This window comes from Anolis carolinensis, chromosome 1, assembly GCF_035594765.1.
Source record: "Anolis carolinensis isolate JA03-04 chromosome 1, rAnoCar3.1.pri, whole genome shotgun sequence".
Lineage (NCBI taxonomy): Eukaryota > Metazoa > Chordata > Lepidosauria > Squamata > Dactyloidae > Anolis > Anolis carolinensis.
In genome coordinates, this window is record NC_085841.1 from 253,607,954 (window position 1) to 253,680,042 (window position 72,089).

Consider the following 72,089-nt stretch of genomic DNA (forward strand, 5'->3'; position numbering starts at 1 on the left):
TTTGATGTGCAAGCAAATTGCACAATGCAACTGCTGAGTGTAACTTGTAGGGTTTGCAGTCCTGCTTATCTAGAAAAGTGTCAAGTTGGGAAATGCTGGAATGACTCTAAGTTTTTATTCATGTTGCCAAGTCAGGCCTATCTACAATGCCATAAAATCTATTATATGTCTACACTGCCATATAATATAGTTCAATGCAGTCAAACTGCATTATGAAACAGAATTATATGGCAGTGTAGATGGGCTCTTAGTTTTAAGGCATTCTAAATCACAACTGGCCTTTCTTCAAAGTGACTCAAGAAATGATATGTTCAGCATTTTAAAAAGAGAAATAAAAAATTCCAGTATTATTCCCCACTGCCACCATGAAAAGAGGTTAGTGCTATAAATCATCTGAATCCTCACATCCTGACCAAGGCGTTTTCAGTGGTCCCCTTATTTACTCAAAATAACTTCATAGGATCAGTGCAGGAAAAACAGGCTTTGTTGTTTTCATTATGCTAGCTTGTTGCTTCCCCCAGATATTTCTATCCACATTTTATGTAAAATCTCTCATCTGCACAATAGTTCTCCAGTTACACATGAGAAGGAGTGCAGAGATATTGCAGCTCAAGTGCTTTGCCTACGGCTACATCACCCCAAACTGTGAGCTTGTCAACATTAAGTTAAAATGGGTGGCTGTGGGGATCCACAGAAAATAATACTGGGGCTATAATCTAATTAGGAAGGAAATGACACTATTGTACTCCACACTTCTGTCAAGAATAAATCTCTATCAAATGTTTAGGAAAGTCAGCATTGATGACTCTTGCAGTCTTGTTGCAATATAATGGTCAAACATATGTGACTGTTGCATGACTACTTATTTCTACATGCCCTACCATTGACCCAAGAGGTTCAAAGTGGTATACATAGTTTTCTTCCCTGTTTTATTCTGACAGAAATCCACAAGCACTTTAGATTAGGAGATGATGAAAGGGTAAAGGTCAAATATTGACTTCCATTATTGAGTAGGGATTTCAATGTCATTTTCTTCAGTTTCAGTGTAATACACAGTAGTATTAAAGTATATGCTTGTCCTCCTTCAGTTGAACAGTTAAAATAAGTAAATAATACCAGAGTGTTGAACAAAAAAAAAAGAATTAAATGTAAACAAAGTCAGTAAAATAAGTACAGCAAAGTATTTTTAAAAATCAGAATAGTCACGACAGCAGATAATAGTAAATGCTCATGGGATTAAAGTGTTTCAGATGGCATGTTGAAAGATATTATCCTGGTGAAGACTATGTGAAGAAAATGTTGCAGGGGGATCTTTACCAAGTATCATGAAAGCATCAAACGTGGCACCAGATCCCCATAATTGCAAATGTTCTTTCTCCCATCACTACTCACTTCAGTTCAGGGAAGAGAGATCTCAAGGAAGGCCTCCAGAATTCATAGAACAGCAATAGTACATGAGCAATATCCGGTCAAGAAATCCTACTTTTGGATCTGGGGGCCCATTACCACACAATACCTTTATTCCAGGAGTTGCCAGTTCAAAACGTCGGGTGGCCAAATAACGTCTCCTGAAAACATGGGAGGAATTGCTACAAAGCACTAAAAACACAAGATTTTCCATTGTGGGAATGTCCTAGTTCTGACCGGAAAATGAGGATATTTGAATCTCTTTATGTCCATACACTCTGAAAATATGGAGATTTTTTTATTTTGGTTTGTTCCAGGTTATACATGTCAGTTCATAATTAGTTGTATCCTAAAACATGGCAACAGTTTTGAAACAGGGCAAAACTTTATCCTGGTAAGAGAAACTTCATCTTCCACATGTTTAATGTAGTTTCTGACATACAAAGGTTTTGCAATGTAATCAACTTTCCCTATGCTTTTATGATAAAAGCAATGAGGATCAGACATGTATAACCCAGAAACATCACCTGGTTATTCCTAGGCACAAGTACATGACCAAACCTTTCTCGACAGATGGCCATGCAGCCTCTGAATGATAAAAAAATATTGAAGTTTTGTTCCTGGATTGAAAGTGTCAGTTCCTGTTTAACAATGTACTCCTCACTTTGAAAGCAGTGGTCCTATTCCACAAACTTTGTGTGTCACAAACTTCATTAAATGGAGAAACAAAGTTTCTCTTGCAATGACAAAGTTTTTGCCCTCTAGTTAACTTTCACCATCTTTTCAGGATAAAAACAATGAGGAACAGATATGTATGACCCAGGAACAAAACTCATACAAATAATGTGCATTTGTGCATTTATTTATTTTTTAAAAACGCTGAAATTTCTGGTGGACGTCCCGTGGTGGTCATCTTGCAGGCTTCAAAATCTTGTAACGAAGCAGCAAGCCTGGATGTCGCAGGCAACAGGTCTGTGTATGGACCTGCTCTCAGGTCCCCCCCCCCCCTTTTTTTTTTTGCCCCTTATGGAAAACCCGCAATTTAGTACTGTCTGGAAGTCCCCTGGTATTGCAGTTACAGATTTGTAACCTGGAGTTTTAGATTCATAACTTCTCTCTATGCAGTAAAACTATGTAGTGTTGTTACCTAAATGCTACTGCAGTCTACATCAAGAGCAGGAAACCTGACTGGGCAAAGGAGGTCCATTCAACTTCCAGTCAGGGTGAAGGGAAGAGGATATTTCTCCATGCAACAACAAGTGGGGCAATGATAATCAGAAGCAAAAACTCTATTGCATATTCACTCACTGGCAAGAGGGAGATAGAAACATTATTCTCCTTGTCTCATCATTAAATCCAGCTGTTAAAGTTGTTAAGGTGGACAAGGGGGAGGGTTGGGCTAGGATACATGTTTTAGTTATACAAACATAAGTAAGTAGCTAATGCAGAATATTGTGGAAAATGTTTGCAAAAAATCCAGAAGTAACTTTCCCAAGCTCTGGCCATAGGGTGTAGTTGTTGGTAAGTCCTCATTTCAAATATTGAAGTTTGTTTTTGCAAATCTACAGAGTTGACAATTTGTAGTTCTGTAAATCTCTTCTGTAAAGGTTCTGCCATCACTCCCGATATCTCTTCTTGGTGATGCTGGTTAGCCTCCATAAGGCTCATCACTAATAGAAATAAATTATCTGTTAGTATAAAGGAAGACGATTACTTATAAAACCAGTGTTGTACTTTCACAACTCAAATAGGCTTAAACTCTTATCCCATCAATCATGGGCTGAAAGCTTAAACCGCTGAATATGTATCACTGAGCACTGCAGGACTTACTTCTGAGAAAGTATGCATGCCAGTGTGTTCTGTGTGTTTGAATGCTAAGCCATTGAAGAACATGGAAGAATTACAGTACAGAGTGCTTCCCAAGTATTTCTTGAGAAATTGGATATTCTCTAAGTACAATGGAGCAGATAGTGTTGCACAAAACAGACAACCTCGATCTCAAAGGAACTTATTTTTCTGTTTCTGACATTGAAATTGTCATTTTCATTGAATTTTGTTATTTACTGTCCTTTTTCCTTGCCCTTGCGTGGCCAAGAAGGAGAGTGGCTTCTGCCTGTATCGAGATTCTATGGCCTATCATAAATGACAATACAAGTAACATCAAATACAGAATGTAGTGCCTGTGGCTTTAACTTAATCATTTCTCACCTTCCTATGCTTTTAACATCTTTGCCTAGGAAAAAAAGCTAGGGAAGCTTTGAAAGCTTGCATCATGTATTTTTTGCATTGAGGTTGGTCAATGAAAGTATGCTGTTTTGTGGATTTTGTCATATGTGGAAGAATGGGTAGGTCTTGGTTAAGTTGGCATAAACCATGAAGGCTATGGGAGCAGTCATATAATTTCTCTTGGCAAACCAGTTCCAATTTTTTTTAAATATTCAGTAAAAGGACAGCTTCTGAGAATGTTAGTTCTTAGGCTCTGATCATTTCATATCAAACCTCTTTTGGTTCAGTTTCTGTGAATTTCAAAGGGAAGAAGTCAGTGGGCGCAGGTGACATTCACAATGATTTTTAAAAAGAAAAATGAAACAATATAAAAGAATCCTCCTCTGTACTATGATGAAAAATATAACCATTGCAGTGTTGTTTCAAAAGGAGATTTAGAACAGAGATATATCACTCTAACCATGCTCTTGGGAAATTATAGAAGTCATTAATAGAAATGAGAGAAGCATCAAAAAATGTTCATGTACCATCCTATCTCCAAGAGGTTTCAGATGGAATATCCTCTGTCAGTACATCCCTCTGAATTATATTCCAATGGGAGACAAACTGATCAATCCAAAATCACCCAGTGAACTAAAAGGCCAAGCAAGGATTGCAATACAATGTTCAATCAAAGTCCAAGATGATATCTGCTACAGGGTATGCTCTTTAGAAAAACAAGTGTTGCCTGGGAAGAACATAAAAAGAATATGTAGCATGGACATTTTATTTCTTAATATGCAAATAAATAGCCTCTCAGGGTGCATCAACACTGTAAAATTAATGCCGCGTGGCACCACTTTAATTGGTATCGCTCAGTGTTATGGCATCATGGAAGCTTCAGTTTTACATGGTCTTTAGCCATCTCTGCCAAATAGTGCTAGCACCTCAACAAACTACAACTCCTGTGATAATATCATTATCAGTTTTCCTGGGATGGTCTGCCCTCTCCTATAATCTAAGGCAGGAGTTCTTAAACTTTTCCACTCATGACCCCTTTCTGCCCAAGAAATGTTTACATGACCCCCAGGTGGCATATAAAATAGGTATGAAAATCAAATTTTTACTGCTAATAAATCAGCATTTGCAAGGCTTGCTAAACAAGTTGATTTTCCTTTTGTGATGTACAGCAGAAACATCTTCAAGAGTCCACTGTAAACATGGTATGGTGTTGCCAACATTTCATGTAAATGGATGGCATTAAGAAACTCTTAACTGTTGGCCTAATTTTTCATGACCCCCAACACTGAGCTAAGGGGACCCCATTTGGGGTTGGCGCTCACAGTTTAAGAAGCTGTTATATGTAAAATGCAGGGCAGTGCTGCAAAATGTGCTTGCAAGGTGGAAAATGAATGCAAGTGGGGGTGGTTCCACACAAGGCTTTAACCCAAGCGCAATTGGGTTTCTTAAACCTGATTGCACCTGGGTTGAAGTCCACACACCTCCCGCCAATATAGTTTTTTTTAAAAAAAGAGTATAATCACTCTACAAATGTCATAACCTGTCTGAATGCTAACTGCTCAATAAAAGTTTTTCCGGTCTTTCCGGCTGTCATTTTACTTTGACACAAAGCAGGGTTTTCCTGCTTTTTCCTGAAGGAATTCGTTTTTACCTGAGGCATCATTTGGATGCCTCAGGGAAACACCTGGGAGGGCACGCATTTTGGGTGCTGTCTGGATGCGCCCTGGGACATCTGTTGACCAAAAATGGAGAAATTGCAAAGAGCTTGGTTGGATCTGCAGAGCTGAAGGGAAATACTAAGGATAACCTAACTACCTCCATGCACCAGAGGACTCAAGGTTACAAGGCTGTGGGTTTGGGATTTCTGTATGTAAGGACATGAAATCATAGTATATTCTATTGTAAGCCACCCTAAAAATCATTTGGATGAAATATAGGATATAAATCTTTCACATAACATAGGCCTCATCTACACACCATTTACTGCACTTAATACTGGTACTGAAGAAAGTGGTTTCACTGTGCAGATGATTACATAGGAAATCCTAGAACCAGTTTGAGGCCTGGATGATGATTCCACAAACACAGACCACTGATGTGCATTAAGGGCTTTCTTTCATACAATTTTATAATTATTGGTTGTCTAGCTGCTGCTGTTTGAAGTTAGCTTCGAATTATGTTAAATGGTTAGTGTAGAAGGGGCCTTAGTAAGAAATAGCAATATCCAAACAAAAAAAATGAAGAACTCTTTCCTCAACCATTGATTGTGGTACAGAAGAAACATCCAGAGGAATGGCTAGCATATGAGTGGATGTGGAGGAAAAAAGGGAATAAAGGGAGATAAGGTTGAAGTGGTGAAGGAAGCCTTGTGTTCAAGGAATTTAAACTGCTTGTTGTTCTGGAAGGAAACCCCACAGAGTTCAATTGTGCTTCCCTAAGCTTTCATGAAGAGGGTTAAAACCAATCTGTTGGTTTTTCTCTGCGGGTGAATAATGGAGCTGCAAGGCTTTTGAGTAGTTTTCTTCCAGCATTTAAATATCCCAAAGTGCTGTGGAGAAGTAATTGTGTGAAGACAAACATGTGAATTTTTTGTACAAACAGGCATAAATGTTTTCTATGTAGAAAAGTATGTATTTTGTGCAACACCCCTCCATGTCTACACAATAAATCCTTTGCAACATTTGGGATATTCAAATATTAAGATACTACTGTATAGAAATATTCATTTCACTGAGAACTAATTTACAATAATGATTAATCCTTCTATTCCAGGACACCACAGGCAAGGATTCACACATAATTGGGATTTTATTTTATTTCCCAGGGCCCCTGACTGTATAGAAAGCTGCCATGTTTAGCAGATACTCTCTTCTTCAAGTTGTTGCTTTGTCTGTAAGGACAGAGATGGTGGAGCAGGAATGTCTAGCGTGCCTCCTTTCTCACGTGTTGACTTCAGCCTTGGGTACACCTGAATAGGGCTTCTGTGACTGAATGATTCCATAATTGTATTTTCTTCCTAACCTACATGTAAAATCTCCAGTCTGCACACTAATATACATTGCATTGCATTGCCTGTCTGTAAAGCACAGTGCTCGTTTTATTCAGTGTTATCCAGGATATTTACAAGTATTTAATGACAGATATTTAAATCTTAATTCATATTTTCAGTCTCTTTAAACAGTGTCATAAAAAAATCCCTTGGCCGTGTACATCTTATAAAAGATGTTTTATATTCAAGAATGCAGGCGCCTTTTTAGTTTTTTTTTTAAAAAAAGAGTATAATCACTCTACAAATGTCATAACCTGTCTGAATGCTAACTGCTCAATAAAAGTTTTGTCCTTAAAAAATAGATGCTAATTAATGTCGAATAATCACTGTTCTGCTGAAGAAGGATGTTGTTAATTTTTTTTAAAAATGTATTCAGTGTGTCTCATTTAATTCCATTGTTTTCTTTCCCATCTGTATGATAGTGCTGTCTCTCATATATGTTTAGAAATATCTTGATGCTTAGTTGAGAAAGAATAAGTTTCAACACAGTAGGGCTAATAAGTAGGGTAACTACTCATTGCCAATGAAGAAGAAGGGCATTACTCCCCTCCCCAAAAGGACAGAAAATTGCACACATCTGCCTAAAACTGCATATAGTAATTTATATGTGTAGGCAGATCATACCTACATTAGCTGCTACACTATGCTGGAGAATTTGGTGTGAAAACTGACTATGTATGTTGCATGCCCATCAGCCAGTTATTTAAGTACCCCTCTATTCTGCCTTGGTCAGACGACAGCCGGAATACTGTGTCCAGTTCTGGGCACTGAAATTGAAGGGAAATGTTGACAAGCTGGAATGTGTCCAGAGGAGGGCGACTGAAATGATCAAGGGTCTGGAGAACAAACCCTATGAGGAGTGGCTTAACGAGCTGGGCATGTTTAACCTGCAGAAGAGAAGGTCGAGAAGACACATAATAGTCATGTATAAATATGTGAGGGGAAGTCGTAGGGAGGAGGGAGCAAGCTTGTTTTCTGCAGCCCTGGAAACTAGGATGCTTTAAACTACAGGAAAGGAGATTCCGCCTGAATATTAGGAAGAACTTCCTAACTGTGAGAGCTGTTCAGCAGTGAAACTCTCTGCCCCGGAGTGTGGTGGAAGTTCCTTCTTTGGAGGCTTTTAAACAGAGGCTGGATGGCCATGTGTCAGGGGTACTTTGAATGCAATTTTCCTGTTTCTTAAGAGGAGGTTGGACTGGATGGCCCATGAGGTCTCTTCCAACTCTTTTTTTTTTTTTTAAATAATTTTTTATTGAGGTTTTACAATGAGTTGTGGGGGGGGGTGAGGGAGGAGGGGATGTGATTCTTGTATGTGAGGGGAAGCATAGGAAAAGGTAAGGATGGGAATATTGGGGAATAGGTGGTTGGGAAGGGGAAGGGCAATAGGTAGATAGGGGGGGGGGAGAACCCTATCCTAGGGGGGTAGGATAGGGGGGAGGGGTACATGACTTCCAGTCAGCCAGCTTCCATCTTCAAACATGTAGTTTCTTCCTTTCATCATCATTGAAGATATTCTTCCAGGGGTGACCAATTTGTTTCTCTCATAGGTCTTCCTGTAGTTTTTTTGATCAGGAATGTTAGTCTGTCCATGTTTTTAATATCCATTAGCTTCTCCAACCACAGTTCTTTTGAGAGTTTTTTTCCGTCCTTCCAGTTTCTTGCAACCACAAGCCTGGCGGCCGTTACCATGTATGTAAATAGTCTCTCCTTATTATTCTTCTCTTGCTCTAAAGTTGTTATCTCCCCTTCTTTAAAGTTATATAAACCTAGTAAATAGTATTCCGGTTTGCACTCGAATTCCAATTTTAATATCTTTTTACATTCTGTGTGAATTGTTTTCCAATACTTTTTTATTATCTTACAATTCCACCACATGTGGAAGTATGATCCTACTCGTTCCCTACAATGCCAACATCTATTATCTCTATTTTTGTACATGAATCCTAATTTTTTGGGTGTTAAATACCATCTGTGTATTGTTTTCAGCCAATTTTCCTTTAAATCAGTAGAGTAGCATAATTTGATCTTTTTATTCCATATAGTGTGCCATTCGTCTATAGTTATAGATCTTCCCAGGTTCCTGGACCATTTTATCATTGATTCTTTGACTATTTCGGATTCCGTATTCCATTCAAGCAGTTTTTTATAAAGGATTGTTATAACTTTTTTCTCCCTTTTCAACAAATTGTCCCAGAAATTTGAAATGGTACTGAAACCTAATTTTTTATCTTTTTTATAACTTTCTTTTAATTGATGGTATTGTAGCCATGTGACATTTTTATATTCTTTTTTAATATCCTCCCATTCTTTCATCGGGGGTATAGCTATCCCCGCCTCTGCTTTCTTAATTATTTCCGAATACGTCGGCCATTTTTGCCAGCCGAGCAACCTACGTTGCGTTGCCTCTAGCGGAGACAACCAAAGTGGAGTTTTTTCGTAAAAAAATCTCTTATATTTTTGCCAGATTGCCAATAATGCTGCTCTAACAAAGTGGTTACCAAATTGTTTGTCTATTTTCGCTTTGTCTTGCCATAAATAGCCATGCCATCCCCATCTCAAATCGCTTCCTTCTAATGACAGTATTTTAATTTTTTCCAGTCTTACCCAATCTCTTATCCAATCTAGCGCGCATGCTTCATGGTATAAATTTAAATTTGGAATGTCAAATCCCCCTCTTTCTTTTGGGGTAGTCATCGTGGAAAATTTAATTCTAGGTTTTTTATTTTTCCAGATAAATTTGTTTAGTTCGCGATTCCAATCGTTGAATAGTTTTTTACCTCTAATGATGGGGATGTTACGGAAAAGGTATAGTAATTTGGGCAATACATTCATTTTGATTATTGCTATTCTACCCAGTAATGATATATTTAGGTTTTTCCAATTTTCTAAGTCCCTTTTAATCTCGTTCCATTTCGTTCCATAATTAAGTTCCAATAATTGATTATTTCTATTTCCTATCCAGATTCCTAAATATTTAAATTTCTTGACAATTTTTAATCCCGAAATATCTTTAAGTTCCCCCTGACTTTTGTTTGACATATTCTTTGTTAAGATCGTTGTTTTTTCCTTATTAATTTTAAAGCCTGCCAGGGTCCCATACTCCTCTATTTTCTCCAACCAATCTTTTATTCTTTCTTTTGGGTTTTCTAATATACAAATCACATCATCGGCGAAGGCTCGTACCTTTAGTTCTTGTTTCTCTATTCTTATACCCTTTAAATTTTCCTCTTTTCTTATTGATCTCAATAAAATTTCTAAAGTAAATATAAAGATTAATGGGGACAGTGGGCAGCCCTGTCTTGTTCCTTTTTGGATTTCGAATTCTTCCGTCAGCCTGCCATTTATTTTTATTTTTGCGTATTGTTTTTCATAAATTGCATTGATCCCGTTTAGAAAATGATTTCCCATGTCCAATTCTCTAAATAATATTTTGAAAAAATCCCAATTAACATTGTCGAATGCCTTCTCCGCATCTAATGCTAAGAGGCCGACTTCCTTTTGGTGGTTTTGTTCAAGATATTCAATAGTGTCAATGACAATTCGGATATTATCTTTTGTGCTCCTGTTGGGCAGGAAGCCTGTCTGATCTTCCGCAATCCATTCATTTAAGAATTTTGTGAATCTTTCCGCCAATATCTTGGTATAAATTTTATAATCATTGTTCAGTAACGATATGGGACGATAATTCTTTACGTTACTTGGGTCTGTTCCCTCTTTATATAACAAAACAATCTCGGCTTTTTTCCACGAATCTGGTATTTTGCCTTCGCTTAAAGCTATGTTCATTATTTTTTTTAGGTATCTCAATATTATTTCCTCATCAATTTTGTAAAAGCCGGCGGTGAATCCATCCGGACCTGGGGCTTTATCTGAATTTAGTTTTGCTATAGCTTTTTTGATTTCTTCTACTGTAATTTCTCTATTTAAGTTAAATCTATCCTCTTCCGATATCTTTGGTAGCTTTTGTTTACAAATATATTTTGTTATAGCTTCTAAATTAATTTCATCTTTTTTATACAATTTTTTGTAGAATTTCTCGAATGCAATTATTATTTCATCATCTGTACACATAGTTTTTCCATTTGTTTTAATATTAACAATTTGCTGTTTGTTTGTTTTTTTCCTTATTATTCTAGCCAGCCATTTTCCTGGCTTGTTGGCATTTTCAAAGGCATTTTGCCTTATCCACTTTAGTTGCTTAGCCAGATTCTCTAATTGGAGGTTCATTTTTTCTTTTTGTAAAAAATTTAATTTTATTGATATATTACTTTTACCCGGGTTTAATTTCAATTTTTTTTCCCATTCCTCAATTTCTCTTTGTATTTTTTCTATTTTTTGGTTTTTGATCCTATTTTTCCTTGCCTTTTGTTGTATAAAGAACCCCCTCGCGTATGCCTTATATGCGTCCCAAATAGTATGTGGATTGGTACTGGAATTATCGTTTAGTAGGAAATATTCTTTAGTCATTTGTCTTACCCTCTCAATGTCTCCTTCTTGTTTTATCAAATTATCATCTAATCTCCAATATCTTGTTAACTTACTTCTATTGATTGACATAATTATTGGGCAATGGTCTGATAGATCTCTTGCCAATATTCTTGTTTCTTGTATTTTGGATATCAAACTTTTTGAAGCCCAAATCATGTCTATCCTTGTCCATAGCTTATGTCTATTTGAATAGTGTGTAAAATCTTTTTGTTTGGGATTTTTAATTCTCCAGGTGTCTAATAAATCAAATTCTTCTACTAGCTGTAGAAAATTTTTCGGGAGTGATTTCTTTTCCTTCTTTTGTTTACTTCTTTTTTGTATTGATTTATCTAAGTTATTATCTATAATACCGTTAAAGTCACCCATTATTAACCAATGATCCGCTTCTGCTCGATTAAATTTTTCCCTTAATAATTTGATAAATTTTCTTTTTGGCCCGTTTGGCATATAGACATTACAAATTAGGATAGATTCCCGATCTAATATTATTTTAACCGCAATCATTCTTCCCTCATTGTCTCTGAATACCTCTTCCGGTTTTAATTTTTCATCTATATACAGTGAGACCCCTCTTTTCTTTTTCCCATCTAAAGAGTGGAAGGCAAAGCCCAATTTATTATTTGTTAAGTGCCTAATATGTTTATTGGCAATACGCGTTTCCTGCAAAGCTATAACCTCATACTTATTTTTTGCAAAATAGTTAAACAACCTTTTTTTTTAATTTGAGAATTTAAACCATTAATGTTGTTAGAGAAAATCTTTATTGAACTTAAAAAACTACTCATCTGTGGCTATATCACTTGCTGCTCCCTCCTCCTCCTCCGACGCTTCCTTTGGATCATTCCTGTTAAACAGAGGTGTTTGGATATCCTTTGGTGACTCTTCTCTTCTCTTCTTTGACTGTTTTGGGTTTTTTTCCCAACTTGGTGGTTGTTGTTTTGATTGGTCCTTCTTTAACTTTCTGTAAAATTCATCGGCTTTTTCCTCTGATTTTATCCAAACCTTCTCATCCTTATAAGTTAACATTAAGCCTTCCTGTCTCTCCCATCTGAACCTAATTTGTAGGCGCTTTAGCTCGTCCGTTAGGAAGAAGTATTTTCTTCTGTTGTTCAAAGTAGACTGCGGGAACTCTTTATAGATCATAATTTTCTTGTCTTTATATGTAATCGGGTTAAGTTTGGACCTTCTGAATATTTCTTCTCTTATCGTTCGTTTCACCATGTGGACAATTATATCTCTGGCTACCTTGTTTCTTTTTGCATAGTTGGTGTGGATTCTGTGGGCCGTGTCTATTTGTCCTGATGCCTCTATTTCTGTACAGTTCAATATTTTAGCTGTTATTTGGACAATAATTTGTCTAATGTTTTCTTTCGGGTCTTCAGTTATGTTTCTAAATCTTAATTGATAGTCTGTTTCATTTCTTTCCAACTTCTCTTGTATTTTTTCTAGTTTAATATTTTTAAATTCCATTGCTTCCATTTTATTATGTAATTTCGATTGAATTTTCTCTATCTTGCTGTTTTGCAATTTCAGTTCTGTGATATCCCGGGCATTATCTTGAACTTCCAGTTTGATCTTGGATATTTCCTCTTTGATTTCTCTCTTAAGATCTGCCACGTCTTCTTGCAATTGTCTTTGTTGTGCGTCCTGTTTGGTGGCAATTTCATGCATTTCTTTCTGTATAAGGTCCTGCTTCGCCGAAATATTCTGCATCTCTCGTAATAATTCTCTCCAATTGGAATCCTCTGGTATCGAGTTCCTTCTCTGAATGGTTTTGACATCCTTTATTTCACTCTTGCCCTTAGGTGTCGCCATTGTGCTATCAAACCTCTGCTTTTTATCCTTAACTTATATCGGAGACCGCCGCTCTTGTATTTTACCGCTCTTATTAACTGCCAAGTAGGTATAGCAATCTGATATATTCCAACTTAAAGTATCGGACGCAGGGAAGGAAGTAACTAAGGCGCGGGAGGAACGTATGAGTCCTTCTATTTACCGTCTTCTTAATTCCTTTAATATGGTGAATACTTCTGGCTGGCCTTTGCAGTGAGAGTTCTGAGGACCCGCCTACCTGGCGCGTCACTCTTTGGTGTGTTGCTTCGAAGGCTTTCCCCTCGCTCCCTTCCTGTTCGCTGGGAGCAAGTTCCGCTATCGGCTCGAGTTGCGGACTTCTCCCCAACTCACGCACGATGCTTCGTGGGATGCGCCTTATAGACACAACACCTCGTTCTGTCACTCTCCGCCAAGGTCAGCCTTTGTTTAGCGGGTTGTTGGGTTATACTTTTTTTTTTTTCTATTCCCCCATTGCCATTGCTTGGCGCCTGTGTGGTTTCTTTCCCAGTCCAACTTCCAACCAACGGGGAACAATGGGTTGTATAATCTACGACCGACTTTCTATCGGCGAGGCGAGGAGATAGAGAGAGGCTCTGAATAAAAGTTCTATCAGACACTGGCACTGATACCCAGTTATTCTCTTGAATATGCCGTTTCTTTGCTCCTCTAGCCTATATTGTATCAGTATCAGCTGTAGATTAATTGATGACTGAAATAATTAATTATTGATAGGATCTTATCTTCCTTTCCCTTTGCGGCTGGTCACTCCTGCTATAAATACTGTGAATACTAATATCTCTCTATCAAAATTCCTTATAATCTTCGTGGAAGTTGGCGATTCAAAAAGAGATGTTACTTACATTTTATCCGGCCCCCCTACCACCGGAAACTTTTTTCTTGTATTCTCCATGCTGTAATTGAAGCGAGCACGGCGTACGGCTTGTGCCAAGCTAACTTCGCTAACTTCGCTTCCCAATCCGCGTCTTGCACGCCAGAGCTCCCGGACCCTCTCGAGCCCCCACTCTTGAGGAATGTGGTCTCACTGGGGTCATCGGGAACCTTGCTGACTTGGCAAATCCCCCTTCGTTTCAATCCACGCCGGGGGTTAGGTTTCACAACCCTATTGACGCAGCATTGGGTGAGTCGCCGGAGCTCTAGCGACCCGTGTCCGCCGCCATGTGCGCTCGCCCGGAACTCTATGATCCTATGATTCTAACTGTGAGTCTCCTTCTCATGTGAAATCCTCTTTATATTTCTGATATATATATTTCAGCACAGATACAAACCAATTTTCAAACATACTTGGGTTGTGAGGATATCTTACATGTCCCTCTTACTTCATCTTACTTCTTAGGCTGGTAAACCACTGTGACTCCATCTAAAGCAGCTTTTCTTCTTACCCATGCACTATGCTGCACCGGATAGGAAATTTCCCCATGGGAATGATGTAAGATATGACCCTTTAAGTCAGAACCTGAAATTGCCACTCTTTTGGAATGCTGGATCCTCAGAATAGAAACAGATCACTTCTGATGTTAGACCCAACCAATTTCTGGTTTGTACTGGAGCACTTCCAGTATTGACTTTTGGGGAGCCAGTGGAGTACAGTAATTTGAGTGCTGGACTAGGACACTGGGAGAACAACATTCAGATATCTTCTCCAGCATGGAAATCAATTGAAGATTCACTGGGAAATTCCATTATCTCAGCTTCAGAGGAAGGCAGTGGCAAACCCCATCTGATCTCCTTTCTTGCCAAGAAGATCCCACTCACCTAAGGTTAAACTGAGAAATGACTTGAAAGCACACAATAACAACTAGATTGTTGGCACTTAATACTAGAGCCGAACCTGAATTCATTACATCTGGAATAGACTGCTGCAACGTGGGACATGCTGGACTGCCTTGAAAATGTTTCAGAGTGTTTTTGTTTTTGGTGATAAAAAGACAACCATCTGATTTTTCTTTACCTTTAAAATATTATCTTCATTGATCATTATTTTTTTATTTTATATTTAAATTGTCATAAGCTGTAAATGTATTTGAACAAAAACAAAACATGAAGATGGCCTTTCCATTGAAATGAATGAAAATTAGGGATGTGCATGATTTATGTTTCCTTCGTTCAGTTCGTACATTCATTTCATGTTGACCGTTTGTCTACACAAAATGAATGACGAGTGTATCCACTTGCCTTGCCTTTTTCCTTTTGTGCCTTGCCTAGCTGTTTGCCTTGCTGGTGAGGGCACTGGTGGGGACTGGGGTTTTGGGTTTTGGGTTTTGGGTGGGTATGGGGTTTTGCCTGGCTGCTTGCCTTATTTTTTCAAAAAATCCTTTTTTGTTGGGCTTCCCTTTTTCATTTATCTCACTGGCTCTTTCTGTATAACCTGCCTTTGCCTTGGTCCTTTGGGCTACAATAAGGATAGTGTTAGAATTTTTTTATATTTAGTATATTTTTGAAAGCAAAGACATTTTGGGGCTTTGTATCATTGTAATCCTCAACCCATGAGCCCTCCCATTGCCACCAATGGGACATAAATTTTCATTTTTTTCAAAAGTGAGATGAAAATTCTATTTGTATAAGCGCCCCATTTTCAGAAATGGAAACAAATATGAAAATGAGACAAAATAAATGAAACTTCACAAAACGAACAGCAATTCCATACAAATACACAACACTAATGGGAATGCACTGAAGGGGGCAACTATGAGACCATCAGAACCAGTGCTTGACAAAGTTATCACAGTTTTTGTTTTGTTTTGCACTTCATCTCTTGACTGGCAATTTCTTGGCCTTAGAATATAACAAGTAACTTCTCCAGGTGTGAATAAGAAAAATATTCTCCTGAAAGAAAAATGTGGACCGAGTAACAGAACAGTTGGAAAAATTAGAGAATTTGACTTGAAGGCAGCTGATAAATCAGTGTCTTGGTTTCTTACCTGTACAAGGGATATATCTGACTTAATTATAAGGATAAGTAAGATGAAGCTATGTTGATAATTTTGCAATTATTATTAGAAATAAAAAACTGTGTAAATCTGTGCCATCTTATTGCTTTCAGACAAGGTCTATTTCTGTGAAAAAAATGATTGCTGATGAACAAAACAATAGTCTTAGAAATTATGAAGACTTGGTTTATGAAATTTATCTCAATATATATCCCTTTTGGCTCTTTCCATAATCATTTTCTCACCAAAACTACAATGCAGTGAAAATATCTGTTTTTGTTACAGCTTATCAATGACTTTTAAAAAATGTATTATTTGCCTATTGTGATGGATTCTGGCAGTTTGACCTGAATATATTAAAATATTGTAATGTTTTGTAACGTATCCCAAGATTTAAAAAAGATAAATATTTCTTAAAAAATCAGGACATATCTTATTAGCTTTCCCTTTCATGTCTCCGATAAAGGTTTGTTTGACAGAGCGTAAGATAGTGGTGAAAGCCTAAGGTAAAGGTTAAACTCTGTTTTATTATGTTTACAGGATTTAAAGGGTAAATCAGGAAGTGCTTATTTAACGTCCAAGTGAAAGTGGTGGATTAGCAACCAAACCGGGATTTGAAAGCAGCCTTAATCCTTAAAAATCTTTGCAGGTGAAAGGTCACTCTTTTAACACCACATCGAGTAAAGAATGAAGCAGATAAGAAGCCTCTGTTTCCTCCTTGCCCAGCTAATCCACTGAGGAAATGAGCAGCACTGTTTCTCAGCTACATAAATGACGGTTGAAACTGGGGAAACACTTGGAGAATCACCAGGAAGTAATTAAAGAAGGTTTATTCTCTCTACTGATAATACCAAAAAGGGGTGTGTGTTTCTTAGAGACTTTTTTAAAAGTACTATCCACAGTGAATAAAATAAAATATTCATTTTCATTCATCTTGTCATGTGTTAGGATTAAAGGTCAATACACATGTTTATTTTTGAGGCAGGAATGTCTTCAGCTGGTGCCGTTGGCATCCAGTTTCCCCCCAGAGACAAAGTATGGGGGTGAAATAGTCCTAAGGAAAAGGTCTACATGGGGGGGGGGGGGGGTCAACATTAAGACATTTTTGAAAATGTTGTGCTCAGAGAGGGTGACCATAGAAGATATTGACATAATTCGGTTTCCAGTGGTTGGTTTTGCCCCTTGATCCAGAAATAAAACAAGGCTTAGCTCTCAAAGGCATTGATAGCAGTCTGGCTCCCACGGGCAAAAAAGGTGGTTGTAACTAACCTATTGAGAATCAGCTTTAAAAGGTTTTGTCACCAGAGAGTAGGCTTTACAGTCTTCTATAATACCTCAACTGCACATTACAGTGAATCATAAATCTTTCAGTGGCAGAAGTCTGTGTATGTAGAGGGGGCAAAATATTGGGGAGAGCGCCATTCCTTTTGTATGTCTCTGTGTGCATAGTCTTAGCAGCTACTAGAAGCTTACTTCTACTCCCTCCTTCCCAGAATGAAGAGTTCCAGCTGCTCATGGCCAGGGAACCACAGAGGTAAATAAAATATTCTGCTCTGGACCTGTCCTTCAGCTGCAAATATTAAGGGCCACTGGCCTGTGTGTTTGTGTATCTGACCTGCTTCTGTAAAGCAGCAGCTAATACGGCTCTCAACCTCTTCAGGCATCTTGGTCTACATTATTATAACTGTGAGGACTGGCAGACCAGGCTTTTTTTTTTTTTTAAGTGTCAGGAGCAACTTGAGAAACTGCAAGTCACTTCTGGTGTGAGAGAATTGGCCATCTGCAAAGATGTTGCCCAGGGGATGCCTGGATGTTTGATGTTTTACCATCCTATGGGAAGCTTCTCTCATGTCCCCGCAGACCAGACTGAATCCACTATTCTCACCACTGCAGCTCTACTGATGCCCATGTGTTGGAGCTAAAGATCAGAAAAGGAAAGTCTGATACTCGTTTGTAGGCTCTTCTTGTGATTTAGGAGCCTGCATGGCCTAGATTATCCTCTCATGCAACCATAACTGCTCCCTGGCCAATCAGAGACTTCCACGATGGCTGAAAAAGGTGGGGGCTAGCGTCCTCCGCGTCCACGTGGAGGATCTCTATAAAAATCCCCAACCGCAGCCGACCCAAGCCATTCTGGGTTGGGATACCGAGGAGCGAGGGTGTTTGGCCCACGCTGGGAAGCTGCTTGCTTGCTTGGGGGAGAGAGGGCTAACTGGGGGTAGAGTGTTTCTGTTGTTGCTGGTTCGATATTGTGTTTTTTGGGGGGGGGGGGAATTGGCTGGGGGCTTGGGGCAGAGTCCTTGCTGTGGCTGGCTTTAGGGAACTTTTTTTTTCCAAAGGACGTCTGCGTCCCTGCTAGTGCTGAGCTTGGGGTGCTTTCCATCTACTCCTGAGGGAGACCTTTTGCCTTTCTGTTTTCTTTTTTGGACTTTAGCCATCACCACATCAGCCCTTCTTTGCAATCCTGAAAGGGGGGGGGGGACTTGAAAATAATAGTTTCCAAAGGACGTCTGCGTTCCTGCAAGTGTATTGCTTCCCTCCCGCTCCGTTTGTAATCCCAAGCACCCGGGCTGAGTGTTATTGCAGCAATCACAAAGACACACATGGTTTTCAAACCTAAAGGGTACATTGGAAGAAATAGTTTCCAAAGGACGTGGGGCACCCGCCAAGGCATTGCTTCCCTCACGCTCCATTTCTATTCCCAAGCCTTGGGCTGAGTTTTATTTCTGCAATCACAAAGTCAGACATTGATTTGATTCAATAGAGGGTCCACAGCAATTTATAGTTTCCAAAGGACATTGCCAATCCTGTCAAGGCATTGCTTGGCGTGTGCTGCATTTCTAATCCAAAGTCCTCAGCCAGAGTTTCATTTTTGCAATCACAAGGTCAGCCAGTGGCACCATTGATCAAAAGGTTCAAAGGAAATTTATAGTTTCCAAAGGACGTTGCCAATCCTGTCAAGGCATTGCTTGGCGTGTGCTGCATTTCTAATCCAAAGTCTACACAAGTAGAAGAGGGACTTTTACAGTAATAAGAACCCAATTGAACAGGAAATAAGACTTTCAAACCAGGAACAGGTTTCTTCAAATATTGAAAAATAGTGTATTATAAAAAGTTATGAAAATTCGCCAAAATTCATAGGAGACAGGAAACATTCTGCAATTTGTTGAGCAAAGAGTGTTGAATGTGTTGTCCCACTGTACCAAATTTGATGAGAATAGCTCAAGAAATGAGGGCGGGAGACCCCCAGAAAAGTCCCCCCCCCGGTTTCCTGTTTTTTGGCGATTGCGCATGCGCGTCCGCCATTTTAGAAACATTTTAGAAACATTACGAATTTTCGGAAATATCCGAAAATTTTGGGTGAAAAATTAAGAAATAACTTCTATATCGAAGAGCCGGCACCCCCTACTTTAGAAACGAGAATTGAAACATTTTTTCCATTGATCGGACAAGCCTAGTGTCTAATTACCATATATGGTACGACATCCTTATCCATCCACTTGATAACCATAGTTTCATTTACTCAGTCTCCCAAAAATTCCCCTGGAAGTAATTGTGGGCTTCGCTAGATCTTCTAATGTGACTCTATGATATGTTTCTAGCCCAAGTACAATAAAAAAATATAAGGTCCATTATTATCCATGGTTTCAGGTATCCAAAGATCTTAGGACATATCTCTTGTGGATACAGGAGTCACACTATGGATAGGTGTATCAGCACATGGTTTCCTACTTTTAAGCTGTTTTTGAGATGTTCCATTATTATCTCATGCGCCCTTCATCCTTGCTTATTTCCATTGTTGCAAACTGCATTCAAAGTACAAAAATGGTTTGTACGCCACTCCTCAGTGGAGAGAAAAGAGGAAGCCACAGGATTTGCCCTTTCTAATAGATTCAATATGTAATTTCTGACGTTTATTCTCTTAAACTAGGAGTAGTTATTATTCCTCTTGTTTCCTGGTATTGCCCTTTTGACTTTTGCCTAATGTTGCTGAGCCACATGTGTCTTTGTTTTCATCTGAAAGGCTGGAGGATTTCTCATCATCATCATCACCACCACCATCTTACCATTAATATGCCCGTTGCCCACCCTTAACATGCTTTCTTTGAAATAAATACATATTGCTTTTGATGGAAATCAGTATACCTCCTATTAATTTTCTCATTTCAGGTTCGATTGTGTTATTCAAAGCAGCCCCTGGTGGCGCAGCAGATTAAACCACTGAGCTGCTGAACTTGCTGACTGAAAGGTCAGTGGTTCGAATTCGGAGAGCGGCATGAGGTCCCACTATTAGCCCCAGCTTCTGCCAACCTAGCAGTTCAAAAACGTGCAAATGTGAGTAGATCGATAGGTACTGCTTCAGCGGGAAGGTAACGGCGCTCCATGCAGTCATGCCGACCACATAACCTTGGAGGTGTCTATGGAGAACGCTGGCTCTTCAGCTTAGAAATGGAGATGAGCACCAACCCCCAGAGTCGGACACGACTGGACTTAATGTCAGGGGAAAACCTTTACCTTCATTATTCAAAAATGAGTGAAGTGTTTTGTTGCCCCTTGCTGCTCCTACCCCATGCTCCTCTGGGACCTTCATATTCCTGCATCCATTCTGTGGAAAGCAGTGATATGAAGGAACTAAAGGAACCAAATGATGAGTGTCTAGATCCAGGGAAGTCATGTCACCCCTCTATTCTGCCTTGGCCAGACCACACCTGGAAAACTGTGTCCAATTCTGGGCACCACAATTGAAGGGAGATGTTGACAAACTGGAAAGCGTCCAGAGGAGGGCGACTAAAATGATCAAGGGTCTGGAGAACGAGCCCTATGAGGAGCGGATTAAAGAGCTGGGCATGTTTAGCCTGCAGAAGAGAAGGCTGAGAGGAGACATGATATAGCCATGTCTCACTTTAGGGAGATAAAACAAGGTAATAATAATAATAATAATAATAATAATAATAATAATAATAATAATAATAATAATAATAATATCATCATCATCATCACCATCATCATCATCAGGAAGTGCTTTTTTTTGTCCAGTTATTATTAGAAGCACAGGTACAACAATATACTGAAACCATAGCAGTGCAGTAGGCATCAGGGCTGACCTTACTCTAAGGTGACAGTTGGTAAAAGGTGGACACAGACATCATTATTCCCTGACCATTCCTTCTAAATTGCATGGCCTTTTCACTCTGATGTAGGACAGAACTGCATGTAGCAATCCACCTGTCCTACACCTTAATTTTTTTATATTGAAAGCAGGGTGTAATCCTATAATCCAGTCACTTGGAACAGGATATTCTAATGTATGTTACATAACAGCATTAAAATATTTGCCTTAATGAAGGTCAAAAATCTCATTCATTCATGGTGTGAACTTCAGATATAAGGAAACAGCTGCAATAATTCTGAAAAAATCTATTTCTCAGCCAAACATATTTTGGAGAAGCAACAAAACCACTTTACTCCTGCTCACAGTTCCTTACCATTCCAGAGTAGTTTCAAAAGGGAGCAAGAGCAGTGAATGAAAATATAACTCCCCAATCACCATGGCTTTCCCTGGAAGGGAATAAAAGTATTTGCCAGAAATATAATTGTTATTAATGCATAGGTTGTAATTCCTCCTAGGAAGCATAGGATTGTAACCATACACAATAACTTATATATTAAATGTTAAAACCTGCTGTTTTGTAAATATTATCACCCCCTGAGTAGACAACCCTTAACTTTTCCTGAACAATCAATATAGAACAAGAAAGCTATTCCATATTTTAGCTACCAGAGAGACGTCTCACACATAATGGAATATAACATTCTTTTCAATATTTATACCAAGCCAACCATTATTAAATCACAGGTAAAAAAAAAAAACAACGGTAAAATTCTGCTGACGTTTCGTCATAAAATGGCATAGGCATTCGTCTTATAAAATTGTCTCATGCAGACTGATAAACTGTGCTCCTTTTGGACATATATGGATCTGATGTGCTTTTTTTCCTTGCCTCAGGTGGTTATGACACATTCAGCTGTTAACTTATGCAGTTCATTTTCTTCCCATACAGAACCTGTGGTTAAGCATTATGTTTCATATGTGGGATGATATTACTTTTTTTGCTATAAAAATAATCCCACAGAGTGCTTTGCATGCAATATGAAGATTATTTGAGTTGCATGCTTTTGCATCACACTTGTAATTTTTCCCAGCAGTTGTACTTATCTAAGTTTTTCATTTTGATGCAAGATTGTGTTTAAGCACTTTTTTTTAAGAAATAAAAGAATTATTTTGAACAAGATGCACCTATCTCATACACAGATATTGCATACAGTTGATCCAGGGGCTTCTGGAACTTGTAGTTCCAAAAGTGCTGGTGCCTCTCCAAACTACAGCTTCTAGGATCCCATAGCCTTGAGCCATGGCAGTTCAAGGGGTGACAAACCACATTAATTATTCAGAGTGGAAACACCCCTTGTCATCTATACAGCAACCCATTAAACATAAGAATTGGTATCCAATGAAAGTGAGGGAGTGAAAAGCTGTATGACTAAATGGGCAATGAATATCAGTAGATCCATAGGCTGAAGCGAATGGGAGTTCATGTGGAATAAAAAATTGAAGTATACATATGCAACGGAATTAAAAGAAAATTGTTATAAAATGTTCCACCGCTGGTTAATGATTCCACAAAAATTAGGAATTATGTATAAGAACACAAATAATAAATGTTGGAAATGTGAGGGCTCTTTTTACCACATGTGGTGGACCTGTGGAAAAGCAATGGATATTGGAGAATGATACATGAAATATATATAAAAAAATCTTTAAAATAAAAATTCAAATGAAGCCGAATATTTTCTACTAGGAATTACAGATGCAGTAATTGACCTAGACAGCAACAAAGATATACTATTCATGTATTTGACAACTGCAGCAAGGATAACTTATACTAGATACTCGGAAACAGAAGAATTTCCAACCAAAGATTAATGGTTAGACAAAATGCGAGAAATAATGGACATGAATAGATTAACCTTCTTAATGAAAAGACACACAGGAAGACCAATCAAACCAACTGACTGGAGGCTTTTTGAAAAGTACATGAACGTGTATAGAAAACTATTAAATAGAGACGAATATATGAAGAAAGGAAGAACTTTAAATTTAGGAGGACGAAAAAGGGACAAACGGTTCTGGTCCAACTTACCTGTCCGAACATTTCTCCTCCTATGAGCCTATTAGAACTTTCGGCCCCATCTGCCACACAAACACGACTGGTGGGGACGGGAGAACAGGGCCTTCTCAGGGCTCCTCGGCTGTGGAACTCCCTCCCCAGTGACATCCGGTAGGCTCCATCGCTTCTGGGTTTTAGAAAGAAACTAAATACCTGGCTATGTGCACGTGCGTTCAGTGAATAAGCTTTTACGGCTTCGACACGGTCTGGATCAAGGTTTTTGGACGAATTGATGTATGCATTTTATATGTTTTAAGTTTGTATACTGTCTCATGGAGCCTCCGGTGGCTCAGTGTGTTAAAGCGCTGAGCTGCTGAGCTTGCAGACCGAAAGGTCCCAGGTTCAAACCCGGGGAGCGGAGTGAGCACCTGCTGTTAGCTCCAGCTTCTGCCAACCTAGCAGTTTGAAAACATGCAAATGTGAGTAGATCAATAGGTACCGCTCCAGCGGGAAGGTAACGGCGTTCCATGCAGTCATGCTGGCCACATGACCTTGGAGGTGTCTATGGACAACGCCGGCTCTTTGACTTAGAAATGGAGATGAGCACCTACCCCCAGAGTCGGACACAACTGGACTTAACGTCAGGGGAAACCTTTACCTTTACCTTACCTTATGCTGTCTCATGTGTTTTAATGCCTAATGTAAATTGTTTTTTAACCGCTTTATGTTTTATTGGAGTGCATTGTTCTTTTATTGGCATTGCCAGATCTGTAAGCCACCTTGAGTCCCTTCGGGTGAGAAAGGCGGTATAGAAATGACGAAAATAAATAAATACATAAGATAATTCAAATCAACCATTATGACATAGAAATATAATAGATGACCACAAAGAAGAAGATGGAAGACAACAAACCTTTCCCCATCCCCTCTTTTTTATTCCTAGCCCTCCCCCTTTTCCCTTCTTTCCCCTTCTCTTTCCTACCCTCTTCAAAGTCCTGACCCTCTATTTCTTCCCTCTTTCTCCTCCCAATTTCCTTTTTAATACAATGTAAATTTGAAACTGACTACTAAATATGATTTTTAAAAGAATTGGTATCCTTGTCTTACAGTTGGGGGACTGAAACTAAGAGTTTTGTCTTGTATAAAGTGAGTTTATGGCTAGGGCAAATCCAAAACAGTAATATCCAACAGCATAGATCAGAAGTCAAGAATGTTCCACCAGTTATTCAACATTTTGGATGCTAGTGGTGTGCACAGACGCTGTTTATTTTAATGAGCTTGAACTTTCTGCTGCCACTGATTTCCTCCTACACTGGTATCAGAAGAGCAAAAACTTCAGAAGGTGACTTTTTCCAAATCATATTTAGCCAAAATTGAAATAGTGAAGCATGATATAGACTTGCTTCTGGGTAGATATGATTGGAATGATCAAAAAGAACTATTTTCTTGTATTGTTGAACTGAACGTATGAGCAATGAGATTGAGAAACTGTAATTACTTACAATTGAAAAGTGCCAGGAAAACAAACAAAACACCTTTGCTTCATTCTTTAAAGACACCTCCTCTGCAAAGTTTTTATTCCTGTGTATCTTCAAAAATAGTGTTCATGCAAGGCATGCTCTTTTTATTCTTTTTGGTAAATGCATATTATGGATTAGACAAAATGTTATATTCTAGAACCTTTATAGGTCCTGAAATATGACTTCCTTTACTCTGCCACACCTTAACAGTGAGGGTCATAATTCACTCATAAAGACTGATAGCTGGCATTTGTCCTAAAGTTATTCAATGATTGCATGAGAATTAAAATAAAATTATCTTCTCATCCCAAGAGTAAGCTATTCCTGCAGGCTAAGGCTAAACAGGACTTAATTATGAAGCATGTGTTTGGAGAATCATTAAACCTCTCAATGAAATTAGGAACTTCCTTGCAATTTATATTAAATACACCCAATATAAAATACTTATTCTGGGGAAAAACATGCACCTTCACAGCCTACAGACAACAAACAAGAGATAATAAACTAGTCACTTTTACCTTGCTACATGTTGCCCTACTGTTTCTTTTGACCATCTCAGCTTTTCTTCATGTGAAAAAGAATTATAATAGGATTATGCAGCCTTTCCAAGCCTGGTACTATCCAGATGTCTGGGACATCCTATGACCTTGTCACATGTGCCGCTGGAATCGGCCAGACTCGCCACATCCCAGCAGTGCACATGCAGAGATGCATGCGCCACATGCCCCGAACTGTCCCAGCTTTCCTAATGGAAAGATGGGGAGTCTCCCGTTGACCACCGCCAATATTTTTGCGGCAGTGGCAGGGTGTTTGTGGCAATCCCAGAAGTACTTTTTTGGGGTGTGATGGGAGCCACCTGGCTCTATGGCTGAAGTAAAAAAAAAAACATTGCCGCCGCCGAATTTTGGACAGTGTAAAGAGGTCCCTAGTCTGCAATTTCCACCATCCCTGATCATTGGCCAGGACTAATGCAAAAAGTGCACAAAGTGTCATGAAATAATAATGTTATGGGAGGCAGAAAGAAAACAACCCTTTTTCTTCCATCTCTACATTATAACCTAGATGCTTATGCCAGTTTCCAGGGTATCACGCTATGAAGCCAACAAATCCATCTCCACTGGTTCAAATCAATGATTCTTAAATCTGATAGTCTGTTTCTTGTCCAGTTTGGATGTGTGAAGAAATGTGCAACAACACAGATTTCTAACTAAAAACCTCTTCCAGGGAGTTTCTTTGTATGTGGGTAACAATTGAAGCATGATGATGCATGATGGTTATAGTTTCACCTGCAAGTATTCATGAACTGGTTGAGTTCCCTCTCTCTCTCTCTCTCTCTCAAAAAAAAACCTACAGAACAAAAAAAAAGTAACCTCTTTTCATTTTCTAGTGCTCAGGACTGTGCCTTATTACTTTCTCAGGGTTTTCCTTTTCCACATAAATATATCCGTAGTTCTAATAACTATGTGTCTAAATAATTTTGTTTTGGTTCCTTTCATCCAGTTGCACACTAAGTAGGTCAAGTAAAAAAGCAAAAACAGCCATGTTGGCCAAAAGAAAATGTTGAAATCCGTATTAATATAATACTGTACATTCTTGGAGCAATTCAGAGGCCACTAAAATTCAAACGTACATTTGGTTTTCCAGAACATTTAACTGGATAAATGTTTCAACCATATAAGTCATGGGGACATTATCACACAAGGCTCCTAAAACAGGTTCTACTGTTGCAAACCTGTCTTGCTTGAGATTGGAGTATGCATTTCCATTTTCTTGTTCTGTGAAATATGTTCACTAAAGCTACTCTGCAATTAATAATGAAATGACAGACCACCCATATTTTAAAGACAATGGCAATTTGCTTTTGTGTACAATGTCAAAGATGTGTAATCAGTATGCAAAGGGACTTTGTAGCACTTTAGAGATCAATGGAGAGAAAGGAGTTGGTAGCATAAGCTTTTGTTGATTAAAGCCATGTCTATGAGGCACAAATAAAACAAATTCACCTTGAACTCATTGCAAGCCGTCCATACAATGTATGGCCAGTGCTGTTGTTAATCTGTCACAATGAGAACCACATGTTATTCTGGAACTTTCAGAGAGACCCCAACATTTCTGACATGTGGACATCTGAATCAGAGTGGATTTAGGGTGATCCAGAACTCCAGCACATTTTTCTCAGTTAATTTCTAAGGTGTTACAACATAATAATAATATAACAACAAAACTTTATTTGTATACCGCTCTATCTCCCCAAATGGACTCAGGGCGGTTTCCTACCAGTGCAAAACAGCATACAATATATAATAACTTAATATAGTAAAAGAGCATCATTAAAACAATACAAAACAATTGGTTAAAATTAGCAATAAATAAAATAAATAGTCACAGTCAGAACCTTCGCTCAAGGGGGCAGGAATTAGTGCAGATTAACATGGTCCATATTAGGGATAGAAAAACTTGTGCACGTATCTTAGGGCCGAGAGGTGAGCAGTGTACCAGAGTAGAGTCCAATTTGGCTAATGAGGCTAATCTGACTCAAAAACCTGTTGACACCACCAGGTTTTTAATTCCTTTTGAAAAGTGGGCAACGTGGGGGCCAATTTGATCTCTTTTGGGAGACCATTCCGGATCCGGGGGGCCACTACCGAGAAGGCCCGCTCCCTCGTCCCCACCAAACGCACTTGGGACGGCAGTGGGAGAGAAAGAAGGGCCTCCCCAGCTGATCTCAAGGCCCGCACTGGTTCATAGTGGGAGATGCGATCACAGAGATAGGAAGGGTCTGAGCTGTGTAGGGCTTTATAGGTCAATACCTGCACCTTGAATTGGGCCCGGCAGCTTATCGACAGCCAATGGAGCTGCTTTAATAGGGGCATTATATGCTCACTATAGCCAGCTCCCGTTAGAAACCTGACTGCCAACCTTTGAACCAGCTGGACTTTCCAGACTGTCTTCACGGGCAGCCCCACGTAGAGAGTATTACAGTAGTCCATACATACATACTGATATTCCATATGTACTGATATTCCAGACTAACACAGCTATGTCACTGAATTCTCTCCAAGAATATGTGTAGTGTGATTAATATGCCTGAATGACTAGATGAGTCTCCCACAATTTAGGCAAACAATATGGATAAATTATAGCTGGTTTCTGAAGGACCCACAAGGAAGCTCCAATTGTCTACAGACACATGCAACCATGTCACTTTAATGTCCAGGTGATGTATATTATCCTGGAAATAGCAGTTGGAACTGGCCCTAAGCACAAAGTAGCAATTCCCTTATGGAACTGGGCTGGGGTTGAAGAAGAAGACCAGGATGTATGTACGCATGGCACCCCAATCTACCTAAGCCAGCCCCTTGTCTTTAGTTGGGACTCTTGGTGGCATCAGCAGTGTTGAATTTGCTTTTGAGTCATATTCTATAGTTCACAGGAAACATCCAGTGTTCTACAGCTAGGAGAGAAGGATAGGGTTCATCACTTTGGAAAGCATCTTCCAAATCTGGAATCAAACCCAGAATGGATTTATCACAACCTTGACATGGCCTTTGAACTCAACAAGTATAGCTGCATATATTGAAGCACAATTCCATGAGCAGTCCAGTCACCTTCTTGAAAGATGAACATCTTTTCCAGCTCAAGCAGGAAGATGTCTTAGACCAGTTCTAGGAGACTCAATATTTTGAGATAGACTGCCACCAATTCATCCTGCAACCCTATTTGCTTCGGTTTGTGATTGTAAACCTCTCCTTGAAGGTTCTTGGACTGGCAAAGAACAATATTATCCCCATAAAAAGAGGCAAAGCTTGGTTTAGAGTGGTGAATAATCCAATAAAACAAGGAAGCAAACTCAAGAGGCAGGCTCAGCAAATGAAAGCAAGAAATGTTTCAGATTTCTTTCCCCTGAAGCGCTTGGATGACGCAGTCATAATATCACACCCCAGACATGTCATGCTCAGTAGAAGCCACCACAGCATGCCAACAAAGGCTGGTGTGTTAGGCTTGCAGACATCAGGTCATCCTTAATTAAAGCTGTGTAAACCAATTTAAACAGCTGGTTTTTTAGAACACAAAACTTTCAGGCGAAGGGAGAAGTGCACCTCCCCCTTTAAAATACAATTTGTAACCATCATTAAAAACTCTTCCTTTTGGCAGGGGGAAAAGAGAGTGTGACATCAGATGAAAGCAGTCATTTTCCAGGAAAAAGAATTTTGAAAAGCAATCAAATACTCAAGGGATCAGGTAATCACCCGATGCAAACTCTCCAGTATAAAAGTGTTAGGTGTGTTGATTTATGGCCATATAAATATATTGGCCTCTTATTGTAAGGCATTTCAAGCTGGCGTTTTCCCATGGACAAATTTGTTTCCTTCTTGGGATGCTAAGTGTCTTGACATGCCCTTCTTTAATTCTTTCCCTTGCTTGCCAGTGTAAGTTGTGTTTTCTTACCATTCCCCCTACCAAAAATAAAATGATTTTGCTGACAGATATCAACGAACTCAGCCAGATGAAGATGATGATTGGATATCAATGTACAGTTTGTTGTATAAAGTTTTGGCATTCACTTGCATTCTATGCACACACTATTCTGTTTCATTGATAAAGAAAAACTGGATTCAATTACTGTTATTTTGATATGTCCACAGTGATGTTTATATTGGTCATCCCCACCCATTTCCCAAGAAAAGGACATTTTTGTCTGTAAAAGAGAGAAAAAAGAGAAATAAAACAGTTATATTGTTTTCACCAAAACCAAAATACGGGATCTCATCCAATTTTTTTTTTTACATTTTCTTTTAAGAACTCTTGTTGGCAACTTACCATTTTCTAAACAAAGAAATATGAAAGCCACAATTTTACTTTACTCATGAAAACAACTAGAGCATTATTTCTGGCAAGGATACACAAAACAATATTAGCTTGAAAAATGAACAAGCTCTTTCTGGTGAAGTAGGAGTGAATTCAAATGCCTCTGTAAATTTGTGTAAGTTATTGTTGGAGAAAGATGTTTTCTGGTGCCAGGGATACACAGTGCCTAAGCTTGCCAACTTCACACACACAAACACACACAACCAAATCAAATATGCATACTGGATGTCAATGCTTACATTCCCCCACCACGTCTAAACAAGAACAGAATGCTTTCCTAAATATGATTTCTTTCTGTTTCAAGCTTCCCAAAGACATGAGCAGAGTCAAGAAATTTTCACGACCTCTTTCCAGACTGCATTCTTTTACTGGCCTTATTTCAAATTATTCATGCCTCTTTTTCTTTTCTGCTCTGTCATCCAATTATAAATTGAATAAACCTTACCAAGCAGGCAAATGAAAGTGCCTGGATGCATTTTTCCCATATTTCAAACCCAGTCATTCCAATTCGTAAACATGCACTTCTTCCTTCTTGTCCCTGATTCCAGGCTCTTCATACTTAACCAGCTAGTTAACTGGAGAAATGGGACCTGGCCCACAGAAACCTCGTGCCAGGATAAATTTGTTATTTAAGTTTCCTGACGACCCTTTGTTATTTATTTACTTCGAATTAGGCTCCATTGAATCCATTTAAGTAAAGGGGTTTGGTTTGCGACTGCACATCATCCTGCCATGGCTGTGTCTTCAAACAGTTTATCAAAAATTCCCCTGATCCAAGTGGTCAAAATAAATTACTTTGGCAGTCTGTCCCACGGAGTCCTTGGGGATTCAAAGCAAGCGGAAGAATACACGTACTGCCTATTGAAATCTGAACAAAGAAACGGCAGTTCCCCATTAGTTCTTAGCATAATTACCAACCCTGTTCAAGACATAACAGGTACACAGGGGAAAGACTGCTCAGTTCTTTTTTTTATGTTCATCTTGCTGAGCTTACTTTCACAACAGCACTCCAGTTCTGTACATCAATGCTAACATAATTGCAATTTAGTTCATATTTGTTTGTGTCAAGACACATGGACATGCTTATATTATGAAGAGGTGTTTCACCCATCTTGACTGTAGGGACAGGTTTTCCTACTCAAATGTGCATGCTTCCTAAACGCTTTTCCAAGGGTCTACCAGATACAAAGTAGACCCAAGAGATTTTTGCTGCCTAGACTGATGAACAAGATGGTGCCTCTCCTGCAACCCACACGTAGAAGCTGACTGTAAGGGTAACTTAATAGTGCGTTAACATTGGCAATGGGATAGTGTTCTCTAAAATACCCGAGGCAGAGGCTTTCCTTAATGGTAGGATCCCATTTTTAACAATACACAATGGACCTTATCCCACTCTACATTTTCCCCATTTTCTCACTGTCTTCATACACTGGCATAATGGAGTCCAACATAGGTCTTCCCACACCACACAGCCACTTCTGGTGGCTGTGTGTTGAAATTTGTTTGTTTAATTGTGTGGTACTTACTTTGAAAGTTGTTGTTATACTCCAAATGTGTCATTTTTGTGGCAGGCACAAGCTATGTTGAATTTGTTGAGATATTAATTGAAAAACTATAACAAAATGTGCTGCAGAATATCCCACAAAACCAAAGGTTTTTCAGCCCGGAAAACTCACAGCAACCCAAAGGTTTTTCAGTTTAATAAACTTTTTCCATGTTTTTAAGATAAATCCAATTAGGAAATGACATTTATCACCCAGCAACAAAAATTGTGTTACATAGTATTATCGGTATGCTGATGACATCCTGTACTGAAACGGGGATGCTGGTGACACCCAAGCATATGGTATTTCTCCATGCTTCAAAAACAGCTTTAGCTAAGGATAGCGTTTCTCCTCATCTGGAGATGGAGGTATGTCAACCATTTCTGGAAATGGTTATACTCCTTCTGAAAAACTATGTCCACAGCTTAGGAGTGCTCCTGGATCAGTCTTTCCAAATATCAGCCTAGGTAGATGCGACAGTCAGGATTGCTTCAGCTGATATGCTAGCTGCACCCTCATCCTAGACTTAGAAGACCTAAAGATGGTAGTACATGCACTGGTAACCTCAAGGTTGGACCTCTGCAATGTGCTTTACATTGGGCTACCTCTGTACCAAGTTTGGAAACTCCAATTAGTTTAAAACATGGCAGCTAAACTAGTTACAGGAACATCCAGGAGTGAGCATATTACACTTATACTACAGTCACCCCGCTGATTGCCAATTTAGGCAAAGTTCTAAGTTTTGGTTTTGGCCTTTAAGACCCTACATGGTTTGGGTCCAGGTTATCTACAGGATCAGCTTCTCCCGTACAATCCACCCCATTCACTTGGGTCCTCTATGAGATGCTTATTCAAGTAGCCACAACCCGACCAGCAACCATCACCCAGAGAACCTTTTCGTTGGCCACTCCAAGTCTGTGGAAGTACCTGCCAGAAAAGATTTGACAGCTAAATCATGTCAGAATTTAAAACTCAACTGAAGACCTATCTCTTCCGGTAGGCCTACTCAGTCAATTTTAACCTGTGAATTTTAACTTGTGTTTTATCAGTAAATTTTAACCTGCATTTTAACTGTGTATATTCTGTTATATGTATTTAACAATGTTGTGTTTTATCTCTCTGTTTTAACTCTGTTGTATCCCACCTCAAGCCGCAAGGTGAGGCAGGTAATAAATTGATGAAGATAAAGCTGATGTATATGGATTGTTGCCCTTTGAGTGGCATACACATGTGGAAGGATGCATCTACAGCCACATCTACAAGGACACTTTAAACTACTGCTGATCTGCACTCCAGATCAGCCCAGTGTGGCCAACCTCGGGCTGCTCATCTTAGCTAAGCTCAGCTCACCAGGTGTGGTGGCTGGTGGCTATCACTCATTGACCGGAGTGTTGTTAACAGAGGACCAAAGTGGTGTGAGAGAAGGGAGGCAGGAAAGAAGGAATCGCCTTTCCTTTCCCTCCACCTTTCTCTGATCCCCCTTGCACCCCAGCCAACATCACTCCAAGTGATGAGCAATGGCCACCAGACATTTTGCAGCTGGTGGTCACCAATACTACGAGAACAGGAGTAGGTAGTAAATACCATCCTGTGTCCCTGGGCTGCCCAACCTGAGGAATATGGGATGGCCATGTAAACAGTTGTGGCCGGTTACTTATCGGAACTAGCCCAAATGATTACATTAGGCCCAGGGCCCATGTGTTACTATGGAGTCTCAGGGACCCTCTGGACTAACCCGCAACTTTTAAAAATGTGGTTCAAGGCAGTATTAAGCCAATCTGCTTTGTGAATCATGTAGATGCCATGAGCTGATCCTGCCCTAATGAAGGTGTGCGCTACATTGTAGAATTAATGCAATCAGACACTATTTATTTTATTTATTTTTTAAAAAGATTTTTTAATTATTTTATCATAATTAAATACATTTGTTATACATCATTTTTTTACAGCAGACCCATAATATTAAATACAATCTACAATACATTAATTTTTCAGACACCATTTAAACTACTATGGCTCAATGGCAGTTGACTTCCCAGCTGACTTCAAGGATGCCAACATCATCATCCTTTTCAAAAAAGGAGAAAGGACAGACTGTGGAAACGATTGAGGTATCTCACTTCTAACCTCCACTGGGAAAATCCTTGACAAGAAACTTCATAAATAAGAAGCAACAGATACAATATGTGGATTCAAAGGATAGGAAAAGTGATTCCTAAACTGTTGAATTATTTGCAGTGTAATGGATTGCCTGAGTGGTGGATTCTCATTCTTGGGGAAAGGGGGGGGGGGCAAAGAGCAGAAAGACTGAAATTATTATTATTATTAAAAATATAACAAATAGGAATGGAGCATGGATACATTTAAAAATAAATGGCACTGTTTTGAATTGATTGTGATATGAAAAAGGTAAACCTGTAAACCGTTCAAAGTAGCTGAAAATAGAACAATATGATCATATTTGTATGCAGTGAAATAATAATACAGGCATCAGGATGCAAGACTGAAACAAAAGGCATAAGACAGGAATACAGATGTCTGACTGAAATGAATTGCAGTAAGGCAAATAAGACATATGTGACAATGAGCAGAATGCACAAGTAGAATTTCTCCTTCACATTTTTTGCTCTGAAGCTCTTCCTCCATATGCATGTGGCCATCACATTGACAGTTGCTTTCCTAGTTGATAATTTAAAAAGAAGGACCAGCAATGTGGCAATTCCTGAAAATTATAGAAAATTATTTGAAATAGCTTAGTTGGTGGTATACTTTGAAACACTGCAACGAGAAAATAGGAAACATACTGGTGGAACAATTTCAAGAACAAATTAGTTCAAATTGTACTTGCATGTGGCTACCCAGATAAATCAGGCATTTTCCCACATGAAGTTCTTGGAGATGTGACAGCGAGATCATTGAAATAATAAATTGAACATGCTGTATCCATCAAAATAGTAAAATGCATATTCACATGCAATCCTATTCATATTGATTCTGAAGGAGAGGTGCATGTCCTGGTCTCTCTCCCCTCCTCCCTCCATTCTTGCATGTGAGAATGAAAAGCTGTAATCCTTTCTCCTCTCCAACAATTGTTCTAGGGTCTGAATTGGTAAATTCCCTTTCAGGAACATTTAAAATATTCCATACCAAACTCATGATAGATCCAATCTATCTTGGCTATCAACTATCTTATCAAAAATGGATATCTGATGGTAATAAAGTTCCCAGGAGATTCCATCAAGGACATTAGCTTGAAGTCACCCAGAGCTTGACCTTGAAGGAGCTGGGGCTGGCGACGGCTGACAGGAAGCTCTGGCGTGGGCTGGTCCACGAGAACACAAAGAGTCAGAAGCAACTGAATGAATAAACAACAACACCCAAAGCTTCTCCAGATATAATTGTAAGAATATCCATCGAGTAGTTTGACATGTTCAGGCTTGTGATCCCACCAATTCTTTTTCAAAGGCAGATGGTATCTGTGGCGCAAATTCCAGTGGATCATCTGAGCAACAGTATTATGTCTCTGCTTGTAGTCTACACCAGTGATTCTCAACCTGGGGTCCCCAGATGTTTTTGGCCTTCAACTTCCAGAAATCCTAACAGCTGTTAACTGGCTGGGATTTCTGGGAGTTGTAGGCCAAAAACATCTGGGACCCCAGGTTGAGAACCACTGGTCTACACGATCTTCTTGCAGCAGCTGAGTATGTGATCCATCTTTTTGTCTGCTTCCTTGCAGAGTCTACACTTGGAATTTGTAGTTGACTTTTCAATTTTGGCTTTGATGGCATTTGTTCTGATTGCTTGATCTTGGGCTGCAAGAATCAGGTCCTCCATCTCCCTTTTCAAAGTTCCATTTGTGAGCCACATCCAAGTTTTTTCCTTGTCGATTTTGCTCTCAATTTTTCCCAGGAGCTGTCCATGGGGAGCCTTCTTTTGCGAGTTTTCTCTTCTGCTTTGCACTGTACTTTTATGGTATTCACTCTTTGTCTTTTGTACTTTAAGCAGTTTTCTACTCTTGACTTCCATCAATGTTGGTTCCTGACCATCTTTCACATAATCTGCCAGTACATGTTTCTCTTCTTTTACCATTTGTTTCACTTGCAGAAGCCCTCTGCTGCCTGATTTTCTGGGCAAATAAAGTTTGTTGACATCACTATGTGGGTGTAATGAGTAGTGGATTGTCATCAGTTTTCTTGTTTTTCTGTCCAGATCATCCACCTGTGCTTGCATCCAGTTCACAATTCCAGCAGTGTATCTGATGATGGGTATGGCCAAGGTGTTGATAGCCTTGATAATATTTTCGCCATTTAATTTGCTTTTCAAAAATGTTTTGACCCTTTCAACTTATTCTTTGCTGAACACATTTTTTACATGTCCATGCTTGATATTGTCCAGCTGTAATATGCCCAGATATTTATAGGCTTCAGGCTGATTACACTTTATGGTTTGTCCGTTTGGCATCTTTATGCCCTTGCTGTGAATAATTTTCCCTTTCTTTAATGTAACAGCACTCCATGCAGTCATGCCAGCCACATGACCTTGGAGGAGTCTATGGACAACACAGGCTTTTCAGTTTAGAAATGGAGATGAGCACCACCCTCAGAGTTAGACTTCACTAGACTTAATGTCAGGGGGAAACCTTTACCTTTACCTTAATGCTACTGTGGCGTGTTTGTCTAGGCCAAACTCCATAGTGATGTCAGTGTTGAAGATTCTGGCTGTGTGGGTCAGTAACTGGATTCCACTGACTAATTGATATTATTATTATTATTATTATTATTATTATTATTATTATTATTATTACGATTATCATTATTATGTTTACCCCACTTTGAGTCTCTACAAAAGAGACTCAAAGAGGCTAACAGTAAAACCAAAGCAATACAGTTTAAAACCTAAAAATATACCAACATTAAAATAGAATCAAATATTAATGGCATTAAAATAAATGGTTAAAATCCTCAACAACTGATTTAAAAATGTATTCAAAGCTAAGACCACAGCATCCCCTGACTTGTATATTAGGCCACAATCCTATATGATTTACCTAGGAGTAAAATCTACTAGACTCCAAGAGCGTTACTTTTGAAGAAACATGCATAGGTTTGGGTTGTTAAGAATTGTGCACTATGAATGAGAAGTACTATGAATTCATTTGCTTCTGTCTAATTGATTACATGGCTCTAATTGAAATCAAATGCATTCCAAATGAATATGTTACAGAATATGTTCCTCATGTCAGTCAACAGCTGTGTGAGTCACTTTTTTTATGAACATGATTTGCAAATAGTGATAATTAGATGCTATCTGTATTTGCAGACTAACTACATCCATTCATCCAATTATATATATTTATGTGATAGAGGCATTCATAAAAATTGATATATATACTTCTACAGGTATACTTCTTGATACCACTGGGTTTTGGTTCCATGGTCACTCATGGATATTAAAACATGTAGATACTCCAGTAACGTTATATACAATAATGTAGTAAAATTGTATTCCTTATGTAAAACAGCTAAATCAAGGTTACATTTTGGGAATTGTTTTCTTTTTTACAAAAAAATATTTTCAATGTATAATGGCTGAATCCTTGGTTAAGTAGGCCTGTCTATATTTAAATATGTGTGGATGTGTATACTGAGAGTCAGTGTGGTCTTGAATCTCCACTTGGACATGGAAACCCATTGAGTAACCTTGGGTATATCACACTCTCTTAGCTTTATAGGGAGACAAAGGCAATCCTTTCGCAATACACTTCACCAAGATGATCTCAAGATAGGTTCACCTTAGGGTTGCCATAAGCTGGAAGCAACTAGAGCTTGAAGGCACTAGAGAATTATTTTTTTAATCTTTGGGCCCTTCCACACAGTCATATAACCCAGAAGATCGGGGCAGAAAATCCCACAATATCTGCTTTGAACTGGGGTATCTGAGTCCACACTGCCATATTTGTCAGTTCAAAGCAAATATTGTGGGTTTTTATTCAGCTGTGTGGAAGGTGGCTGAGTCTTCAGATTGTGCATCTGCTATATAATAAAAATAGGTGGCCTTTTGTTGTTACAAAATTTGTATGTGAAGGGGAGGTGGGAATGCCTAGGAGTAGAAAAACAGGGCAAGATTCGAGGTCACAATATATTTTGTTCCCAGCATATACATAAAGAAATAGATCTATGGAGGAAAAAGAGGCACAAAAATGTAGAGGTGCGGATAGCTGACCAGTTCCTGTGTTTCAGATAAAACATGCCTCTGTCTGGCATCCTTCAGTCTTTCAGAAACTGTTCACACATTATGTGTGGAACACTTTTTGCACTACAAATCCTCAAATTTGTCTAGGGAATCTGAGAGTTGTGGTATCATTTCCAAGCTCTGATATAAAGCTAATTTCACATTGGTTGTTGTTTATTCGTTCAGTTGCTTCTGACTCTTCGTGACCTCATGGACCAGCCCACGCCAGAGCTCCCTGTCGGCTGTCGCCATCCCCCAGTTCCTTCAAGGTCAAGCCAGTCACTTCAAGGATACCATCCTTCCATCCTGCCCTTGGTCGGCCTCTCTTCCTTTTTCCTTCCATTTTCCCCAGCATCATGATCTTTTCCAAGTTTTCATGTCTTCTCATTATGTAGCCAAAGAATTTCATCTTTGCCTCTAATATCCTTCTCCCCAATGAGCAGTCAGGCCTTATTTCCTGGAGCGTGGACTGGTTGGGTCTTCTTGTGGTCCAAGGCACTCTCAGAATTTTCTTCCAACACCACAGTTCAAAGGCATCTATCTTCCTTTGCTCAGCCCTCCTTATGGTCCAGCTCTTGCATTCATAGGTTGGACAAGAAAATTGGATTCAGTGAAAAGCATGACTTTTGGGGAAAGTTACTAAAATCAGAGAAGAAATTAATTACAAATCTGTACAATAAATTGTTGGAATGGGCAACCGAAACAGAAGAAATAAAAGAATTCAATGATGAAATGGGCCAGAAACATAGGGAGACCAATAATGTTGAAAGAATGGGAAGAGATATGACAAAGAAAATTGAGAATTAACTATGTGATGGATCTATGGGAAAATTGGCTAAAAATGTTGCATAGATGGTACATGCCCTGGCTCATAGATCTCACATTCCAGGTTTCTATAGTGTGTTGATCTTTAGAACATCGGATTTGTTGTTTACCTCCAGCACCGTCAGCCATTAGCCTTCCTTTCAGCTTTGAGCTAACTGTGTCATCACATCTGGGGCTAGTTGAGCTTATCCTCTGTTCCTCCCCAGTAGTATTTTGACCATCTTCTGACCTGGGAGTCCTATCTTCCGATGGTATACTGACACATCTCTGGTTGTACTGATCCGTTTAGTTTTCATGGCAAGAATACTGGAGTGGGTTGCCATTACCTTCCCCAGGGATCATATTTAGTCTCACCTCACAGCCATGACCTTCCAGTCTTGGGTGCCTCTCCACGGTTTAGCTCATGGCATCATCGAGGTGCTCAAGCTCCAGTATCGCATCAAGGTAACGATCCTTTGCAGGAAATCCACATTGGTGGATGCTGAAATTGTTCTCTGCAACTTAAACAGACAAAAAGTTAGTAACCCCCCATTATGCAGTTAGATCAAGAAATCATCATTTAGAGCAGTGGTTCTCAACTTGTGGGTCCCAGGTGTTTTGGCTTACAACTCCCAGAAATCACAGCCAGTTTACAAGCTGTTAGGATTTCTGGGAGTTGTAGACCAAAACACCTGGGGACCCACAGATTGAGAACCACTGCCTTATAGGAATGTATACAGCATGTATCCCAAAGTATGGTTCATAGGGTACAGTATGTTAATGATTATGTACGTGAACCCTTCCCAAGAGCCTATTTTGTATCTGGTTCTAATTGGAAGGCCTCAGCATTGTGCCAAAAAAAACCCAAAATAAATATACTATATACATACATATTTATTTATGTACTTCGTTTCTATCCTACCTTTCTCCCCATAGGAACTCAAGGCAGCTAACAATGACATGACACAACCCAGCAAAATTTAAAAACATAGATCTGGTAACCTTGAAGCTTGCCCACCCAGGAACTAAACAATATACCCAATATACCCAATATATTAGAGTAGTGGTTCTCAACCTGTGGGTCCCTAGGTGTTTTGGCCTACAACTCCCAGAAATCCCATCCAGTTTACTAGCTGTTAGGATCTCTGGTAGCTGAAGGCCAAAACATCTGGGGACCCACAGGTTGAGAACCACCGTATTCAAGTATCCTACCACTGACCATTTAGCATCAAAATCATGTTTTCTTCTTTTATCCAGATCTTTGAAATGTCTTAATAAATGCATTGTTTTTTTTATCTTCCTGAATATTGTCTCCTTTTTTATTTGACATAAATAAGTCTCTTTCGGACACTGTACCTATATTTTTGCTGAGATTAATAACAGAACAAGTTTCAAATTTATTTCATTGTTCTTCCTATCTTGATATTTATTCTCTTTGCTTTGTCAAATTTATTGTTTCATTTTAATCTGTTAATACTTTGTTTTAAAGTTTTGGGAAGGTTGTGTTTAATTTGCGGGAGTTCTGTCATGAATTTCATTGACTGGATCAATATATTTTGTTCAAGGGGCTACCTGTGGATAATTCTGCCACGCTGTAGGAGGTTTGACACCTGCCTTCTCGCTGTGATATCATTTTCTAGTTGGAATTCAGCATGCAAATACCACAGGCACCTTTGAAATCTACTCATTTATATTCAAATGCACTGTGCAAAGCTAAGCATGTGGCCTGAACTGGCAAATCAGTAGTATAACCACATTGAAATGTTAAGGCAAACATCAGAGAAGAAGAAATTGATTCCTAGTGATCTGTTTGATGTTTGAATACTCTAAACATTTGTGTGTTTGTGGGAGACATGACTTTGTACATTAACTGCAGAAAAACACACAGTGTTATCTCTGATGTTCTCATCCAGTGGATGGAAGTATGATTCTATTTTAGTAAATCTCTCGTAATGTTTTGATCTCCACTTCTCATGAATCACATTACAAGGTCATTTATTATGTGTGTGGTTTAACAAATCACTTGGGAAAAGTCTACTTTTCACTGGTTTCTCTCCCACCACTCATCACAGAACTGGGAAGGGGTAGCAACTGGGAAGAGGTAGCAGGGGGCTCTTAGGCCCAAATTCCACCAGTAGAAGCTTTTCAAAGTGGTATTTTGGCTTAAATAATCAACGGCATTTTAGAAAACCTTTCAGTTTTGCTCTTTTTCAGTAAAAGCCTTTTGAAAGGGGAATGACACCAGTGTGTGCCTGCTACTCCCAGCCCCTCCCATATCCCTTTCAAAATCTTCGGCATTGAATTCCCAAACTTCTGCATGAATCTGGCAAAGGCCATTTGATATTTTATGAACACCATGTGATTTTTTTAAAGAACAGTATGTGGTATTATTCATAGCTGGGATGTACAGGGAAGAGTTTTATATGCATATACTGGAGATCAGAACATAACCTAATAAACTCTTTGGGCAACAGCAGTTACCTTTCCATGGTTGCCTTCTGGCATAATTTGCCTCTATATGGATATTGACATACTCTGCTTATTTCACATTCAGGTATATGAAGATACAAGCTGTAGCCCAAGAACCAGTCTGATGTAGTGGTTTGGGTGTTGAGTTAAGACTCCGGAGAATAGGTTTCAGATCTCTGTACGGGCATAGAAACCCACTGGGTGACCTTAAGTAAGTTACATTATTTCAGCCTCATAGGAAGGCAAAGGCAAACCTGCTCTGAATAAATCATGCCAAGAAAGCTCCATAATAGATTTGCATGCAAGGTGTAAAGTTCAGTTGTTGACAACACCAAGCAGGACTGCAGAAACATCCTTCTGCTTCCAGCCAACATAGTGATATTGGGCAAGATATATTCATGTTTGAAACTTTATAAACTTCATATAAATTCAATATTGTCCAAGAAGCCAAATTGTTCCTGGTAGCGCCATCTACATAGCCAGTTGTTCTCCTTCACTGTTCTTATTTACCTCCCTGTGACATGACCTTTAACTAGGAGGAAAGATGACAAGACAGCCTGTGCACCTAGGTGTTTCAGCTTCCTATTCAGGGTATCATAATCCCATGTGATCTCCTGAAAGCTATGCCTTGCAGTGTCATTGATTCCCATAAGACAAAAAGAAGGGGCAATGATCAGTGGTCTTGTCAGCCTCTCTGTGACCTCAGGGAGATAGTATACTTCTTGAGACATCCTGCCAGGCTCGCAAGCCATTGTTTCTGTTCCTCTTAGCTGGGACTCCCCTACCATCACATGTCTCCTTGAAGGATTGGCAGGAGCCATCTAAGGATCAACACTGTTGCTCTTGTTCCTGTTCCTCATTATTGGGTACAGTTCTTTAGTACTATAGCACTAATTGAGGTTTCACAGCTGCTTCCATATTTGGTAGAGAAGTTGGTTACACGCTAGAACAGGTAGGTATGAATTGGCCATAGTGCTATGCAATGTTGCTGGCACTCATGTTAGTGTTACAAGAGGAAAGGACATTTATATTTGATACTGCCTGACACTCTTGGAGATGGCATGTCACTGTGAGATTTGACATTTAATGTTCTAAATAAAAAAAAAAAATCAACCAAAGTCTTGTAGAAGTGACAGTTTAAGGAGGATAATATCAACTAGAAGTAATTGTGACTCTCTCTCTCTCTCTCTCTCTCTCTCTCTCTCTCTCTCCCCCCCCCTGGATTGTTGTGCAATGCAACATAATACTGTATAGGTTATGTGCCCTGATCCTATGTTACTGCATAGCTGATGTAACATTGACTTACTAAACAGCCAGAAATACATTGATGTCCCATCTTATCGGTTCTTACTCATGTAAGAGCTTGTCATATTTTACAGTCAAAAGCAGTGGTTCTCAACCTGTGTGCCCCCAGATGTTTTGGTCTTCAACTCCCAGAAATCTGAACTGCTGGTAAACTGGCTGGGATTTCTAGGAGTTGTAGGCCAAAACACCTGGGGACCCACAGGTTGAGAACTACTGGTCAAAAGAATCATACAGAGAAACACACATTTGGAAGCGACCTCAAGGGCCATCCAGTCCAACCTTCTGCCACATAGGAATATACATTGAAAGCACCTCCTTGCAAAGAGATGAGAGAGTTCCCATAAAGGAGATTTGAAATAGCTAGACTGAAGCATCCAGAGATGGTGAAAAATATTTTCCAAGGATCACTCAAGTTTTGTCTCTTTTATAGGTCTGGGCCAAGACATTTTGTTGCCTAGACAAAGAAGATCATGGTGTTCCTCCTTGTTCCCTTCCCTAACAATTCTACAAAAAAACAACAACCCCTAATTGAAAATGGCTGTTCTATTTGGCTTCTACACTGGTGATAGGAAAATATCCTCCATCTCCACTGAAGATACACGTTTGGCAAGTTCAGGGCAGGTTGCCTGGAGCAGATCACTCTCAATCCACATCCCCTTTGCTTCTTTCTCCCAGCATCTACCTGCTGAAGTTGAGATGTAAATTTTAGGGGGTTTTTTCTGGCATGGAAAATGAATTATTTCAAAACTTTTCCCCTCCATTAAGCCAGATTGTGAGGTTTGTTTTTTTGGGGGGGTTTTTTTTGCATTTCATTGAATTTTTACACTTATAATTTGTTTTACAAAAAAAATCACCAAGGTTTTTGACACCAATGAACTGGTTGTGGCACAAATATTAACATTTGTGTAGAAAAGAATATTAGTTGGGTTTGTTTTAAGAGGTGGGTTTCTTTCTGCAAAAAAAATGTTGGTTATGCACCAAACCAAGGTTTTGGGCACACTTTTCCTTGAAAACGTCCCAAATTATGAAACATCTTATGGAAATCCATCAATTGCTCAATGGGGAGATTCAATATGCTTTTTTTATCATTTTAGCATTTTAGCATTTGTGAGTATTCTTTACATCCTATCCTAGGTAAAGGTTAAGGTAAAGGTTTCCCCCTGACATTAAGTCTAGTTGTGTTCGACTCTGGGGATTGGTACTCATCTCCATTTCTAAACTGAAGAGCCAGTGTTGTCCATAGACACCTCCAAGGTCATGTGTCCGGCTTGACTGTATGGAGTGCCATTACCTTCCTGCTGGAGCAGTACCAATTGATCTACTCACATTTGCATGTTTTCAGACTGCTAGGTTGGCAGAAGCTGGGTCTAACAGCAGGAGCTCACTCTGCTCCCTGGATTCGAACTGCTGGTCAGCAAGTTCAGCAGCTCAGAGGTTTAACCCACTGCGTCATTGGGAGCTCCACATCCTATCCTAGTGGGGCTATTTTACTCTGTCCAATGGTAAAGCAAGCACTGCCTTCAACACGATAGTCACATTTAGGGGTATATTAAAAACTGCCTCAAGGACCAGGCAATATATTGTGTTATTGTTAGGACCATGTGTAGAATTCTACAAAACACTAGCAAAAGAAATAAAGCTCAGTAAGTCATGTAAAATTTCACACATAACATTTTGAAATGTAATTTTATTTTGGACATATAATCAATCTCAGGCTCCAAAAAGTCTTGGGAACTTTGGCTTTGTAGGGAAAGTAAAAAGAGTATTACTCAAATTATTTGATTAATAGAAACCTGTTTGCCTGCTTCTACTAATTAAAATTTGGGCATCTGTCATGTTTTCGTCCCTTCAGTGGCTGAAATTGATTTCACAATTATTTAAAATATGAATAAAGTACTACTTCCAGTCATTTTCAATAGATGAAAAGTAACCAGATCAAAGCTAATACTCCAATTTCAGTGGGCTGAGGTGGCTAAAATAATTATTTATGCATTTATAAAAATCAATCACATGTAGCAACATCACTAACATTACTAGATCAAAATACCAAAAAGAACGATTCCTCAAAACTTTCCCAATCTGCTATGTAAGATTATGCTTTCCACAATCCCATTGGCCATGATGTTTAGGAAGAATGGCAATTCATTGTGTTGGCTGTGGTTCATAGGAGTTGGAGACAAGTGTATCTAGAGAGCATCCATATGGGAAAGGCTGCTATGGATTCTTGAGAAGCCTAATATATTGTGTTTCGTCTTGAGTCTATCAAGTTTAAAGCTCTGCAAGACAGGAAGATGTGGACAGGATTCTTTTGCCCTCCTCAGTTTCACATGTACAACCTTTCTCTCACCTGCCAGATTATGCTTGCTCTGCAACCATTCAGTTGTGGGCAACATTCCTGTAGCTGGAGATGCAAAGTCAGAATGTGTTGTCAAAGGCTTTCATGGCTGGAATCACTGGGTTGCTGTGAGTTTTCTGGGATATATGGCCATGTTCCAGAAGCATTCTCTCCTGACATTTTGCGAGGTCTGTTGGAAACTAGGCAAGAGGGGTTTATATATCTGTGGAAGGTTCAGGGTGGAAGAACTCTTCTCTGTTTGAGGCAAGTGTGAATGTTGCAGTTGGCCACTTTGATTAGCATTGAATGGCCTTGCAGTTTCAAAGCTTGGCTGCTTCCTGCCTGGGGGAATCCTTTGTTGGGAGGTGTTAGCTGTCCCTGATTGTTTCCTGTCTAGAATTCCCCTGTTTTCTGAGTGTTGTTCTTTATTTACTGTCCTGATTTTAGGATTTTTAATACTGATAGCCAGATTTTGTTCATTTTCATGGTTTCACAGAGAAACCATTGAACTCCACAAGCATGTGGACAATTTCAACAGAAAGGAGGAAACCATGAAAAGCAAAGCTGCAAGGCCATTCAGTGGTAATCATCAAGATGGCCAGTTGCAACATTTACACTTACCTCAGACAAGAGTTCTTACTTCCACCCTGAAGCTTCCACAGATATATAACCCTCACTTGCCCGGTTTCCAACAAAGCTCACAACTTCTGAGGATGCCTGCCATAGATTTTAGCAAAACGTCAGGAGAGAATGCTTCTTCTTGGGAATATGGTGCAAAAGAGCAGCCAGAGATGTCATTCCACAACAATCTAAAAAGGAAATTTGCATGCATAACCATTTATTTCTGTGTGTATTGGCAAGAGAATTCCAGTCTATATATTCATTTTCTACCTCCTCCTGCCTTGCATGGAAGTCCAAGTGTTTTGCACTTGTTGTATTTTCTGTGTCACACCTTGAGTGTTCTGTGAGCCACCCCGAATCCCTCTGGGAGATGATGATGGGATATAAATAAAGTTTTATTATTTTATTATTATTAAGTACTTACCAGATAAGCAAAAAACTAAACAAACAAAAAACCACCCGGCACTTATATTCAAAAAGATTATCCTGTCCACATTTCTAGAGTTCTGCCCTACACCTAATATGATTTTGTGGTATTTTGAAAGAATGAGAACAACAAAAACTCTCAGAAGGCTGTTCAGAGGGAGGGTGGGTGTTTCCTGGGAAATTGCTTCTGGTGTCCAGGCAGGGAAACAAATCTAAGGATGAGCAACTCTGGAGGAGGATAAAGTTTGATTTTCGAATGTGAGCTGGCACTCATCTCCATACAACCCCACATGTTCCATGGCTCTTCCATAGTCTCAAGAGACTTTGAAACCAAAATAGCAATGTTTAAAATTGTTCTTATAGTTAAAGGTGTAAAATTTGAAAGGCATACAAATGTAAAGGTGCCAAAATTAAGGTTTTTATAAATAAAAATTTAGCTTTTTAAAACTCCTACTGGTTGCAATGATTCCTTAAAGAAAGAAAAGAAAGAAGTCCAGGCAACAGCAGCCTGGGTCTCCTACATGCTCAGCAGTGACAACATACTTTTCCACTCTTTTATATCTGTTATTCCGAGAGCAAGATGACCGAGATGAACCCATGAACACTAATGTGTGGACAATCTGCTGTCATTACCTGGCATCCTCTTAAAGATCTGACATCTAAGAGACACCGGAAACTATTTTCACATCATTTTCACTTAGCAGATGAGATGTAAACTGAGCTGCTTGGCGTATGACCTGGAGGTTACATCGCCTGTCTCTGTGTAGAGATTTCCAAGATGCAGTTGTGCTGCTGTTGCACAGCTGCTTGGGGCTCTTTTTTTTGTTTGGTGGTTCCTTTTGAGCACAACTGGAAATTAAGCGTAAAAAGATCTTTATATAGCATCTTGGCAGTCAGAAGAAAAAAGGAATAGGTCCTTGTGTGCTTTTTGATATTGATAGATTATGGATTATTTTTAAAAAGCCAATGCATTTCAGAATGCCCATAATTTGTTGTTGTTATTATTATTAGTCCACTTTTTTCTCCTAAAGCAGATAATTGATTGGCCTTAACTTTTACGAAAGGACAGCACAGAAAAAATAATATTTATAAATGCTAGTTTAGTGTTACTTTTCATATATACCCTCAGTTAAATCAACAAAAGAAATTTCTGGAGTTACAAATACACTCTATTCATTAGTTGGGCTGGTAAAAAATAAAAGAAGACAATCTCAGTTTTTATTCTTAATATTTATACATTTCAGCAGATGGTCAGCAATGAGTGGCCTAGTGAACATGATGTAATCAGCTTCAAGGATATCTGATAAATCTCTGTCTGAAAAGTTATCATGTTGTTTTTTGTTCATTTGTTTTATGTACAGGATGGAATGATCTTGCAGTAAGGAAAAGAGATCCACATCTTTATTTAGACTTTCTGATGACAAAGGTGTCCATTAAAATCCATTCCACTTCCTTTCTCAACAGAACATTTTCATCCTTGCTATCTTTTAGACCTCAGGCTTTGGATACTGGCAAAGGAAACTAGTCTACTTTTCCTGATGATTCACAATGTATGTCTTTCAGTATCTATCCATGCCTCTTAGATCTTGGTGTTGAAACACCAGAATACATATGCTTATGCTGAGAGCTGAACTTTTGGACATTGCACAAGGACTGTATCCCAATTATGGTTGTGCCATCAGTGAAAACATTAGACAGAATCTTCATCATGTAATTGAGTGGACTGGCTATTGTGGAATGTGGGCCAGGCAAGCTGTTGTGCAATGATATCATCTAATGTATGGCTGGTATAGCATATCCACCTAAAGTTACATAGACATATTGGTTTATCTTTAGCTGATGAAACTTCACTACTGGATCTTGGTCTTTAACCATCTCCATTTATATTCATTGGCATACAAAACCCTATGTGTGATTGTACACCAGAAAATTGTCAAGAATACAGTGCATGATGGTCAGCATGTATCCAATTTATGCAACATGTACCAGCAGGCATGGTGTTGTTGTTGTTGTTTATTCATTCAGTCGCTTCCAGCTCTTCGTGACCTCATGGACCAGCCCACGACAAAGCTCCCTGTCGGCTGTTGCAAGCCAGTCACTTCAAGGATACTTGGTTGGCCCCTCTTCCTTTTTCCTTCCCTTTTTCCTTCCATCTTGCCCTTGGTCAGCCCCTCTTCCTTTTTCCTTCCATTTTCCCCAGCATCATGGTCTTCTCCAAGCTTTCCTGTACTCCATTATGTGGTCAAAGAACTTCATCTTTGCCTCTAATATCCTTCCCTCCAGTGAGCAGTCTGGCATTATTTCCTGGAGTATGGACTGGTTGGGTCTTCTTGCGGTCCAAGGCACTCTCAGGATTTTCCTCTAACACCACAGTTCAAAAGCATCTATCTTTCTTCGCTCAGCCCTCCTTATGGTCCAGCTCTTGCATCCATAGGTTACTTCGGGGAATACAATTGCTTCAACTATGTGGACCTTCGTTGCCAGTGTGATGTCTCTACTCCTTACTATTTTATCGAGGTTGGCCATTCCTCTCTTCCCAAGAAGTAAACGTCTTCTCATTTCCTGGCTGCACGGTGATGTAGGCTGACTGAAAACTGCAGTTTCCCAGTACTCCAGCAACTAAACCACAAAGCAACTAATACACAGACTCAGCCAAATTGGGTATGCACACTCTCAGATCAAAGAGGAACCACTGACATATTCCAAACTCTGGCTGTTTGATTGAGAGGTTGCTGTTACCAAAAGGCCAGTTAGAATTGAAAAGCACATGTTAAAAGACATAGAACCTGTAGCTTTTCAAACTTAGATTCCAGTCCTATCAGCTTCATCCAGACTGATCAGTGGTGGGATGATAAATTCTTCAACATCTGGAGAGTCACTGTTTCTCATCCTCTTCTTTTGGGGCTCCATCAAAAACAGGTCCCGCATTGAGTTCTCTTATCACTACCACCTTGCCATAATACTTAGAAGCATTTGTTCCATGCAGCATCACTAATCCAATTTTTAATCTTGTCTCTGCTTCATGTTTCTTGCCAGCTGCTAGTGAAGCAACATGTTTTTTTGTGGTCTGGAAGTGATACTCATTTACTTTGAATGTAAAACGAATTGCTTAAGTTTAATTTCACATAGCAAGTTGGCTGCATGAAGCATTTGATGACCTATGGATTAAGATAGACATGATACTTCACTACTCTCATTTTTGGTTATTTAGCACCAACATTCAGGGAGTATAAGCATTCTGTATGCATGACTGACCAAGCAGGTAGAAAGTGAATAAGTTGTTTAAAAAAAAAAAAAAAGCATACAAGCATCTTCCTTGCATTGTGGGCTTTTCAGTAATGCTGGAGTTGGATGGTCTTGATAATTTCAGATTAGCATTGCCAGAGGTGACAGGACAAGACCAAACGATGTGCACTGTATTGCATTCCTGAGGTTAACATTGCCTGAGGTTATGGTGAATCAACTCTCATTTTTGTCATGCTTTTCAATGCCCAGTGGACTTCCAATGGTGATTTTCAGTTGGAAAACGTTCAAGCATTGGAGAAATGTAACTCTTAGGCTTTTAAGACATAGAAAGGTGGGAGAAGGGGAAAACAGAATGAATTTTCTAGAGGCCAGGTCAAAGCAAAAGACCTAAGTTTGTGGAGCAAATGCAACAGAGGTTGGGAAAGTAAATAGTGTATCTGTGCAATAATATTTTTACTGAGTGTCATGTTTAAATTTATTGTTTTTTTTCTCATTTGGAATTTTTATTATAATGAGTATGTTATCATCATTTTATACTTTTGATATTAAGTGAAGTAGTTGTGACATTGAATGTTTGCCATTTATATGTATGTTAACCGCCCTGAGTCCCTCTGGGGAGAGAGTACGGTGTAGAAATAAAGTATTATTATTAGTAGTAGTAGTAGCAGCAGTAGTAGTAGTAGTATCATCTTTTAGTGAATTCTCTATTTGTGTGTGTGTGTGTGTGTGTGTGTGATTTGTTTTCAAGGTGCAGGTTATCACCTACAAAGCCCTGAACGGTTTGGGACCCTCCTACCTTCGCGATCACATCTCTCCCTATGAACCTACTCGGTCTCTTCGATCATCGGGGGAGGCCCTCCTCTCGCTCCCACCTCCATCGCAAGTGCAGCTTGTGGGGACGAGGGAGAGGGCCTTCTCTGTGGTGACCCCTCGGCTCTGGAACGCCCTCCCCAGGGAGATCAGGTAGGCACCTACCCTGGCAGCCTTTAAGAAAGATCTAAAAACTTGACTCTTCCAGTGTGCTTTTAACAACTGATCAAAGAATTATCTCCTCAGCATTTATACTATCGGGCCTAATATATTGTTCTTTTGGCCGCACTTGGTAATTACTCTCCTCGTTTATTTCATCTTGAATTTTCCGTTTTATAGTACCTTATCTACCTCATTGGATTTTAATCATGCACTCTGCACCACTGCCCAGCCTTTTTATTATCTCGTTCTTATTTGGCGGTTCTACTTGCCATTATACTACTGTCAATTGTTTGTTTGACCTGTGTAATGTTAAATGTTAATGTTTTTATTGTAAATGTATTTTTAATTTGTTTATTGTGGAAATTTGGGCTTGGCCCCATGTTACCCGCTCCAAGTCCCCATGGGGAGATGGAGGCGGGGTATAAAAATAAAGTTGTTGTTGTTGTTGTTGTTATTCCAAGGGTGGATCTACACTGATTTGTAATCCCGGGGTCAATCTGGTCTAGAACCCAGTTCAGCACTGGCAGATGGCCACCCTGACTGTCCCCTCCATTTCTTCATGTCTCAGTGGTCTTTAGACACAACATGGTTTTACCGGTCAGCCATCAGCTGGGGTAACATTGGCCAGATGGTAGGGCAATGAAGAAAGGGGAAGGAGGGGAGATGAGGAATCATCCCTTCCTTTCCCCTCTCCCTCCCTGATTCTCCAGTTGCTCCATCCAATATCACTGCAGGTCATGGCCAGAAACCGCTATGAAACAAAGAATGGGAGGAGATGGTAAGTGCCATCCCATGTCCTCTGCCTGGGAGACACAGGATGGCACTGTAGACAGTTGCAGCCGGCTCCCCCAACTGTTTACATGGGCCCAAAGTCAGTGTGACAAACCGGCCAAACTGTTTAAATGGGCCCAAGTTCTGGGCTAGAATTTGACATATCCTCTGATTTTGATTATCGTGGGTCAATGCCATGTTGAGGTGTCTTTGCCCTACTTTACCTCTTATCAACTCTGAGTGGCATTTGGTTGCCATGGGGGTGATTTGGGGAACTTCCACACTACATGATCAGTGTAGATGTGCCCCAAGATTTTCAAGTAACCAGGGCCTTTTTAGAATGTGAGATGTTTTAGGACTAAAAGTTTGCATACATGCCGATTTGGGATTCTCAGCCAGAGAGGTCCTTGGTCTCCCTGAATTGCAAGCCCTAGACTTTTGCAGGAGCCAGCCATAGGATTGAAAGTGGGCACAAAAACTTTACCTACTTTCTTTCTCCTGCTCATATTCCAATGATTACATTATATCATGTATGTGCAAACTTTGGCTCTCCAGGTGTTTTGGACTTCAACTCCCACAATTCCTAACAGTCCAAAACACCTGGAGGGCCAAAGTTTGCCCATACCTGCATTATATCATACTGATATTATATCTCACTCATCCTACTTTGCTGATTGTACTCCAGACTGGTTTCTATCACACACGATCATATACTATACAATATTTTATGGATTTATGCAATGATTATAAAGTGCTGGACTCCTTCAGTTTTTCCTCAATGCCTCTTTTTTTTTTCTTGCTTGCGTTTTTCTCCTTCTCCACTTTCTATTCTTCCAATTAAGCTTTTCATCCACCCTGTTCTTCCTCCTCTTCCTTTTTATTCACTCTCATTTAATTATAAGTAAGTACAACCGAGACAAGATTTGTGCAAAGAAGGGTGAGCTTGTTACATACTTGATTGTTAAAACTGAAGATACCGCAGTTTGTTTATGGCTCTGTCTTACATGGAAAACATGTTTGCTGCCAGCGATCTTTGCAAATCATTCATCCTGACTGGAAACGTGGTGGCAGAAAGGCTATAGTGAGTCAGTTGTGCAGACAGATGTTCTGCATATGCTCAGAGATTCTCAAAACATTTTTGATTAAGATTTCTTCATCCTTGATTGAGGGACTGATATTTATAGCTGTGCACTAATTGTTATACTTGTGGTGGATTAATGTCTTCTAACTGAAATTAATCATCCCTTACTAAGCGTTAACAAACAAGATTCTTGAAGAGTGCATTTTGGCTGTAATGTAAAGAAAAGAGGAATTCAGATAGTTGTCAAGTGAATTTAAGGGATTGTAAAATGGTATTACAAGTTTTGGGATAGCCTTCCTCAACCTGAGCGTACACAACTGTGCTGGACTCCCATCATTCTGAGGCAACACTCCTATTATGGGTCCTTTTGGAGGAGCCAAATATGCTCCTCTAAATTCCATAGTGACTATGTCCATGCCATTTTCTAAATCCTGTGATCTGATCCACCATTAACGTTCTAGTTAAAGCCAGAGCTTTGAAATGTCACTTGTAGCCCAAATTTCTTCTCCCCGTAGCAGAATTGGGGATGCTGTGAATTCTATTCTGAAAAGTTACATTTGCAGGTCCTATGGATACAGGGGAGCCCCCTTTGGCACAGTGGGTTAAACTGCTAAACTTGCTGACTGAAAGATCGCCGGTTCGAATCCGGGGAGCGAGGTGAGCTCCCACTGTTAGCCCCAGCTTCTGCCAACCTAGCAGTTTGAAAACATGCAAATGTGAGTAGATCAATAGGTACCACTCCAGCAGGAAACTAATGGCGCTTCATGCAGTCATGCCAGCCACATGACCTTGGAGACATCTTCGGACAATGCCGGCTCTTCAGCTTAGAAATGGAGATGAGTCGGACACGACTAAACTTAATGTCAGGGGGAAACCTTTATCTTTACCTTTACTATGAATGTTTATGGTGATGGAGAAGAGCACAGAGAGAACTCATCTCTTCTGGTACCAAAGTGAATTGTTGCCCAAAATAGAAAAGGCAATGTTTTGAAAATGAAAAGTCTCATAGTAATCATGGTGTGGAAGCATTCCTTTATGCCCCCCGCTGCAAAAGAACACACATTCTTTTCAGTTAATTTTTTTGTATTGTTATACACATTAATTTTCCAGTTAAGCTTAAATCAACAACACATCCAGATCTGCTCTCAAGCCATTTTGAAACAATTAAAGTTAGCTTATTAAAAATGCGGAGATGGTGCAATATTTCTTCCCACTACTGTTCAGCAACCACAATAAATGTTCAAGTCTATTTTTCTATCATTTCTGCAATGATGGTGGGGGTAAGGGGGGGAGGAGAAAAACTGACAGACACAAGTGAGAGAAAAGGGTGGAATTGATAAGGGTAACAAAATAGGACATATGAAATCGAGAGGAAATGTAAATGGAATATCATTATCTGTTTGTTCTATTTAATCTTGCAGGATTGTTATTGATATTTGTATAATTCTACTTGTGTTTGCAACAACAACAACAACAACAACAATAATAATAATAATAATAATAAATAATATCAGTGAATGGCTAACAACTGGAAGAACTTACCTGATACAAAAGGATCCAGCAAAAGGAGCAGCACCAGGAAACTACAGGCCAATAACGTGTCTGCCCATTATGTTTAAACTACTGACTGGCATCATAGCTGACAGAATTCAAGACTATCTTGAAGAAAAAAACATCTTGCCAGATGAACAGAAAGGCAACAAACGGAAAAGCAGGGGCACAAAAGACCAGTTATTGATTGACAAAATGATTCTGGAGAACTGTAAGAGCCGAAAAGCTAATCTTCACATGACGTGGATCGACTACAAAAAGGCCTTTGACTCACTCCCACACAGCTGGATCATCAAGTGCCTGGACACCATCGGGATTTGTAAAAACGTTGGCACCTTCATTGAAAACATAATGGAGCACTGGAAAACTGAACTGTTTGTTGGAAATGAAAGCTATGGACTTGTTAACATCAGAAGAGGAATTTTCCAGGGAGATTCATTGTCCCCTCTGCTTTTCATTATTGCCATGATCCCTCTGTCAACAATCTTACAAAAAACAAATCTCGGCTACCAAACATCTAAGAATTCTCACAAAATTTCACATTTGATGTACATGGATGACCTGAAGCTATATGGGAAAACGGAAACTGAAATCCAGTCTCTGACCAACACTGTCTGAATTTTTAGCACTGATATCAACATGGAGTTTGGTTTGGACAAATGTTCGACAGTGGCATTGAAGAAGGGAAAAATCATTGAAAGTGAGGGCATAAATATGCCCAATGGCCAAACAATAAAGTGTCACCAGCCAGAGGCCTATAAATATCTGGGCATATTACAGCTGGACAACATCAACCATGAACATGTGAAAACTGTGGTCAGCAAAGAATACACACAAAGGGTCAGAAAAATTCTCAAAAGCAAGCTCAATGGAGGCAACACCATCAAGGCCATGAACACCTGGGCCATACCTGTCATAAGATATACTGCTGGCATTATAAATTGGACACAGGCGGAACTGGACAATTTGGACAGAAAAACAAGAAAACTCATGACCATTCATCATTCACTGCACCCTTGCAGTGATGTTGACCGGCTCTATCTGCCTAGAAGATCAGGGGGCAGAGGACTCTTACAAGTCAAACAAGCAGTCAAAGAAGAAGAACATGCCCTGGCAGAATATGTAAAACAAAGTGAAGAACCTGCTTTGATTGAAGTCAAAAATCAGAAACTCCTCAAAGCACAGCAGACAAAAAACCAGTACAAGAAAACCACACTACAAACTAGAGCTGACAGCTGGCACAACAAAACATTGCATGGAAAGTTCCTTGACAAAATTGAAGGAAAAGCTGATAAGGAGAAGACCTGGCTATGGCTCATGAATGGGACCCTGAAGAAGGAGACAGAAGGCCTGATCCTTGCAGCCCAGGAGCAAGCCATCAGAACAAATGCAATTAAGGCCAAGATCGAAAAATCAGCTGATGACCCAAAGTGCAGACTCTGCAAGGAAACCGACGAAACCATTGATCATATCCTCAGCTGCTGTAAGAAAATTGCACAGACAGACTACAAACAGAGGCACAACTATGTGGCCCAAATGATTCATTGGAACTTGTGCCTCAAGTACCACCTCCCAGCAGTAAAGAACTGGTGGGATCACAAACCTGCAAAGGTCATGGAAAATGAACACGCAAAGATACTGTGGGACTTCCGAATCCAGACTGACAAAGTTCTGGAACACAACACACCAGACATCACAGTTGTGGAAAAGAACAAGGTTTGGATCATTGATGTTGCCATCCCAGGTGACAGTCGCATTGATGAAAAACAACAGGAAAAACTCAGCCGCTACCAGGACCTCAAGATTGAACTTCAAAGACTCTGGCAGAAACCAGTGCAGGGTGGTCCCGGTGGTGATGGGCACACTGGGTGCCGTGTCAAAAGATCTCAGCCGGCATTTGGAAACAATAGACATTGACAAAATTACGATCTGCCAACTGCAAAAGGCCACCCTACTGGGATCTGCACGCATCATCCGAAAATACATCACACAGTCCTAGACACTTGGGAAGCGTTCGACTTGTGATTTTGTGAAACAAAATCCAGCATAACTATCTTGTTTGCTGTGTCATACAACGTTGTTGTGTCAATAATAATAATAAAAATCCAAAAACCCTCTATGATTCTATAAATATGGTGAGGTCCTGAACTGATGAAAAATATATTTCCACAAAATTGAGAGAGAGAGGAAACTGAGAAAAAAGGGTGCCTCCTTAAAGTGACTCCAAATATCACTTGAAAATGTGAAGAACAAGGAGTGCTGATAGTTCAAACTCATAAGTATATATACATAAGCCTTCCCAGATCTGAACTTCTCTCTGATAAATATCAGTTCCCTGGAGACATTTTTCATATCACCAATGCATATATCCCCTATTGCACACATGTCAAATGCAGGGCCAGTGGGCCAAATCCAGCCCACCATGACTTTTTATGTGGCCTGCCAGGATTTCAATGCTAAGGCAACATAATCACATTTATACAGCCTAGCAGTTACAAACGTGCTTTTGAAGGCAACTATAAGTCTGATGTGGTCCTTAGTGAAAATGAATTTGACACCCCTGTTGAATTGTCTACATAGGCAGAGTTTTGAAAAGTGTCCAGGAGTTGCAAGTGTAAAAAACTATTATTTTTGCAATCTCTGGTGCATGTTTTTACCCACGGTTCACTTCCCCTCCCTTTGCTTTAAACTTTCTTCAGCTCCTTGCTGTAGAGCTGAAAGGCATCTGTTCTGGTCTGCATTTTTATTTTATTTTGACCTATGCCAAACATAATAGTGCACAAAACACACACACTGGCAATAGATTATCTCTGAAAGTATGGTGGAGGTGGTGGGCAGGGGCTTCTAGTCCACAGATGCAAGTAGGTGCATATATGACAGATGTTCAAGATAAAAACAGATTGCCCTGTCCAGTGTCAAGTATAGTTTTCCTTCCCTTCAGAGAATAGAAGACAAAGGAATAAAATAGTACAGCAAAACAGAAAAGTATGTTATGCAAGCCTGTGGTTTTCAGGCCTGTCAGCTAGAATGGAAGCCCATATTTATGGATCTATTATACAACAGTAGTGCTAAGAGAATGGATTTGAATCCAAGCAATATAGTCCCAATAGCACTATCACTTTCTTCTTCGTATCTTCCCATTTTTCAAAGCCTTCTTGCACAAAATCTTGCAGTATTTTTTAGATTTTTTTGGTGTCAGGAGTGACTTCAGAAACTGCAAGTCGCTTCTGGTATGAGATAATTGTCTGTCTGCAAGGACGTTGCCCAGGGGATGCTTGGATGTTGATGTTTTACTGCCCTTGTGTAAGGCTTCTCTCATGTCCCTGCATAGGAGCTGGAGCTGACAGAGGGAGCTCATCCCGCTCTCCGCGGATTCTAATCCAGCTGGCACAAGGGTTTAACCCACTGCGCCACCAGGGGCAGTATTTTTTAGATAGTCCATTGTTTATTTAAAGAAAGAAAATACTTTGAATATTTTGAATGGTAATGTGAAGGACTCCTTTGCTGTCGTTAGCTCTATACATTTTCCTCCAGTTTAATATTGAGTTCATAAATTTCTCCAAGACAACCATTTAGCCAACTATTAGTAACTAATTTCACAACAGCAATTGTGACAGCAAGGGCTACATTGCATTGTATTTAACAGCTTTCTTAGCAAGTTCATGCAGTAATTTCACAGAGGAAAGCCTGCCTAATAGCGTTCCCTGGCTACATTTTCAAAACACATTCTTTCAGTGGCAGTTGGAAACATATGTTTTTGATAAATTCTTGATTCAGAAGCAAAGATTGACAGTAAAACCAAAAGCTTTGATACTTATATAAATTGCTAAGTGGTTGCACTGGAAAGTACATTTCAATTAATATGTCACATTGCATCAAGGGTAGTTTAAGTTTGCTGCTTCCTGGCTGTTTAACAACTGTATTCAGGTTTATGCTGGATCCATTACGTACAATGCAATTAGCTCCTTGAACCCTTCTCTGAATGCCAAATTTAAAATCAGATTAACTAGGATTGCCAGGTTGCACCTCAGAGATCAAGACCGCCTTCACACACATACACCACAACACATATCTTTAAATTTTCTGCTGAAATGGAGACGAAACAGTTCTGGCTTCCTCCCATTCCTTTCGTCCTAGTTTCTTTCTCAGCTGTGCCAGCAAATCAACAAAGGCCCCTTCCATATCCTATATCCCAGGATCTGATCCCAGATTATCTGCTTATCCCAGATTATCTGATAGTGTCTACTCATATAATCCAGTTCAAAGTAGATAATATGGGAGCAGCGTAGATCCAGCCTAAGTTTGGTGTATGGCATAGCTGGAGAAGGCCTGAGCATTTTTAATTGTGGAGGTATTTCATGTTATGTTATGGCAATCCTAAATTAACTACCACAAGCACACAATATTTTGCTTGTTCAGTATATACAGTATAGCATTATTGGTATAGTCAACTGGTCACATCCTTACCCTAAGGAGTTTGCAGTCTAAACCTTGACAAAGGAGAAACAACATAGGAATGGAAGAGGCAGGATGGCCAAGTAGGGATTTGTAATTGTTTCAACGGCATGTACTCAGGTTTGGTAACCACCTAAATTATAGTTGTGAATATGAGGTTATGGCAAATACTTCACAGAAAAGATTGAGAAATGATTTCAAGCAGAGGCGGTTCAACCACCAGGCCAACTAGGCAGTTGCCTGTGGCGCCATCTTGTTGGGGGTGCCATCGAGGCAACTCCTGTCTCCTGCGGCCTGCCTCTGCAAGGTATTGAGCTGCTTTTTCTGTTGATTTGTTGTAAAACATGATGTTTTAGTACTTACATTGTAAAATCTTAATGTAATTTGATGTTTAATAGGCTTTTCCTTAATCCCTCCTTATTATCAAACGTTTTCACTTATCCAATGCTTTTATTTTTATGATTGGTTTTGGGGGGGGCAAAATTCTGTTTGCCTACACTTGAAAAATACCTAGGGCCGGCTCTGATTTTAAGGCAGTAAGAAACATGATGCTGCGCCATTCCAAGAATAACCAAGGAAGCCAACTTGACTCTTAATGCAGGACAGCAGAACACCTCTTTTTACTCAGAGTCCTTCCACACAGCCCTGTAATCCAGAATATCAAGACAGAAAATCCCAAAATATCTGCTTTGAACTGGGTTATCTGAGTCTACACTCAGATAATGTGGGATTTTCTGCCTTGATATTCTGGGATATAGGGCTGTGTGGAAGGGCCTTCAAAGACGCTGGAAGAGAAGGACATGGTAACCCATCTCTACAGTTCTGCCCAATGCTGCACTGGTCAGGTGAGAAGCTAACCCAAGCCCTGAATGCGTGGGATTTTGTTTTCTTGTTGTTTTTTTCAGTGTGGCCCACAGACATAAGCAGCTCTTGAAAAACCACCGCACACTTTGATACTCATCAGCCTATGCTTAGCAGGAGACTGTAGTGTTAATGTCTCTTGTTAGGCTGACTTCACTGATGCTTCCAAAGTGCAGACTCATGATTTTAACTTCATCTTTTTTTCCCTTCCTTCTTCCTGTCCTTTCCCTCCTTTGTTCAACATTTTGTCTCATGATGACTTTTGAAGAAACAAGCTTGCAAAACATTTTGTGACCTTTCAGTTGGCCTGATGTGCTTTGGCTAACACAAGCCACCTTTGGGTTTCTAACTGTCTGAAGGGGTTGACCTGGCACTTAATTTATGCCTGCTTTTTTAACAAGTTAATGAACCTCTTATTCTGAGTGCTTTAGATAAAATTCTTATCCTTTTGATCATTTTACTCATGTTATAATTTTATGGCTTTTATAGTACAAGGCTGAGGCCCTCGGTGGCACAGAGGATTAAACCACTGAGCTGCTGAACTTGCTGACTGAAAGGTTAGCAGTTCAAATCTAGGTAGCGGAATGAGCGCCCACTGTTAGCCTCAGTTTCTGCCAACCTAGCAGTTCAAAAAAATGCAATGTGAGTAGAACAATAGGTACCACTCCAGCAGGAAGGTAGTGGCGCTCCATGTAGTCATGCCGGCCATATGGCCTTGAAGGTGTCTACAGACAAGGCCAGCTCTTCAGCTTAGAAATGGAGAGGATCACCAACCCCCAGATTTGGACATGACTGGACTTAATGTCAGGGGAAAACATTTACATATTATAGTACAAAGCTAGGAATTCTAATGTGTGACCCAGAAGACCAAAGGTTCTTTCACACCACATAATTATGACACTGTGATTCTATTTCAATTTGGCTTGGCTCCATAGTATGGAATCTTCAGATTGGTAGTTTAGAGAGAGGCATATGTCAGTCAGGGAACTGCTCTGGTATCTCCAACCAACTGCAAACCCCAGGATTGCAGATGATGCAGCCATGACAGTTCAAGTCATGGGGTGAAAGAGCCTCAAGTCCTTAGGATACTTCTGAGCTGTGACTTCACAAGAGCACATCTGATCTCTGCTCCCTATCTTGCCCTTATGGGAGCATCCACAGATCTTACCTCTTTGATGATGGAGCTCTTGGTATTACAAAAGATAAAACGTTGCTGATCAACTGAAATCAATAACATAGGACAGTGGTTCTCAGCCTGTGAGTCCCCAGGTCCTTTGGCCTATAACTCCCAGAAATCCCAGCCAGTTTATCAGCTGTTAGGATTTCTGGGAGTTGAAGGCCAAAACATCTGGGGACCCACAGGTTGAGAACTGAGATAGGAGAAGGAAGACTCTGGTCATGCAGCTACCAAAGTCCTTCTCGTTCCGTTTCACATGCAGGAGCATTGAGATTAGACCTGTATATCTTTCCCATTGAGAGCAATGGGAAAGAAATAGGTTTCTCAAACAAAAATGGGAAGGAATGTCAAAAGCCACTCTTCCCTGCTTTCTGTCTTGTTGGTAGAAGTTCAGCCAGGAACATTGGTGCACTGATCATTGGACCCTTGGACCTTCACAATAGGGTTGTACTGGTAGTTAATTGTAGTTTTTGTGTTCACATTTGATAATTACTGCTATAGGAGTATCATTGGTAAGTGACATTAAAATTTAATAGGTAGATGGGTACAGAAAGAGAGACAATTTTAATAATCCATAACAGCAAATGAATCATTGTTTATGTCACGACCCAGGCTACAGAGCACCAATAACCATACGCAGAGGCCAGATTCTATCTAATATCTTTATTAAGGAAATATATAAAGTTAGTAAAAGCAAATGTAAAAGTTAGTCCAGAAGTAGACCTTTCAGGGAAGGTCAAAATTAGTCCAAAGAAGCAATGTCCAATATGAAATATTAAGGTCCAAAGTTGTAATCCAATAACCGAAACACTCACTTTGCCAGGCAAAGTGAGGGGAGATGACAAGGTCCTTTAGTCCATGAACTTGAGCAAGGCTAGGAAATAACTTGATACTTGAAACAAGGCTTGAAACGTGGAACAAGGTAACGAGGAACAAGAACAAGGTCCGTGGAATAACTTGGTAAAATCCGTGAAACAAGGCAAGGTTTAGTCCTGGGAAACAAGGCAAGGTCCGTAGGTAAACAAAGGCTGGGAAGCAGGAGCGAAGGCAGGAAACAAGGACAAGGCTTGAGCAGGAACTAGGCTTGAAACGGAGCGCGCTGTCCAGACACAACTCGCTCCGGAGGCTGACGAATTGACTCCGCAAAGTTACTCCGCGGGTAAAACACCTATATAGAGTCTAACTTTCCCGCCGAGAGCAGTTCTCTGGGAACCAGAAACGAAAGCTAATCTCTGAGACCAGATGTTTGACTCCTTAAAGATTCTCATGGAAAGCAGGCTTAATTGGCAAATTCTTAGCAATTATTCTCGCACTCCTGCGCGAGGCTGCTTCCAAACCTCTCTGTTGTTTACAAAACTCATGGCGAGAAAACACTGGAGATGTAGCCTCAGTATTTGTTTGACATACTTCTGGAACATAATCCTCTTGCAGGTGCAAGGTTCCCAGATCTGGCTGGGAAGAATCTGTCTGGGAAGAATCCAGTTCTGACTGGGAAGGTAAAAAACCCAAGTTTTCTTCTTCATCAGGCATCACAATGTCATGAGCAGGACTACAAGGCCCATGGGTCATCACACTATCCCCCTCCTCAAGCCCCCTCCCAAACTGGGACTCTCTCCCCGAGGCGCGAGGTCGTGGCTTGGCGGGATAGGTCTGATGGAAGCGACGGGTTAGATCAGGAGCGTGAACTGTGGAAGCGTCTTCCCAAGAGCGTTCCTCAGGGCCAAAACCCACCCAGTCAATGAGATATTGCAGGCGGCGGCGGTGAAAGCGAGAATCCAAAATGTCCTGAACCTCGAACTCGTCCTCCCCATCCACCAAAATAGGGACGGGGGCCGGCCGGTCTACATCTGGCCGCACACCATCCGCCGGAAGGAGCAGGGAGCGGTGAAACACTGGGTGAATGCGCATTGAGCGCGGAAGTTGGAGTTTGAAAGTCACGGGGTTAAGTTGCGCCACCACTGGATAGGGGCCAATGAAACGGGCATCTAACTTCCGGCAAGGGCGATGGGAGGGCAAAAAGCGAGTGGACAGAAAAACCCGATCTCCTACCTTGATTTCGGGGCCCGGCTGGCGATGTTTGTCCGCGTGACGTTTATAGTCCTCCTTGGCTTGTTCCAGTTGCTGGAGCAAAAGTTGTTGCACCGCTGTGAGTTCCTGCAGCCAATCTTCTGCTGCGGGAACTTCAGAAGTTTCAATGACAGGGGGAAAGAAACGTGGATGGAAGCCGTAGTTTGCAAAGAACGGCGTTTCTTTTGTAGAAGCCTGGACTCCATTGTTGTAGGCAAATTCCGACAGTGGTAACAGAGAAGCCCAATTGTCCTGTTGGTAGTTTACATAGCAGCGAAGGTACTGTTCCAAAGTGGCATTGGTGCGCTCCGTTTGCCCATCCGTTTGGGGATGATGAGCTGAAGATAAACGAGAGTCTATGCCCAATAGTTTTTGTAGTGCCTTCCAGAAACGAGAGGTGAATTGGGATCCACGGTCTGTGACCAAACTCTTGGGCAATCCATGTAGTCTGAAAACATGTTGGAGGAATAAATCTGCAGTCTCTTGGGCCGTGGGAAGACCTTCACAGGGAATGAAATGGGCTAACTTGGTGAAAAGGTCCACCACCACTAGGATCGTGGTGAATCCACAGGAAGGTGGTAAGTCAGTGATAAAATCCGCAGAAATTATTTCCCATGGGCGAGATGGGTTAGGAAGGGGGTGTAGAAGCCCTGAGGGCTTCTCCCTTCTTATCTTGGAGCGCTGGCATACTGGGCAGGTGTTAACATATTTTTCCACATCCTTGCGGATCTTGGGCCACCAGAAATCTCTTAGGATCAAATGCATGGTTTTAAATAGTCCGAAATGCCCTGCTGGTTTGCAGTCATGACACAGACGAAGTGCTTTTTCCCTGCCCGGTCCGGGTGGAATATAAACATGATTTCTATAGCAAAGCAGTCCATCTTTAAGCGAAAAGGGAAAATGCAGACCTTGACGAAGTTGGTCCTGCGCCCAGGCATCTGCTTGCTGACTAGCCCTGATTTCTTGAGCACAGATGGGCCCTGGAGTAGAGGGAGTTGAATCAATGGAAGTGGATTTGGTGTTCCCCACTGTGAGCGTGGCAAAGTTCTCGGGTTGTAGTAGTTGGGATTCAAAGGTCTCCTTGCGTCCTGCAGCGTATTCCGGTTTACGTGACAGGGCGTCTGCTTGCTTGGTTTGGGCTGGGGTCACATAATGAATCTGGAAGTTGAAACGTTCAAAGAATAAAGCCCAACGTTGCTGCCTCTGATTTAGCTTGCGGGCAGTTCTTAGATGTTCTAGATTCCGATGATCAGTGTGGACTTCAATGGGAAATTTGGCCCCTTCTAGCCAATGTCTCCAAGTTTCAAAAGCTGCCTTTATGGCTAATAGTTCTTTTTCCCAAATGGTATAGTTCCTCTCTGGTGCGGTTAGTTGACGAGAATAATAGGCACAAGGATGAAGGTGATCTCCCACCGGTTGTAGGAGCACAGCCCCAATTGCCACATCAGAGGCGTCCGCTTGCACCACAAAAAGGGTTTCAGGATCTGGATGCTGAAGGATTGGCTGGGATGTGAATAATTTCTTTAGTTGCTGGAACCCTTTCTCTGCTTGATCAGTCCAGCGGAAAGGCTGTTTTCCACGGATGCAGCTAGTGATTGGGTCAGACCAGCGGGCAAAATCTGGAATGAACTTACGGTAATAGTTCGCGAACCCCAAGAATCGCTGCACCTCCTTCTTGTTAGTCGGCGCCCGCCATTCCAATACTGCTGAAACCTTGGCTGGATCCATGGAGAGCCCTAGAGGTGAGATACGATATCCAAGGAAATCTACCTCTTGTAGATCAAAAGCGCATTTTTCTAGCTTGGCATAAAGTCCATGATCCCGCAATCGTTGCAACACCATTTTGACGTGGTTCTCATGTTCTGATTGTGATCTAGAAAACACCAAAAAATCGTCCAGGTAGATTATCAAGAACCTATCTAGATAGTCCTGGAAAATGTCATTGACAAAATGCTGGAACGTTGCGGGAGCTCCGCATAATCCATAATTCATAACTCGGGACTCGAATAATCCGAATTTAGTCTGGAAGGCGGTCTTCCACTCGTCCCCTTCTCTGATGCGAACTAAGTTGTAAGCTCCCCGAAGATCCAGCTTGGTGTAAACCTTGGCTCCTCGAAGTCGGTCTAGTAGATCCGAGATTAAGGGCAGGGGATAGCTGTTCCGCTTGGTGATATTATTCAATGCTCTGTAGTCCACCACCAAGCGTAATTCCCCTGACTTCTTCTTCACAAACATCACTGGGGAGGCGGCTGGGGATTGAGAGGGTCTGATGAATCCCTTGCGAAGGTTTGTCTCTATGAATTCCCTGAGAGCTTCTTGCTCTGGTTCAGTCAGGGAGTAGAGATGCCCTCGCGGGATCGGGGCCCCCTCCACCAAGTCAATGGCACAGTCATAAGGTCTATGTGGGGGTAATTTTTCGGCTTCTTTCTCATTGAATACATCCCAATACTCGGAGTACTTCTTTGGCAAGGTGATGATGGGCTCGGTGTCTGTGGCATGGCAGACCTTGGCTACGAGGCAATGGTTTTGGCAGTACTTTGAAGCAAACTGCAGTTCTCTGTTGGACCAGGAGATGCTTGGGTCGTGAAGTGTCAGCCATGGAATCCCCAAAATCACAGGGAAATGGGGAACCTCAGTAACAAAGAAGGAAATCTCTTCCATATGTTCCCTTATCCACATCCTGGTGGGTTCCGACCACTGGCTTACGGGGCCCGTCTTGAGAGGGCGGCCATCGATGGCTTGCACCACACGGGCATTCTTGAAGTCATGATATTGTAATCCCAGAGAGTCGGCATACTCTCTATCAATGAAATTGTTGGTAGCTCCTGAGTCTATCATGGCGTGGATCATGACGGGTCCCTTTTTTGCTGACCATAAGGTGACCACTAGAAGGAACAGGACCCCGGTTGGCGGCTCTTGAATGGGTTTCTTGACCGGGTTGGCGAGCCTCTCTACGCCCGGTCGTTGGCTTCCCCCGCCGGCTGTGTGCCAGCCGCCTCAGACGTCTTCGTCTCCGTGGAGGACGCCGCCGCAAGACGGGCGGCGGGCTTCCCTTTGGCTGGGCACTCTCTGGCGAAGTGGCCCCCATTCCCGCAATACCAACAGAGATTTAGGCGTTGGCGGCGGGCCTTCTCGGCGGCATCTAATCTGGGACGCACATTGCCCAACTGCATCGGCACCTCCTCGCTCCCTCTGGGGTATGGGGATGGTGGTGGGGGTCTCCACACTGGACGTGGCTGAACGCTGGCGGGAGCGGGGGGTTTTGCCCCAGCTCTACCGCTCTGGCCTCGTACCCACTGCTTCCTGTTGGCAATCATGACTTCAGCCCGTAAACATTGATCGATGAGTGCTTCCAGCGTTTGGGGAGGATCCACCTTGGAGATTTCCTCCAGCATTTCAATGTTGAGACCCTCCCGAAATTGTCCTCTGAGGGCAACATCGTTCCAGCCGGTGTTGTGGGCCAGCACTCGGAACTCGGCTATGTACTGAGACATGGGTCTGTCTCCTTGGAAGAGGCGGCGGAGTTTGTGCCCGGCTGCCTCCAAATTGTCCTCGATTCCCCAGGTCGCCTTAAGGTGGTCCAAGAAATGTTGCGCTGACCTTAGATGTGGGGAGGCTTGGTCGAACAGAGCCGTCGCCCAGTTAGCCGCTGGCCCGTCTAGGAGACTGTAAATCCACGCCACCTTGATGTCTTCCTGGGGAAACTCGGCATCACGGGCCTCTAGATAAGCTTGGCATTGGCGACGGAAAACATGAACCTTAGAAGCTTCTCCAGTAAACTTGGTTGGCAACGCCATGGCCGGAAGACGGATTCCGCGTTCCTTCAAACCCTTTATTTCTCCATCCTGCGCATTGAGCTTATCACGGATTCGGTCCACCTCATCCTTGTCGATGGTGTAGGTAATCGGCTGGCCGCTCGGCCCAGGTACGACTCCGGTAGACATTCTGGCCGAGGTTAATTGGTGCTTAGGGTGGCGGAGTCAAACTGTCACGACCCAGGCTACAGAGCACCAATAACCATACGCAGAGGCCAGATTCTATCTAATATCTTTATTAAGGAAATATATAAAGTTAGTAAAAGCAAATGTAAAAGTTAGTCCAGAAGTAGACCTTTCAGGGAAGGTCAAAATTAGTCCAAAGAAGCAATGTCCAATATGAAATATTAAGGTCCAAAGTTGTAATCCAATAACCGAAACACTCACTTTGCCAGGCAAAGTGAGGGGAGATGACAAGGTCCTTTAGTCCATGAACTTGAGCAAGGCTAGGAAATAACTTGATACTTGAAACAAGGCTTGAAACGTGGAACAAGGTAACGAGGAACAAGAACAAGGTCCGTGGAATAACTTGGTAAAATCCGTGAAACAAGGCAAGGTTTAGTCCTGGGAAACAAGGCAAGGTCCGTAGGTAAACAAAGGCTGGGAAGCAGGAGCGAAGGCAGGAAACAAGGACAAGGCTTGAGCAGGAACTAGGCTTGAAACGGAGCGCGCTGTCCAGACACAACTCGCTCCGGAGGCTGACGAATTGACTCCGCAAAGTTACTCCGCGGGTAAAACACCTATATAGAGTCTAACTTTCCCGCCGAGAGCAGTTCTCTGGGAACCAGAAACGAAAGCTAATCTCTGAGACCAGATGTTTGACTCCTTAAAGATTCTCATGGAAAGCAGGCTTAATTGGCAAATTCTTAGCAATTATTCTCGCACTCCTGCGCGAGGCTGCTTCCAAACCTCTCTGTTGTTTACAAAACTCATGGCGAGAAAACACTGGAGATGTAGCCTCAGTATTTGTTTGACATACTTCTGGAACATAATCCTCTTGCAGGTGCAAGGTTCCCAGATCTGGCTGGGAAGAATCTGTCTGGGAAGAATCCAGTTCTGACTGGGAAGGTAAAAAACCCAAGTTTTCTTCTTCATCAGGCATCACAATGTCATGAGCAGGACTACAAGGCCCATGGGTCATCACAGTTTATAATATAAATAAGGAAAAGATAGAAGAAAACAGTTTACTGTAGGAAAAAATCCAGTCAGCACAGCTAGTTTTTCACTGCTGCTGAGCTGACCTTAAACAAATAAAAAGAAATCGACCATCCCACATCCCAAAGGGGCATATATTCCTAGGAGAGCATACTGTGCATTCCTTGATATCGATTTTGCTACTTTTGGGAAGGGCGCAATTGCGGAGAAGGCAAAGAATGGATGTCCTTGAGCCAGAGGACAGAAAAGACATGTGTCACCTTATGGTATTGTTATTGGCACACACATGTGACCTGGCGCAGACCTTGATAGGCAGGAATCAGTGCTTAATATGTTGCAGTTGTTGTTTTCACCAGCCTATCTTTCCCAGCAGGTGTCAGTAATGCTAACACTCAGGAGACATAAGATAAAGAAAATTGGATAAATGGTGAATGAAGGTGGCACAAAGGTCACACAGGAGTTGTGATAATTGGCCTGCTTGTTGCTTATCCTGTACATGCACTCCTTATTTTCCTACAGTATATCAGGGGAGTAGGAGACATACTAAACAATTTTAAGTCTGCGAGAGAAACACTTTGGGGGCCTGATGGATCTCTCTCTCTTTCTCTTTCATACAGTTACCTGGAAGTGCTATATTAGATTAACTAAACCTCACTGCTGCCTTTGTCTCTTCCGAGGATTGCTTTTGTATTTTGTTAATCATGCATCGATCAAGTAATAGGTAGTAAGGACATACACAAGACAGGCGGACAAACTGCCCTATTCAGGTGTAAAAGTGGTCTCGTCTCCCTTTGTCAGCATTTTGTCACCTTCTATATATGGAGACTGATGATTCTGAAGAGGAGACAGATTAAGAATACTTTTCTGCAATTCTGAAAACCAAAATATTCCAAAATCTAAAATTGACCACATGTGTGGCTGAGATGGTAATACTTTTGCTTCCTAATGGTTCAGTAGCTACAAAATGTTGTTCAATACATAGAATTATTAGAAATATTGTATGAAATTCCTTCCAGGCTATGTGTATAAGGTGGATATGAAACTTACTTTTCCTCTTTACTTTAAGAGCATGTCCACACTATTCAAACCTCACTCTTTTAAAGGCATGAAGAAATATTACTAGATCCTGTCCTGGGCCATGGTCAGTTAATCTGGGACAAGTACTGAAGTAGAAATGTGCCAAACTGGCCCCAGAGGCAGGCATACATTGTGCCGAATACGCAATAGTAGCAGACTAAAGTTCAGATAATCTAGCTTGGCTGAGACATCATTAGCCCCACTGGACTATTACCACTCTGAGCCCCTCCCCACTTTTTTCTTCCTCCCTTGGACACTTCTGTTGACATCAATAATGTATTCCCATGATGGCCAGATGCTCTCACAGAGTTCAGCTGCCATCTGGAAGTGGCAATGGCAACGACACAGGTCCTATCTGCCCATCTTACCTTGTGGTGAAACCCTGTGTGGACAGTCGATTGGTCTGAATTAGTCCTGCACTGAAGCTGAAAGGTTGTTCCTTCCAGTTGCAGGCAAACTCTGGAGCATCCTCCATTTTTTTCTTACCATAGGGCTTAACTGGATTAACCTGGTTTACAATGTGACCTTCCTCAAGTTCCATGCCACAAGAAAAGTCCCCAAGTCCCCAGGGTTAGCTCTTCTTTGTTGGTATTTTTTTGTTCTTTCCAAAGGATGAAAGAGTCACCTTATATGAAAAGGAGTCACCTTAAGGAAGAAGTGTGAGTTGCATAAGAGGATATTAGAGACAATGGCAAAAGCCCAACTAGTGACCTATCAGACAATGAGATTCTGAGTCTCTCTGATTTTTGCCTTGGCTTTAGATAGTCATAAGACATAATTTTTTGCTGGCCAAGAGTCATACAAAAATTTCCAGTCATCACCGGAGCCTTCTATTTACTGATCCACACTTTAGTAAATCGTTGAGATGAGTTAAGATGTAGGACATGAAGTCGGGCATCTAATTTAGGCAGAAAACCCACTCAAGTTGGCTCCATCTATCTACAGTTCTGCTGCTGCTTGACATATCGTCAGGTACTTTTCAATAAACAGCAAGTAAAGCTGAAGAGAAGTGAATGAAAAACAAATCTAAACTCTAATGCCTTCACCCTTGCCCTCAAATGATCATAGCATCCCAGGTCAAAAAGAAGACAAGTAGTTTTGTCAGTGGCAGAGTAGGTGGCAAGTTTGTCACAGCAGATAGCCATTCAATTTCTGACAGACGACAACCAAGACTGACAGCACAATTGATCATCTGAAACATCTCTGCTGGACTGCACCTTTCCCCATAATCATCACTGCTGTAGTTTAGGGCCAAGTGAGCATTCATCTCTTGATCAATGGTTTCTATGCACAAATGACCTATCATTGCAGATCAAACACCCATAGCAACTGTACCTGAAAAATACCTTTCTCGTTTTCCTGGACTAAAAGTATGGGCTGTCATCCTATTCAATTTTTATGAGATCCTAAGTTGCATTTACAAACTCATAACTTTTGAGATTCCCATTTACAGCCACATTTAAAAACATTACTCCTCAAAACAATCTCTCAAAGTAACCTCATCCTAGGGTTATGAGGTGTTGCACGTTAAGCCACTAGGTTATGGAAAAGCAAGAGCTCCCTTAGTCATGGGGGTCTTCAGTTGCCCATATCAGCATGTCCTGTGTCTGAGAAGTGCATTTCACAGTTCACTATCTGCAGTGCAAAAAAAAAAATCCTTTGGCTGAGATTAAGAAGAAACTATCTGAAGGGTGACATCTGAAGGTTTTAGGTTTTCCCCTGACATTAAGTCTAGTTGTATCTGATTCTGGGAGTTGGTGCTCATCTCCATTTCTAAGTCGAAGAGCCGGCATTGTCCATAGACACCTCCAAGGTCATGTGGCCAGCATGACTACATGGAGCGCCGTTACTTTCCTGCCAGAGTGGTACCTATTGATTTATTCACATTTGCATGTTTTTGAACTGCTGCGTTGGCAGAAGCTGGGGCTAACAGCGGGAGCTCACCACACTCCCTGGATTCAAACCAATGACCTTTTGGCCAGCAAGTTCAGTGGTTTAACCTGCTGTGCCACCGGGGGCTCCGGCATCAGAAGACATCGCTATTATGATGAGATGCCATTGTCATATCTGTATTTATCAATGCATAATCTTAGTCATCATTTGTGTGTTTTGCAATTCTAGGCACAATTGTTCCTGACTGCTGGTTTCATGCTGGTTTTACTCTGGAGGTCTCTTTAAAATCTATTTCTTTTTCTATTGTTATATGTTATCTATATATATAAAAGGGTAATGAAATTTCGGCCTAGGACAAAACAACAAAACTACACGTCCCAGAAACACTAAACTTGGCAGCACAACCCCTCATCCATGCCTCTACGTTCATACAACAAACAGCTCCAGCTACTCCAGAAAACGACCAGGCTTTGAGACTGCAAGGCTATTCACTGCCATTCCACCTGGCCAACAAAGGATTCCCATAAGCCACAGCAATGCGTGGCCAGGCAAAGCTAGTGGTTTTATAACATTCCTATACATTTTCCAGAGGATGTTGTTTTAATAGGAAGCATAGAAATGCAAGAAAGAGAGAGAGTTTAATAGGGTGGGGGAATGGACATGTGTGAGATTTTATATTTCTAAAACAATGCAAGGTGATCTTTGTAGAACTATCCTGCTTTTCGGGCCACCAGCAGAGATGCCGCTGAAAGAACCAGAGTATCACTGTGCTGAAGCTACATTATGCACTTTATTAACCACATCACAAAGGGGGCGATCATGCTAGCTCTGCCCTACTTCACCCACGGAGCCCACTGGCTCCCATCAAATGATGGTGGTAGGGCTCCGTGGGTGAAGTAGGACAGAGCCAGAGCATGCCACCACTGTGGCAACACAGGAAGATTCCTGTGTTGCCATTAGAATCCATGGGGGGAAGCCGCGCAATTGATGCTTCCCCCATGGGATCACCCTCAACTGGAGCCAGGTGATGCAGGGTTATTCTGGGTTATATGGCTGTGTGGAAGGGCCCTGGGTTGTCTGAGTCTACATTGCCATATATTACAATTCAAAGCAGATAATGTCTGTTATTCTGCTTTAATATTCTGGGTTATATGGGTTATGTGAGTCCAAACTTGGTTATCTGAGTCCACACTGACATATATAGGCAGGAAATTCCACAATATCTGCTTTGAACTGGGTTATGTGAGTCCACACTGCCATATATTCCAGTTCAAAGCAGATAATGTGGGATTTCCTGCCTTGATATTCTGAGTTATATGGCTGTGTGGAAGGCCCTCAGGGCTCTTTCTACACTGCCATATAATCCAGATTATCAAATCAGATCACCCACATATTTATTTATTTATTTATTTAATACATTTATATCCCGCCCTTCTCACCCCGAAGGGGACTCAGAGTGGCTTACAAATTAAATTTACATACAATATTATATTATTAGCATAGCACAATACAGGTAATAAATTACCATATTGTACTATATCTATATATTGTAATATTATTAATAATATTACATGTAATATATATTATATAATTAACATTATTATATTGTATTATTATTATATTGTATTACAAAAGAATATTACAGTAGAGTCTCACTTATCCAACACTCGCTTATCCAACGTTCTGGATTATCCAACGCATTTTTGTAGTCAATGTTTTCAATATATCGTGATATTTTGGTGCTGAATTCATACATACAGTAATTACTATATAGTATTACTGCGTATTGAACTACTTTTTCTGCCAAATTTGTTGTCTAACATGATGTTTTGGTGCTTCATTTGTAAAATCATAACCTAATTTGATGTTTAATAGGCTTCTCCTTAATCTCTCCTTATTATCCAACATATTCACTTATCCAACATTCTGCCGGCCCGTTTATGTTGGATAAGTGAGACTCTACTGTATTTATATTATATGCATATACAATATATATACAATATATATACAATATATTATAATATTATATATTATTGTAAATTATATATGTATATATGCATGTGTATACAGACATACATATACATATATACATATAATTAGTAAAGCATATCTGCTTTGAACTGGATTATCTGCGGGCCCTTTCACACATAACCCAGAATATCAAGGCAGAAAATCCCACAATATCTGCTTTGAACTGGGTTATTTGAGTCCATACTACCATATATTTGAGTTCAAAGCAGATAATGTGGGATTTTATTCAGCTGTATGGCGGGGGTGGGGTGGGTGGGTCTACACTGCCATATAATCCGGTTCAAGGTATTATATGGCTATGGAATCCAGGGAGCTGTAGTTTCCCATGGCCTTTAGCCTTCTCTTCCAAAGGAAAGGTGCTGGTGCCTCATCAAACAGGTGTGTGTCCCTCGAATAGACAAACACATGTACAGGAAGGCTCAACATTTGTCCTGCCCACTCGCCTCCCTCCCTGCTTCCCATTCGTTCTCATCTCTCGTCAGGGAACTCAAACCACAGACTAAGAGGCTCCTCAGCACGGCACCCGTCTTCCCTTCTCTGGCTCTCACCAGCGGGGAGGCGAAGGTGACGGAGAAGGAGGAGGAGGAGAGCAGGGGCAGAAATGGAGCAGCGCCAAAACAATTGCTTGGTTTGGAAGAGGCCTTGGCCAGGAAAGGGTCTTTCTCTTTGGCCCCCGCTTTGTCTGTCTTCTTT

General features: G+C 40.6%; 1 long non-coding RNA gene across 1 annotated transcript; it reads left to right on the forward strand.

The window, feature by feature from the left end:
• The first annotated feature begins 15,316 nt into the window (after positions 1–15,316).
• Positions 15,317–23,964, forward strand: LOC134295320 (uncharacterized). Its single transcript, XR_010001863.1, has 2 exons — positions 15,317–17,485; positions 20,122–23,964. It is a non-coding gene; the product is annotated as an uncharacterized LOC134295320 (long non-coding RNA).
• Positions 23,965–72,089: the final 48,125 nt, after the last annotated feature.